Source organism: Schistocerca gregaria, chromosome 3 (genome assembly GCF_023897955.1).
Source record: "Schistocerca gregaria isolate iqSchGreg1 chromosome 3, iqSchGreg1.2, whole genome shotgun sequence".
Taxonomy (NCBI): Eukaryota; Metazoa; Arthropoda; class Insecta; order Orthoptera; family Acrididae; genus Schistocerca; species Schistocerca gregaria.
In genome coordinates, this window is record NC_064922.1 from 36,190,837 (window position 1) to 36,262,925 (window position 72,089).

Sequence of the window (72,089 nt, forward strand, 5' to 3'; positions counted from 1 at the left end):
TTGCTCAATTCACAACACTAAGAATGCTCCTTAGTGTAGTGAAGGAACATAATTCATTTATGGAACAAACAGATGTACAAAATTGATTCCTGCATTGAGACCTGGTGTAAAGATTAAGAAAAGTCTTGTATGCAAACTAAAAAAAACTTTTGACAGTTTTAGAAGGAAATCATGTTTCGACAACCCAAAATTGGCAGATGTCTCTATGTTGAAATCATTGATGATCATTATACTCAATTTGCTTCCATAAGTAGATAATAATCCAGCTGGATGTAATAGTAAAAAAAAAGTCACCTACATTAAGAACTAGTTAAAATGTCAAATGTGAGAACTTGGAGATCCAAAATCATTCCTCAGAATAAATATGCAGAGCAACAGTGGCAAAATGTTTCTTTGTCACTATGTTCATCTTGAATACTTATTGAAAAGATTCAACATGGAAGACTGTAAGCACTGAGAACATCGATGGAAGTCAAATCCAGTGGAGATGCTTGTGGTCAAATGGATGAATTTAAACCAGATGGACAATTACTTTGTTTTTCAATGTATATAATGACAGCTATGACCAGACGAAGTGCATCACTTAACTATTTTAGTAGACAGCAAAATAAACCAACAGAATTAGAGTAGAAATTTTTGAAATGAATTCTTTGATATATTAAAGGAACACTTGATGTTGGCCTGTGTTACAAAAAGGAAATTTTAAATGCTATTACTGCTATGTTGATTCTGACTGTGTTATGTTGTAGATCTTCTGTCTTCTTCACTTTCTTATAGTTTTTTGTTTGAAAATACTGTTTCTGGCGACAAGGAGACAGATGAGTTTCACTAGGAAATAGAAGCAGAATATCCAGCTTCGGCGACAGCCATGACAGACACCCGATGGCTTAAGCATCTTCTTGAAGAATCTGTCAATTACGGAAGTGGGAACATAGATGACTGAAGCATGTGGATGTGAAATCCGTTCTATACAAGAGCTATACAACAAAGGCCATCTGAATGTTCAATACATTAGCTCCGAGGAACAAATGGCCCATATTTTACCAAAAGTAGCTAAGAGTGCACGTTTCAATGGACTGTGTTAAAAGCTGGGGATAGTGAATTTTATGAGCAAATTAGAAAATTATTAAATTGATTGGGGGAGGGGGGGTGTTGAAGTAATGGCAATTTAATAATTATACTTTTCTAACTTCCAGCATTCTGGAAGGCATTGTAATGCCTAAGGAATTTTGGAGTAAATTCTAGAGACCCTCGTATTTCCACCGCCTTGAACACGCATTATTTTAGAGATGAGTGGAACTGTGTCTACTGCACCACAGTTATGTGTGTGTGCAGGCCGGACGTGTATGGGACGGATGATCGGCGTGGGCAGGTAGTCGCCTATAGTTACACATCCAACTCAAGGAATAAACGCGCCGTACTCCATGCGACATGAAACATTACTGTGTAAACATTTGAATGTTGTTGAAAGAAGAGAAGGGACAATTACAAATGTAAGAGAAAGAATCAATAAGTAAGGTCTAGACAGTTGTCTTGTTAAACTTTGTGAGATTTGTAGACTGTATTTATGGAAAAATTAATGTGATAGTTTTCATACAACTAAAACATTTTTGTAAGCTTGAAACCTTCCGGTCTGTCAGAAACTGTTGTGTGTGATGAAAATACAGTGAGATTGAGTTTTAAAATAACTCCGTACACTCAAGAATATTTTAAAGTATAAAAAATTTCCTCCATGTAGCATCCTATATTCAGAGAAGAAGTCGTGCAGGACATCACAGCTGGCTATCCTGAAAAGATGATCGGCGAAGCAACTCCAAGTAAGTTTGATAGCCAAGAGGGAGTGTGAGTCTTGCACACCAGTACCACACTGACACCCTTAATCACCGGAAACCACCAGAGCATGTCAGAAAAAACAGTATGGTTTACCAAATTATGCAATAAATTGCAGAGAACTGTCAAAGTGAAAATATTAATTTGTTTTACTTCATTACTATGCAATAATTAATGCAGAGTAATGTCGGAGGCAGCCACTTCCAGGTACGTTGGAAATGTGAGATGGTCTATGGACAGCTGATTCTAAGTGAGAAATGACAACCATGGCAGACAAAGCCCTGAATTCAAATTTGTGTCCTAAGCTAACCACAACTCCATGATGTGAAATGCATCAAAGAGAATAGCAATCAACAATCTGTGCAGATTTAAAAATCGCACTTGCTTTGTTTATGGTGGTTAAAGCTAACCTCTATGAAGCAACTCGAGACGGACACACACACATTAACAATTATTTCCACATTATAGGTGACACAGGCAGATTCCAGGAGAAAAAAGAATGACAGAAAGAAAAATAAGGGTAAATAAAACAAACAATAATATCAAAAATTACATGTAAACGAATTAATTGAATAAAAATAATAATCACATTCTTTTGATCGGATTTATAAATTGAAAAAAAGTTTCATTTGTCTTTTTTGATCCAACAACCTTCTACGTCATGTTTATATGATAACCATTGCGCTAGGCCCCAACACAGGTACATAGCTGGTGCATTAGTTTGTATACTTTTTCTATAGGTTTAATAAACATAACAGAGACTTCAGCGTACAATAATATATCATCCTTCAGTGCTTACGATGGACAGCAAACATTGGGGAAATTTTCGATTCTGCGAAATAGAAATGGCATGGTTTTCTGGTGAAGAATTCATTGAGTCATGTTCAGAACACTTTCTTAATCAGAAAGGGAAGTTCCATGAAAGTTATTTGATAGAGAGTGGAAAAGGCTCAAATCTGAGGCACAAGATCAGGTGAATAAGGTGGGTGTGACATGACTTCCCAACCCAACTTTTGCTAGACTGACAAAAAAATACTGTACGGAATGCAGGCAGGCTCTTTCATGGATCAGTATTGCTTCACGTGGACTTCCTGGTTGCTGTTCTTAGACTGTATAAGCAAGACATCTTTTCTGTTGACAGAAAATGTCAGCAACGACCGTTACATCTTGCGGAAGCAATTCATAATACACCCCACCATCGTCGTCCCACTAGATGCATAACATTATCTTTTGTGAAAGCATGCAGATTTTTGTATGGGATGTTGCTCCTTTGTTTGGCCCCAACCAATCCTTTCTTTTCCTTATGTTAGAATACAGACACAATTGTTCATCACCAGGATAGTGCTGCACTAGTGTCAGTCTAGTCAAGGGAAAGGGAAATTTTTTCGAAATTCAATGAAGGTGCTGTTGGGGGATGAAATCTGGGGCCGCTGGCAGAGTGCCGTAACGGACGACAGCCAGCAGGCCAGGCAAGGTAAACATGGCACCTGCCGTCGCAGAGCTGCGACAGCGGTATTGCATGCACGATTTGTTTTGAGTGGAGCAACAACAAGGTAGGAAACTGCAGCGTTGCTCTTAGTTAGTGGATATATGAGGTGGGGCACTAGGCCAGAGCCAGGAGAGGATATTTGTAAATGGCTGACCTGTAGGAATTTATCCCTACAATTGTTTCTGTCTCTCTCTGACACTATGTCAGAAGCAAGGAAGAGACCAATATAAATAGACGGGCAAGTTTAGCTTGACAGGGTCTGCCAGGTCAGTGGAACGTCGGGACAGACCTGTGCTGCTCTATGCTTATAGTGGCCAGTCTGGCAGCAATATTATAAGCATTCTGTATAAATTTGTACTTTGTTTCTATGTTGTTGCTCGGGCTATATTCTGCATCGGGGGACACAACGCCAGGGGAGGGTGGAATGGCATCCTTCCACTTGGAGATAGCATGGTCTGCCTGAAAAACGGCAGTGAGAGAGGTCTGCAGCAGGTCCAGGAGGGACTCAGTTCCACTCTAGTGTAGTTGCCAAGTTTGCTTCCCGCCTGGCATACTGGGTCTGGGCGAGGCGTACCCTGAGGGTAGCAGAGCAGCGCTACGACAGCGCCAGAGATGGCAGTGGGTGTTGCCATCCGGCAAGCACCATTAGTGGAAAATTTCAGCACAGAATCCAGGTGCGCGTGGGTTTGAGTCAGGTCACTAGTTGGGGGCAGCGGTGGCCTGAGGGCCACGGGTCACCAGTACATCCATCTTCATACCTTGGTCAGACAGAGCAGGCCTAATGGGGCAGAGAAAGTCACAAGGCGCTACGCATCGCTGGGTGGTGACCCGGAGAGCGGCGGCCAAGTTCCGTTGGCAGGCAGCCTTGATAACAACAGCAGTGGCATCGGCATACCAGGAGTCTGCTGAGCCGGCTGGACTTGCAGGACATCGGGCGGGCAGCACGCTGACACTACGCTTCACCATCAAATACTGTAAATTAGCTGAATAAAGCAATGTTACTGAATACCGCTGTATCACTCTGCACTGTCTCTCAAAATTCTTGAACTTGCTCGGCCTCCTGACGAAATACGGTGTGGTGGGTCCCAGCTTCAGGTCTCCCATGTGGAGTCCCGGGTTTGACCCCTAACCCTGCAACAATTGTAATGTTCAGTATTTCATGAGCCACTTGATGATGAGCAAATAGAGATAGATATGGCCACCAACTGATTTTTGCGATTTTCACTTCGGACATGCGGTACTCATACACCTCATTTTGTAACCTTTCTGTTTCATGCAAAATTTGCACAGTGGTGGAATGATCATGATCATCAATGACCCAGATCTTGAATACACTGGCATTAATCTTTCCATGATCTTCAGAAAGGCCTTCGCATTTTTATGAACTTTGTGGGTCACTAATGTGAAAATGGTCCTCCTTTAAAGGAGAAAACCATATTCTTGCTGTGCTCTGATGAATAGCATTATCCCCACATATGGTGCAGATGTTTCTGGCTGCCTTCACTGCTGTCACCCCTCTACTGAACTCAAGAAGAAAATGTTCAGATTATTCCATTTGGCACTCCACTTTCTAGCGTCCACAGCTCCACTCACTATCTCCAAATGGCAAAATGTAAACTGAGATAGCAACAGTGAACTACAAATTAAAATGGCAATTGATAAAGAAACCCGCAGCAACATGCAAAACAAAAATGCTATTAACTTGTGAGTGAACCTTATACGTGTCAAAGTGTATGAAAAAGCTGATAGTTATACATATGTTACATAATTGGGCATAAAGTGTTTGACACACAATAAATAAAGGTTTTGAGTTTGATAATTTAATGTTTTTTTTTTCAATTGGGATTAACAAAAAGATAGTTGTGTTCTCAGTGGAAAGTGAAAAGCTGCTGTATCACGTATATACCTAGTATATGACAAAGTAGTTGAGAGGAAAAGTAACAAATTAAAGGAAACTTCTGTATTCTCAGTACTACTTCATGATTTCAAAATGAGTGGTGCACAACTCTATTGATAAGAACAAACTGGATAACAACATTTCCATGTGTAACAGCAAATGAGGTCTTAATGAACAGTCTGTAGTTAATCTTAAGTTTGTATCAGAGAAAGCACATTATTAAATGTTAATATAACATAGAGGGAAGGTATGACTCTGTGAAAGGCACAGTAAGAGTGACAGAATGGAAAGTAGTAGGAAACCCATGTATCAAGTAAAACTTAAATATGCTATGTAGACACTTTTGACACAGAAAGAGATATAGTTTCAATTTTTAAGTTCAGTGAACCCCATTTTATGTATGGAAGTGAGGGGGACATAGACGGACCCATAGGAGGGATGGTGTTACCTGGGGTCAGGTGGATACATAGAGGAAATTACCTATACTATTTTTGAATGGAGGTATAAAAGAAGGGACAATATCATCTCAAAAATAATATATGTACACAGTGTCTGTCCTAAAATTGAGTTGTAAATGTTGGTGCTACAAATATTTTAAGCTGCAATGTGATGTTGTGTCACAATAATGACATAGTCTCCAAAATAGTCAAAAGTAAAGAGACTTAGCTGGAAAATGACAAGTCAACCTGTACAGAGACACCATTTAATATTTGTCACAAATCAGATTTGAAGTAACGTAGTGCAGTACAGAGCCCAGAATCAGCATGTGACTCCCTATGGTAAAGAACAGTTAAACTATTTCCACCAAAACATGGTTATGAACTATGTCCTTACGAATTAATTACATACTATTACACTTAACTGGAAATGTTATAAGTGTGATCAAACTTAACAAGAACTTGAAATGCATGTATTATCTCTCATGCCGAGGAACGACATTCGTAATTGTTAAAAACATATTTTAAGTAATCAGTAAGTGTGGGCCAACCAACCGTGTGTGCCCTTTGTCGTGTATGTATAGATTTGTGAAAAGTGGAGTTAACTCATTAAGATCAGCAAGGCACAGCAGTGTTTGTGCTTCCACCCTGCTGTGGAGGTCCACCTGTGGGTTGAAGTCATGGCTTGGCAGTGTCTTTGAACTCGAGGAGAAAATGGACACTGGCGACCATGATCCAGAAACTTTTCTGTCACAGCAAGATTGAATGAGAGCTCCTGTTACGAGCCTGGCCACACCTACATACATATTCCACCAGCAGCTGTAGTGTGCATGTACCCTGTACCACTACTAGTCATTCCCTTTCCTCTTCCACTCGCATAAAGAGTGAGGTAGAAATGAATATCTATATGCGTCTGTGTAAGCCCCAGTATCTTATAGCTTATCTTTATAATTCATATGCAAAATGTATGCTGCTGGCAGTAGAATCATTCTGCATTCGGCTTTAGATGCCAGTTCTCTAAATTTCTCTATACAGTGTTCCTCAAAAAGAATATTGCTTTCTCTCCAGGGATTCCCATACGAGTTCCCAAAGCATCTATGTACAACTTACATGTCATTTGAACATACCGTTAACACATCCTTCTCTCTCTCTCTCTCTCTCTCTCTCTCTCTCTCTCTCTCTCTCTCTCTCTCTCTCACACACACACACACACACACACACACACACACACACACACACACACACACACACACAACCATAAATGTTGTCTAAATCATCTTGTATCACAGCATCATCTGCAAACAACCGCAGATTATTCCCCACCCTGCCTGCCAAATCATTATGTTTACAGAAAACACTTCCCTAGGGGCATTCCTGACAATACCATTGTTTCCGTTGAACACTCGTCTCATTAGAGGAGTTTGTTAAGAGTGGTTACATTACTTTATCATGAGTCTGAGTAGATATGTGCTTTCTTAAGGACCTCAATCATCTGCTAACAGAAATAAAATTACGTGGCCAGAAGTATTGGAACTGCACAGCAGGTCCACTGCATCAAGAAAGTACAAAGTGCAGCAGCAAATTTAAAGATCTATTCACAGCAAATGAGAGACAAGAGTGTTACTATGGAATGGTGGGTTTCCTACGGATTTCCATGAATACTACTACAGGTTGTTGAATGGAGATGTGGATCGTGTGCTGCCTAAACCAGACATAAGTACAGAGAGATGACAAACCAAAGATTCTGTGTGAGAGCTCCCACAGTTGTTTCTATAGGTATTTTGAAGCAATAAATTGCAACGGGCACCAGTATATTTGATTTACCTGTTGCACCAATCTGAAAAATCCAATAAATATTTCTCACTGTGGAACAATGTATGGTAAATGGTTATCAATCTCATACCCTAATATTTGTGTTTTGGAACAGATGAGACAGTATGCCATGCACTTGTGACCACCCACTTTCTGGGAGAGCATGGTGAAAGCATCATTAAGAATGGGAGGTTAAACCCTAGTATACCTTTCTGTTTACATCATTAGGCCTTCACAGTTTTCCTGTCGATGGCATGGAATAAACTGCAAGTTCCTCTTTTTCAGTTTGCAAAAGCCACAAGAGTTTACATACCACTTAAAATTTTGAAAATGGTGCCTTAACATGATAAAGTGTCACTCCCTAAACGAATGTGATAATTAACGTACCCTAAATATGAGTGTAAATTTATTTACCACAACAGGGCTTATTTATTGCGTCCGAGTGTTACTTAGGAGTAACAATTGTTTCTACACAATCAGAACAAGATTATGAAATTTTTAGATATGTTTTTCAGATTTACTTGCCCCTTAAGGTTTTAGGGAGAAATCAAGCTTTCAACAGCCACTACTTTAGAGGCAGTCTTGGATAAGGTAGTGGTAAGCTGTCAAGTTACAGTTCACAGTGCCGCAAATGTATGTCGGCTACCCATGTCTTGTGTTGCATAAGAAGGGCTTTGATGCACATACAGATTCATATCCATATAAAATTTGAGAACTGTTGTTCATGGGTGGAGTGAGGATGGGTCTGTGTAGGACCAATTTTCTCTTGGAAAGGAAACTGAAGCCTCTTCACAAGTGTCATGTTACCCACTGCACCTGCAAAGGGAGGTACAAAGAACAGGGTGTGGTAGACAGCGTGATAGCAGTACAGATTGATCCAGGAGTCTAAGAAATATGGAATGTCCAGTACAGCTAGGAACAGAGCGTAATCCTGGTGGCTGCACACCTATCAAGAGAAATTCTTGCACCCCAGAGATGGTCATCCACTCAAGAATGTTTTCATCTCCACGCCAGTCCCATTGTAGCACTAGTCCCATCGTCAAATCAGCCCCATCGTAGCACTAGTTATGCTGCTACATCCAGAAACGTCATAGAAATGACGTTTCTGATTATCACAGAATGTCATTAGCTCTGATAGTATTGTTAACATGCGAATACAGAGCTCATTTGTTTTACACAAAAGTAGTATTGTTTTGACTTCTCCCATATGATGCATACAAATATAAAGTAACCAAGCAAAACTGAAGCTAACACAGCTAACATTTACAGCATTAAGTATCAGGTACCAGCAAGGCATCTTTACACTTAAAAATGCATGCAGAAATCAGTGTACAGTAAGAAAGGAAAGAATGTCTTTAAGCATTAATCTGAATGTTACTAAGTTTACATTTAATTTTCAATATTTTAAGATAATTGTGCATAAACTATTTTAATTATTATCATAAATTATAACTGTCTGTTTGGAATTGTGTTGACCCAAACTTAAGTTTCCTAGCGAACAATAAACATTTACATACATAATGTATAAACAGGTTACTATATAACATGAATAAAAGTACTTACGTAACTAGAAACATTCTAGATTAAGGAATAATCATTATGTCAACATGACAAATTACTATCAAGCAGTTACAACTTTTACAAGCAGCGCAATGGCAGATTTATATAGTGATGTTTGCTACATACAGAATGTAAACATCAAAGGTAATTATAAGTTTAAGGTAGAAGATCAATTTTCAACATTTGGTAAATACAACTTCAGTTATAGCTGAGCAGTCTAAATATGCACATAGTGCAAACTTCACATCATCCTCTGTAAGTCATTCATTTTACATTATTGTTTGCACAACATACTTATATGTAGCATCTCTGTCCCAAATAATCCCACCACAAACCTCATAGTTTGGGCAATTACATAATATCAGACTGAATAACAATATTTTTGGCTTATACAGAACAAAGCAGTTATCTCACAAACAGCTGTATTCACATGATCTGAGTAAATATCAGTTTTGTCCGACTCATGTTTGAAGATAAACAAAACAACAGCCAGTATTTTCTACAAAGGAATAAAACTGCCCCATAATTTTTTTGAATGCATTAAAACCCTAATATTAAAAAAAATGAAGCATACCTCTCAAATAGTTAATACTAAAATGTCCATGATTATTTATGTAACATCAAGCAGGCATTGAAAAAATTAGTATTATTTAACTAGAAATAATGTGAAATTCTGCACCCAGTGTCTGTGATGGATAATTTCCATCCTTCATCCAATTTTGTCATCTTAACTTTGTGGTGAGCTGATGACTCTGCTTTTTCAAATGGGCTAAAGAGACAACACAAAGAATACAAGGGGATGCAAAAAGTATTGTCAAGGTAGTTAAAACAGCTGAAAGGCAGTGCCCAAACTACAAATATTCGCTCACCCAGTGTGTAGTTTTGCGACACAAACTGTATTTTTTTTTTACATAAATTGTAAACTTGTTTGGCAATGTGTATAAAAAATTGTACAAAACACTTCAAAATTAACAGCAGATCATCATCATCTACTACTGTAAAAGATGTTATTGCTGTATGTATGGATTAGTTAATTAAAAAACTGTTTCCTCTTTCAATTAACATGACATATGTAATATTTCATAAATATTCTATGGTTGAATAAAGTAACTTACTAATATTTTCTGCACAATTTCGACTTTAAGCCCATAGATGCACACTAAATGCGGCAACATAACATAGTACATAAAACCAAAACCATTGGGCTGGGTCTCTAAAAACTGAGGAGTACACAGTACTGATTGTGACAATTGCATCAGATTTTATCTTGGCCTGACTGGCAGCAACTTCAAGATATCATAAATACAAGGATGCTTTTAGACTAAAAACATTGAAGTACATCTGCAACTGCCACTCACATGGCTCAATATAGATACAGCATTTCAAACACTAAAGATAATCTACAAACAAAATATACAACTAACTTATGGAGGAAAATGGGTATCTTAAAATAACTAGAAATATGCATTCACACCTTCAATACATCTCAGCAAATTCTAAATGAGCAACTACAGCTGGCTAACAAACAATCCTGAAAATGTTCATTGCACTTTTCACACAAATTAAACATGATTGGTCTGTGTTAGGACTCTGAACAAGGGTATCCTTATTCCACTAGCTGCCCAACTTAACATCCATTGAAGAATATTGTCAGGAACCAAAATCAAAACACATGCCATTGCTTCTCGAGAGTAGCCTGATAAATCTTCTTGTTAATTTCTCCTATGACATGCTACAATTAGAGTTCCTCACTTGTAAGAAGTGCACTTTTCTGGACAAAGCATTTTTCTGTTATTTAGATTTGTATCGTCCACACATTCTTTACTTAACATACAGTAGATGAGATGTTTCCTTGTTGAGAAATGAGTGATATCGTTGGTCAGTGGATAGACTTTTCACTGTAAGCAAAATCATTACATGTGAAGTACTTGTCAAAGGCTGCAACTGATGAAAAATACTGTGAAGTGTGTGCACAACACAGTGGATTGTTTAGAATAAGTGCATTGTCTATAATTCTTAACTCTTCGTGTGTCATGCTGAAAATGCTTAAGGACCAAAGAAAGCTTAAATGATACCGACAAAACAAATCGAGGGTATGTAAGTATTTCATTTTATATTTTATCAAATACATGTATATTAGCACATTGTTGCAATTACTTAAAACAAAGTAAGTAAATAAAATAAAAACCTGTAGACAGACATAATAGCTTGAGACTGGTAATGGCACTTAAATAAATACTTTTAGGAGTACTCATGGTTGGTTGCATTCTTAATCAACATTTGTTCACAGCTGTTGAGTTCAGAAAGATCCAGAATGGATAAAAGACCATTAAAATTATATGCTAAGCTGACAACAGCCAATGATCCAACATTACATATTTATAAAAGCATTTCAACCCTCAGAGAAATTTTGAAGTGAAATTATCTATAAAACGTGATAAACTGAACTGTACATTTAACTATGTGGGCCCGAATAGTATGGAAACAAATGTGTACCCAGTAACTCAGATCCATAAGGGAATGCATCACATATCCTGTGACTATCTACATACTGCAAATAATAATGGTGTACAGGCATTTTTCCATATTATAAAAAGTTTTTACATCTATTTATCATGTTTTATGTTATTTAATTACAGGAAAATTGAAAATAACTCTGTGGGCAGCTACTGACAGGTTATGTATACAGAGTTGCATGCTGAACTGATTACAAAAAACGCAATATTAAATACTTTTTATTGTATGCAGGCCTGCAAGGGACTGCAAGAGCTTTATGTGGATCAACTCAGTTTCATATCAGCATCATTTCATTATACTGGAAGAAAAAAACATCGGGACAGTGGGAGTTTTATAAAACTAAACAAAACAAACCGGGACCAGAAATGAGAAAAATCAGTAAAAAGTAGTAAATAGTGTTATGATGATGAAACTTTCCAAAATATTACTAATGTTAACAGTTTAATTCCATTACCCACAGACATTCGTCAATTCATTCACAAATTACTGTAACTATTGTCACTGATAAGCTTATTAAGCAAACGACTTCATTGACATGAATGTTCATAAATATCCTGAAGCTTATTAGCAAGAAAACAGATATAAAAGACTGAAGGTGACACTGTCAAAAGGGTGCAACAGTAAAGAACTGACTTATTTGTAACTACAGATTCTTTAATTTTTTGTATTTTCATTAAATACGCCACTAGCTTGTTCCCCTATCCAGGCGTTTTGCTATTTCATACTTCAAATATCTGTATCTGTGCTTACAAACATATCAATTCTTTACCATTGGATCGTTTTGACAACTTCACTTTCAGTTCTTTATATCCATTTTTCCCATGGATTATAAGTTTCAGGGCTACTCAAAATTCATGCAGGTTCAAGATCCTTGCCAACATAGTTGAGGGCAAAAGCTAGTGGATATTAAGAGAAGAATTGGAATGCCCAAGCCTTCAGAAATAAGAGTAAATTATTTACAGACAGACACCTTAGTATACAAAGAAGAAGGACAGTGACTTGGATCATTTTAAATTATAGTTGCCAGGAATGGACTTTGTAGAAACAGGAAAAAATATACAGAAGCATTAGGAATGTGAAGATGCAGAAAATCTGCTACAACATCCTGGGCCGGAAGAAGATACTTTTCCCATTTGGTTGCAGTTGCTGCTCACTGTTAACCCATTGTGATACAGACTTTCTGGACACACAACTTGGTGTTTTTTCAGGCTTTTCACTTTAAATGTGTTTTTAGTGACACTTTTACATTTAATTACGTCTCTAATAGTTTTACGTCTCTATATCATGCTGATTTTCTTTCAGCCCAAGATGTTCATAAACACTGCCCGGCTAAGAAATTGAAATTCACAGAAAGAAAAGAAATGCCATGGGTTCAGTCGGTATGTGATGTTACTTTAGTGATTACAAAATTGAGTCAGATTTACACAGAACTTGGCAGTATGAGCTCACTTATCAATATGACATGCACCCAATTGCCCTTCTTGCATACACTTGTTTGGTTGGAAGGGTGTCATAAGGCCACTAGATTCCTTCCTCGGGCAAGCTGGCCTCAAACTGTTGTAATGGTCCACAATATTCTGGATACTGACACTGGGGCAGAGTTTATGTCCAAGCTCGTGCCACATATGCTCTGCAGGGAACATATCTAAGGATTTTGCTGACTATGGGAGCAGCTAATACCATGCATACAATTGATACATACACATGCCACTGTGTGGATGAGCACTGTTGTGTTGGAAATAACATCACGATACTGTCATACAAGATGTAATACGAGGATTATCGACATCTGAAAGATTGTTGTTCCGTCACAGTTCCCTCAATCACTATCAACTGCAACCTACAGTCCTAACCATTTGATGGCCATACTGTGCCTTTCCAAAACACTGGAAGAATGGAATGTCCCCCAAGCTGCCGTCACACGTGCTGACAGTGGTCATCGGGGATAGTGCAGAACCGTGATTCAACACTCAACTCTCAACTGCTTCAATCCTGTATATGAACATGAGGACTTAGAGCACAGCAGAAAGGCCTTTTGAAGTACATTACTTGACAGACATTTCCTCAGACAGGTCCTATAATAATTTAAGTTAAATAGTGAAAACCGTTGGAGACTGTGGCTGAAATTCATGACATTCTAGTTCAATCACAACGAAACACGTACGCCAGGTTAGTGCTGTTTCCTCTAAATACACTAGCTACAACAAATACTTTCTCGGTGACTAATATTCAGTGTTTTATCAATAATGAAAACACAAGTTACGTGAAGGATAGAAAATACTGAGAAGCTACTCACACCACGAGCATTAAATCACCTCCTACTCCTCCTTTCACAAGGTACACTTCAGGAGACAAGCACACATTTACACAACATAGGCTTTCACAGCGACTGTTCAGATTAGTCAAAACTTCTGGACTGGCTTGTGGGAGGACGGCACAGTCGATGAATAAAATTATTTCTGACATTTCATCTCCGACTGAGGTAGACATCTTAGGATTGGTTGGTTTTTGGGGGTTAAAGAGACCAGACTGCTACGGTCATTGGTCCCTTTTTCTAATACTAAAAACACCCAAAGAGAATAAGAACAATCAACAAACGAGAGGACAGATGACACAGAACGAGAGAAACTGAGACAAAGACCAGACAAGACGAACTAAAATCACATGGAGAGTGACGGTGGGTTGCCGACCATAGAAACAGAAAAGGAAAAGCCAACCACCGAGAAACACATTAAAAAAAGCAGACTAAAATCGTAGCCCATAGGCCAGAATCAACACAAAAACACACACAAAAACACACACATTTACATTAAGCGATAAAATCCCCCTGCCCGAATAAAATGCAAAACTAAGTCCGCTATGGAACAGTCATAAGTTAAAAGCACAGAGAGCATTTCAGCCATCGCAAAAGTCTGCCTGAGCACAGTTAAAAGGGCGCACTCCAACAGAATATGGACCACTGTCAAGGAAGCCCCACAACGACAAAGAGGTGGATCCTCACGACACAGGAAATAACTATGCATCAGTCAGGTGTGGCCAACGCGGAGACGACAAAGGATGACTGAGTCCCTGCGGTGGCTCGCATGGATGACCACCACACAGTCATCGTCTCCTTGTTATGACGGAGTTTGTTTGGCATGGGCAGGTTGCGCCAATCACTGTCCCATAAATCTAAAACTTTTTGGCGTAATAGTGCCCGCAAATCAATCTCCGGGAGGCTAATCTCCAGAGATGCTTTACTGGTGGCCTCTTTCGCCAGGCAGTCAACAGTTTCATTGCAAGCTATCCCAACATAGCCTGGGTTCCAAACAAAGACAACAGATCCACCGCAACGGGCAAGATTATGCAGGGACAACTGGATAGCCATCACCAGACGAGAATGAGGGAAACACTTGTCGAGAGCTGGTAAACCGCTCAGGTAATCGCCACAGATAATGAAGGACTCACCTGAGCAGGAGCGGAGATACTCTAGAGCTCGAAAGATGGTGACCACGTCAGCAGTGTAAAAGCTGCAGCCAGCCGGTAATGTTCACAATGGTCCCCTAGAGTTAGGGCATAACCGACACGACCAGCAACCATCGAACCGACAGTGTAGACAATGCCAGAGCCATGATACGTGGCTAAGATGGAATAAAAGTGGTGGCGCAAGGCCTCCGGAGGGACTGAGTCCTTCGGGCACTGTGCCAATTACAGCCGAAGGCAAGGGCGAGGCACACACCAAGGCAGCATACACTATGTGGTATAATTAGTACACAGACACAATCATTACATTTCATCCATTACCTGATGTGAAGTATTTCTGAGGAAACCTGCAGAAAGCTCCTCCCTCAATGGCATCACTTTGTTGGTATGATTAGTACACAGACACAATCATTACATTTCTTTTATGGAGTTTGTTTGTTGGAATGGTTACTACAAAGCCAAAATCATTGCATTTCATTCATTACCCTATGTATGGTTACTACAATCATTACATTTCATCCATTACCTGATGTGACATATTTATGAGGGAAGCTACATAAAGCTCCTCCCTCATTTCGTTTGTTTGTTGGTATGGTTCCTACAAACCCAGAATCATGGCATTTCATCTATCACCCTATGTGAAATATTTCTGAGAAAAGCTACAGAAAGGTCCTCCCTCATTTGCGTTTGTTTTTTGGTATGGTTACTACAAAGCCAGAATCATCGCATTTCATCTATAACCCTATGTGATGTATTTCAGAGAGAAGGTGCAGAATGCTCCTCCCTCACTTTCATCTGATCGTTGGTATGATTAGTACACAGACACAATCATTACATTTCATCCATTACCTGATGTGAATTATTTCTGACGGAAGCTGCAGAAAGCTAATCCCTCAATTGAATCCCATTGTTGGTATGATTAGTACAGAGATAAAATCATTACATTTCTTTTATGGACTTTGTTTGTTGGTATGGTTACTACAAAGCCAGAATCATCGCATTTCATCTATTACCCTATGTGAAGTATTTCTGAGGAGAGCTACAGAAAGCTCCTCCCACATTTGCATTTGTTTGTTGGTATGGTTACCACAAAACCAGAATCATTGCATTTCATCTATTACCCTATGTAATGTATTTCATGGAAAAGCTGCAGAAAGCTCTTCCCTCACTTGCATCTGTTTATGGTATGATTAGTACACAGACACAAACAGTACATTTAATCCATTACCGGATGTGAAGTATTTCTGAGGGAAGCTGCAGAAAGCTCTTCCCTCACTTACATCTGTTTGTTGTTATTATTAGTACACAGACACAATCACTGCATTTCATCCATTACCTGATGTGAAGTATTTCTGAGGGGGGCTACTGGAAGCTCCTACCTCAGTTGTGTTTGTTTGTTGGTATTATTACTACAAATCCAGGATCATCGCATTTCATCTATTACCCTTTGTGATGTATTTCTGAGAAAAGCTACAGAAGGCTCAAGCGTCACTTGCGTTTGTTTGTTGGTATGGTTACTACAAAGCCAGAATCATTGCATATCATCCATTACCCTATGTGATGTATTTCAGCCGATGAAAGCTCCTTAATCACTTGCCTCTGTTTGTTGGAATGATTAGTACACAGACACAATCAGTACATTTCACCCATTGCCTGATGTGAAATATTTCAAAGGGAAGCTACAGAAATCTCCTCCATGATTTGAGTTTGTTTGTTGGTGGGGTTACTACGATGCCAGAATCAACGCATTTCATCTATTACCCTATGTGATTTATTTCTGAGAATAGCAAGAGAAAGCTCCTGCATTATATGCGTTTGTTTGTTGCTATGGTTACTACAAAGCCAGAATCATTGCATTTCAACCATTGTGATATGTGGTGTATTTCAGCGAGGAGCAGCAGAAAGCTCCTCCCTCACTTGCATCTGTTTGTTGGTATTCTTACTACAAAACCAGAATCATTGCATTTCATTTATTACTCTATGTGATGTATTTCAGGGAGGAGTATCAGAAAGCTCTTCCCTCACTTGCATCTGTTTGTTGCTATTATTAGTACACATACACAAACATTAAATTTCATTTACTAGATGATGTGAAGTATTTCTCAGGGATGCTCTGGAGGCAGCTCCCTTATTTGCATTTTTGTTGGTATGGTTACTACAAAGCCAGAATCATACCATTTCATTTATTACCCAATGTGATGTATTTCAGAGAGAAGTTGCAGAAAGCTCCTCCTTCACTTGCATCTGTTTGTTGTATGATTAGTACACAGATACAAACAATACATTTCATTTATTACACGATGTGAATTATTTCTGAGGGATGCTACAGAAAGCTCCTCCCTAATTTGCATTTGTTTGTTGGTATGTTTACTACAAAGCCAGAATCATCGCACTTCATTTATTACCCTATGTGAAGTATTTCTGAGAAAAGCTACAGAAAGCTCCTCCCTCATTTGCATTTGTTTGTTGCTATGCTTACTACAAAGCCAGAATCATCGCATTTCTTCCATTACCCTATCTGAGGTATTTCAGAGAGGAGCAGCAGAAATTTCCTCCCTCACTTGCTCTGTATGTTGGTATGATTAGTACACAGGCACAATCATTACATTTCATCCATTAACTGATGTGAAGTATTTCTGAGGGAAGGTACAGAAAGCTCCTCCCTCATTTGCATTTGTTTGTTGGTATGGTTACTGTGAAGCCAGAAACATTGTGTTTCATCCATTATCCTATGTGGTGTATCTCAGAGAGAAGCTGCAGAAAGCTCGTCCCTCACTTGCAACTGTTTGTTGTTGTGATTAGTACACAGACACAATCATTACACTTCATCCATTACTTGATGTGAAATATATCTGAGGGAAGCTACAGAAAGCACCTCCCTCATTTGCGTTAGTTTTTTGGTATGTTTACTACAAAGCCAGAATCATCGCATTTCGTCCATTACCCCATGTGATGTATATCAGAGAGAAGCTGCAGTATGCTCTTTCCTCACTTGCATCTGTTTATGGCAATATTGGTACACAGACACAATCATTACATTTCATCCATTACCAGATGCGAAGTATTTCTTGGGGAAGCTAAAAAAGCTCCCACGTCATTTGCGTTTGTTTCTTGGTGGGGTTACTACTAAGCCAGAATCATCGTATTTCATCTATTACCCTATGTCATGTATTTCAGAGGAAAGCTCCTGAAAGCTCCTTTCTCACTTGCAACAGTCCGTTGGAATGATTACTACAGAAAGCACCTCCCTCATTTGCGTTTGATTGTTGGTATGGTTACTACAAAGCTAGAATCATTGCATTTCATCTATTTTCAGAGAAAAGCTGCAGAATCCTTGTCCCTCACTTGCACCTGTTTGTTGTTATGATTAGTACACAGAAAAATCATTACATTTCATCCATTACCTGATGTGAAATATTTCTGAGGGAAGCTACAGAAAGCTACACCCTCATCTGCTATTGGTTGTTGGTATGGTTACTACAAAGCCAGAACCATCACATTTCATCTATTACCCAATGTGAAGTATTTCTGAAAAAAACTGCAGAAAAGTCCTCCCTCATTTGTGTTTCTTTGTTGGTATGGTTACTACAAAGCCAGAATCATTGCATTTCATTTATTATCCTAAGTGAAGTATTTCTGAGGGAAGCAGCACAAAGCTCCTCCCTCACTGGCATCTGTTTGTTGATATGATTAGTACTCAGACACAACCATACCATTTCATCCATTACCTAATGTGAAGTATTTCTGAGGGAAGCTACAGAAAGCTCTTCCCTCATTTACGTTTATTTTTTGGTATGGTTACTAGAAAACCAAAATCATCGCTTTTTATCTGTTAACCTATGTGATGTATTTCAGAGAGAAGCTGCAGAAGGCGCCTCCCTCATTTGCATCTGTTTGTTGGTATTCTTACTACAAAACCAGAATCATCACATTTCATTTATTACTCTATGTGATGTATTTCAGAGAGAAGTTTGCAGAAAGCTCTTATCTCACTTGAATCTGTTTGTTGGTGTTATTAGTGCTCAGACACAAGCATTAAATTAGATTTACAAGATGATGTGAAGTATTTCTCAGATATGCTACAGAAAGGTCTTCCCTAATTTGCATTTGTTTGTTGGTATGGTTACTACGAAGCCAGATTCATCCCATTTGATTTATTACCCTATGTGATGTGTTTCAGAGAGAAGCTGCAATAGATGTAATTCAGAGAGAAGCTGCAATAATCTCCTCCCTCGCCTGAATCTGTTTTTTGTATGATTAGTACACAGACACATGTATTTCGGAGGAAAGCTGCAGAAAGCTCCTTTCTCACTTGCATCAGTTCGTTGGAATGATTACTACAGAAAGCACCTTCCTCATTTGTGTTTGTTTGTTGGTACGGTTACCACAAGCCCGGCATCATCGCATTTCATCTATTACCCTATGTGAAATTTTTCTGAGTGAAGCGGCAGGAAGCTCCTCCCTCGCTTGCATCTGTTTGTTGGTATGATTAGTACACAGACACAATCATTACATTTAGTCCATTACCTGATGTGAAGAATTTCTCAGGGAAGCTACAGAAAGCTCCTCACTCCTTTGCGATTGTTTGTATGTATGGTTACTACAATGCCAGAATCATCGCATTTCATCTATTATCTAATGTGATGTATTTCAGAAAGAAGCTGCAGAAAGCTCCTCCCTCACTTGCATCTGTTTGTTGGAATGATTAATACACAGACACAATCATCACATTTTGTCCATTACCTGATGTGAAGTATTTCAGAGGGAAACTACAGAAAGATCCTCCCTCAGATGCGTATGTTTGCTGGTATGGTTACTACAAAGCCAGAATTATCGCATTTTATCTATTAGCCCATGTGATGTATTTCAGAGAGAGACTGCAGAAATCTCCTCCCTCACTTCCATATGATTGTTGGTGCAATTAGTACACTGACACAATCATTACATTTCATCCATTACCTGATGTGAAGTATTTCTGAGTGAAGCTACAATAAAATCCTCCCTCAGTTGCGTTTGTTTGTTGGTATGGTTACTACAAAGCCAGAATCATCGAATTTCATCTATTACCCTATGTTATGTATTTAAGAGAAAAGCTCCAGAAAGCCCCTCCCTCATTTGCTTTTGTTTATGGTATGATTAGTACACAGACACAATCATTACATTTCGTCCATTACCTGATGTGAAGTATTTCTGACGGAAGCTACAGGAAGATCCTCCCTCATTTGCATTTGTTTGTTGAAATAGTTACTATAAAGAAGGAATTATCGCATTTCATCTATTACCCTATGTGAAGTATTTCTGAGAATAGCTACAGGAAGCTACGCTTTAATTTGCGTTTGTATTTGGTATGGTTACCACAAAGCCAGAATCATTGCATTTCGTCTACTACCCCATGTGATGTATTTCAGAGAAAAGCTGCAGAAAGCTCATCCCTCATTTGCATCTGTTTGTTGGAATGATTAGTTGTTGTTGTTGTTGTTGTGGTCTTCAGTCCTGAGACTGGTTTGATGCAGCTCTCCATGCTACTCTATCCTGTGCAAGTTTCTTCATCTCCCAGTGCCTACTGCAACCTACATCCTTCTGAATCTGCTTAGTGTACTCATCTCTCGCTCTCCCTCTACGATTTTTACCCTCCACACTGCCCTCCAATGCTAAATTTGTGATCCCTTGATGCCTCAAAACATGTCCTACCAACCGATCCCTTCCTCTAGTCAAGTTGTGCCACAAACTTCTCTTCTCCCCAATCCTATTCAATACCTCCTCATTAGTTACGTGATCTATCCACCTTATCTTCAGTATTCTTCTGTAGCACCACATTTCGAAAGCTTCTATTCTCTTCTTGTCCAAATTAGTTATCGTCCATGTTTCACACTCCAAACAAATATTTTCAGAAATGACTTCCTGACACTTAAATCTATATTCGATGTTAACAAATTTCTCTTCTTCAGAAACGTTTTCCTTGCCATTGCCAGTCTACATTTTATATCCTCTCTACTTCGACCATCATCAGTTATTTTACTTCCTAAATAGCAAAACTCCTTTACTACTTTAAGTGTCTCATTTCCTAATCTAATTTCCTCAGCATCACCCGATTTAATTGGACTACATTCCATTATCCTCGTTTTGCTTTTGTTGATGTTCATCTTATATCCTCCTTTCAAGACAATGTCCATTCCGTTCAAATGCTCTTCCAAGTCCTTTGCCGTCTCTGACAGAATTACAATGTCATCGGCGAACCTCAAAGTTTTTACTTCGTCTCCATGAATTTTAATACCTACTCCAAATTTTTCTTTTGTTTCCTTTACTGCTTGCTCAATATACAGATTGAATAACATCGGGGAGAGGCTACAACCCTGTCTCACTCCTTTCCCAACCACTGCTTCCCTTTCATGCCCCTCGACTCTTATTACTGCCATCTGGTTTCTGTACAAATTGTAAATAGCCTTTCGCTCCCTGTATTTTACCCCTGCCACCTTTAGAATTTGAAAAAGAGTATTCCAGTCAACATTGTCAAAAGCTTTCTCTAAGTCTACAAATGCTAGAAACGTAGGTTTCCCTTTTCTTAATCTTTCTTCTAAGATAAGTCGTAAGGTCAGTATTGCCTCACGTGTTCCAACATTTCGACGGAATCCAAACTGATCCTCCCCGAGGTCCGCATCTACCAGTTTTTCCATTCATCTGTAAAGAATTCGCGTTAGTATTTTGCAGCTGTGACTTATTAAACTTATTGTTCGGTAATTTTCACATCTGTCAGCACCTGCTTTCTTTGGGATTGGAATTATTATATTCTTCTTGAAGTCTGAGGGTATTTCGCCTGTCTCATACATCTTGCTCACCAGCTGGTAGAGTTTTCTCAGGATTGGTTGTCCCAAGGCCGTCAGTAGTTCTAATGGAATGTTGTCTACTCCGGGGGCCTTGTTTCGACTCAGGTCTTTCAGTGCTCTGTCAAACTCTTCACGCAGTATCGTATCACCCATTTCGTCTTCATCTACATCCTCTTCCATTTCCATAATATTGTCCTCAAGTACATCACCGTTGTATAGACCCTCTATATACTCCTTCCACCTTTCTGCCTTCCCTTCTTTGCTTAGAACTGGGTTGCCATCTGAGCTCTTGATATTCATACACGTGGTTCTCTTCTCTCCGAAGGTCTCTTTAATTTTCCTGTAGGCAGTATCTATCTTACCCCTAGTGAGATAAGCTTCTACATCCTTACATTTGTCCTCTAGCCATCCCTGTTTAGCCATTTTGCACTTCCTGTCGATCTCATTTTTGAGACGTTTGTATTCCTTTTTGCCTGCTTCATTTACTGCATTTTTATATTTTCTCCTTTCATCAATTAAATTCAATATTTCTTCTGTTACCCAAGGATTTCTAGCAGCCCTCGTCTTTTTACCTACTTTATCCTCTGCTGCCTTCACTACTTCATCCCTCAGAGCTACCCATTCTTCTTCTACTGTATTTCTTTCCCCTATTCCTGTCAATTGTTCCCTTATGCTCTCCCTGAAACTCTGTACAACCTCTGGTTCTTTCAGTTTATCCAGGTCCCATCTCCTTAATTTCCCACATTTTTGCAGTTTCTTCAGTTTTAATCTACAGGTCATAACCAATAGATTGTGGTCAGAGTCCACATCTGCCCCTGGAAATGTCTTACAACTTAAAACCTGGTTCCTAAATCTCTGTCTTACCATTATATAATCTATCTGATACCTTTTAGTATCTCCAGGGCTCTTCCACGTATACAACCTTCTTTCATGATTCTTAAACCAAGTGTTACCTATGACTAAGTTGTGCTCTGTACAAAATTCTACTAGGCGGCTTCTTCTTTCATTTCTTAGCCCCAATCCATATTCACCTACTATGTTTCCTTCTCTCCCTTTTCCTACACTCGAATTCCAGTCACCCATTACTATTAAATTTTCATCTCCCTTCACTATCTGAATAATTTCTTTTATTTCATCGTACATTTCTTCAATTTCTTCGTCATCTGCAGAGCTAGTTGGCATATAAACTTGTACTACTGTAGTAGGTGTGGGCTTCGTATCTATCTTGGCCACAATAATGCGTTCACTATGCTGTTTGTAGTAGCTTACCCGCATTCCTATTTTCCTATTCATTATTAAACCTACTCCTGCATTACCCCTATTTGATTTTGTGTTTATAACCCTGTAATCACCTGACCAGAAGTCTTGTTCCTCCTGCCACCGAACTTCACTAATTCCCACTATATCTAACTTTAACCTATCCATTTCCCTTTTTAAATTTTCTAACCTAACTGCCCGATTAAGGGATCTGACATTACACGCTCCGATCCATAGAACGCCAGTTTTCTTTCTCCTGATAACGACATCCTCCTGAGTAGTCCCCGCCCGGAGATCCGAATGGGGGACTATTTTACCTCCGGAATATTTTACCCAAGAGGATGCCATCATCATTTAATCATACAGTAAAGCTGCATGTCCTCGGGAAAAATTACGGCTGTAGTTTCCCCTTGCTTTCAGCCGTTCGCAGTACCAGCACAGCAACGCCGTTTTGGTTAATGTTGCAAGGCCAGATCAGTCAATCATCCAGACTGTTGCCCCTGCAACTACTGAAAAGGCTGCTGCCCCTCTTCAGGAACCACACGTTTGTCTGGCCTCTCAACAGATACCCCTCCGTTGTGGTTGCACCTACGGTACGGCCATCTGTATCGCTGAGGCACGCAAGCCTCCCCACCAACGACAAGGTCCATGGTTCATGGGGGGGGGGGAATGATTAGTACACAGCCAAAATCATTACATTTCATTTATTACTTGATGTGAAGTAATTCTAATGGAAGCTACAGAAAGCTCCCCCCTCATTTGCGTTTGTTTGTTTTATGGTTACTACAAACCCAGATTCAAAGCATTTCGTCCACTACACTATGTGATGTATTTTAGAGAGAAGCTGCAGAATCCTCATCCCTCACTTGCACCTGTTTGTTGTTATGATTAGTATACCGACACAATCATAACATTTCATCCATTACCTGATGTGAAATATTTCTGAGGGAAGCTACAGAAAGCACAACCCTCATATGCGTTTCTTTGTTGGTATGGTTAATACAAAGCCGGAATTGTCGCATTTCATCTATTAACCTATGTGATGTATTTCAGAGAAAAGCTGCAGAAAGCTCATCCCTCATTTGCGTCTGTTAATGGTATGATGAGTACACAGACACAATAATTACATTTCATCCATTACCGGATGTGAAGTACTTCTCAGGGAAGCTGCAGAAAGCTCTTCCCACACTTGCATCTGTTTGTTGTTTAGATTAGTACACAGACACAATCATTACATTTCATCCATTACCTGATGTGAAATATTTCTCAGGGGACCTACAGAAAGCTCCTCTCTCAGATGCGTTAGTTTTTTGGTATGGTTACTACAAATATAGTGTCATCGCATTTCATCTATTACCCTATGTGAAATATTTCTAAATAAAGCTACAGGAAGCTCAAGTGTCATTTGCATTTGTTTGTTGGTATGGTTACTACAAAGCCAGAATCATCGCATTTCATCTATTACCCCATGAGATGTATTTCTGAGAATAGCTGCAGAAAGCTACTCCCTCATTTGCTTTAGTTTTTTGCTATGGTTATTACAAAGCCAGAATCATCGCAATTGATCTATTACTTTATGTGATGTATTTCAGCATGGAGCTGCAGAAAGCTCCACCCTCACTTGCATCTGTTTGTTATATGATTAATACACACACACACTCATTACATAACATCCATTACCTGATGTGAAGTACTTCTGAGGGAAGCTGCAGAAAGCTCTTCCTCACTTGCATCTGTTTATGGTATGAATAGTACACAGACACAATCATTACTTTTCATCCATTACCGGATGTGAAGTATTTATGAGGAAAGCTGCAGAAAGCTCATCCATCACCTACATCTGTTTGTTGTTATGATTAGTACACAGACACAATCACTTCATTTCATCCATTACCTGACGAGAAGTATTTCTGAGGGGGGCTACAGCAAGCTTCTAAATCACTTGCGTTTGTTTGTTGGTATTATAACTACAAAGCGAGAAACATCGCATTTCATCTATTACTATATGTGAAGTATTCCTGACAAAAGCTACAGAAGGCTCAAGTGTCATTTGCGTTTGTTTGTTTTTATGGTTACTACAAAACCAGAATAATCACATTTCATCTATTAACCTATGTGATGTATTTCAGAGAGAAGCTGCAGAAAGCTCCTCCCTCACTTGCATCTGTTTGTTGGTATTCTTACTACAAAACCAGAATCATCGCATTTCATTTATTACTCTATGTGATATATTTCAGAGAGAAGTTGTGGAAAGCTCTCCCCTCACTTGCATCTGTTCGCTGGTATTATTAGTACACATACACTAACATTACATTTCATTTATTACATGATGTGAAGTACTTCTGAGGGATGCTACAGAAAGCTCCTCCCTAATTTGCATTTGTTTGTTGCTATGGTTTTTACAAAGCCAGAATCATCGCATTTCATCTATTACCCTATGTGAAGTATTTCATAGAGGAGCAGCAGAAAGCTCCTCCCACACTTGCTCTGTATGTTGGTATGATTAGTACAAAGACACAATCATTACATTTTGTCCATTACCTGATGTGAAGTATTTCTGAGGGAAGCCACAGAAAGCACATCCCTCATTTGCATTTGCTTGTTGGAATGGTTACTATATGGCCAGAATCATTTCTTTCATCTATTACCCTATGTGAAGTATTTCTGAGAATAGTACAGAAAGCAACACCCTTATTTCCGTTTTGTTCATTGGTATGGTTACTACAAAGCTAGAATCATCGCATTTCATCTATTACCCTGTGCGATATATTTCAGAGAATAGCTGCAGAAAGTTCATCCCTCATTTGCATCTGTTTATGGTATGATTAGTACACAGACACAATCATTATATTTCATCCATTACCGGATGTAAAGTATTTCTGAGGGAAGCAGGAGAAAGCTCTTCCCATACTTGCATCTGTTTGTTGTTATCATTAGTGCACAGACACAATCATTACATTGCATCCATTACCTGATGTGAAGTATTTCTGAGTTGAGCTACAGTAAGCACCTCTCTCAGTTGTGTTTGTTTGTTGGTTTATTTACTACCAAGCCAGAATCATCACAACTCATCTATTAACCTATGTGAAATATTTCTAAAAAAATCTACAGAAGACTCCTCCCTCATTTGCGTTTGTTTGTTAGAATGGTTACTACAAAGCCAGAATCATTGCATTTCATCCATTATCCTATGTGATGTATCTCAGAGAGAAGCTGCAGAAAGCTCGTGCCTCACTTGCTCCTTTTTTTGTTATGATTAGTACACAGACACAATCATTATATTTCATCCATTACCTGATGTGAAATATTTCAGAGGGAGGCTACAGAAAGCACAACCCTCATTTGCGTTTCATTTGTTGGTATGGTTACTACAAAGCCAAAATCATCGCATTGCATCTATTACCTCATGTGATGAATTTCTGAGAATGGCTACAGAAAGCTCCGCCCTCATTTGCTTTAGTTTGTTGGTATGGTTATTACAGAGCCAGAATCATCGCAATTCATCTATTACTTTATGTGATGTATTTCAGAAAGGATCTGCAGAAAGCTCCTCCCTGACTTGCATCTGTTTGTTATAATGATTAATACACACACACACTCATTACATTACATCCATTACCTGATGTGAAGTATTTCTGCGGGAAGCTGCATAAAGCTCCTCCCTCACTTGCATCTGCTTGTTGTTCTTATCAGTACACAGACACAACCATAACATTTCATCCATTACCTGATGTGAAGAATTTCTGAGAGAAATGTGTTTGTTTGTTGGTATGGTTACTACAAATCCAGAATCTTCGCATTTCGTCTATTACCCTATTTGAAGTATTTCTAAAAAATGCTACAGAAAGCTTAAGTGTCATTTGCATTTAGTTTGTTGGTATGGTTACTACAAAGCCAGAATCATCGCATTTCATCTATTACCATATGTGAAGTATTTCTGAGAATAGCTACAGAAAGCTCCTCCATCATATGTGTTTGCTTGTTCGTATGGTTACTACAAAGCCAGAATCATTGCATTTCATTTATTACCCTATGTGAAGTATTTCTAAAAAAAGTTACAGAAAGCTCAAGTGTGATTTGCGTTTAGTTTGTTCGTATGGTTACTACAAAGCCAGAATCATTGCATTTTATCTATTAACCTATGTGAGGTATTTCAGAGAGGAGCAGCACAAAGCTCCTCCCTCACTTGCACTGTATGTTGATATGATTAGTACTAAGACACAATCAATACCTTTTATCCATTACCTGATGTGAAGTATTTCTGAAGGAAGCTACAGAAAGCTCCTACCTCATTTGCGTTTGTTTGTTGGAATGGTTACTACAAAAAAAGAATCATCGCATTTCATCTATTACCTAATGTGATGTATTTCAGAAAGAAGCTGCAGAAAGCTCCTCCCACACTTGCATCTGTTTTTTGGAATGATTAATACACAGACACAATCATTACATTTCATCCATTATCTGATGTGAAGTATTTCTGAGGGAAACTACAGAAAGATCCTCCCTCAGATGCGTATGTTTGCTAGTATGGTTACTACAAAGCCAGAATTATCGCATTTTATCTATTAGCCCATGTGATGTATTTCAGAGAGAGACTGCAGAAATCTCCTCCCTCACTTCCATCTGATTGTTGGTACCATTAGTACACAGACACAATCATTACATTTCGTCCATTACCTGATTGAAGTATTTCTCAGGGAAGCTACAGAAAGCTCTTCCCTCACTTACATCTGTTTGTTGTTATGATTAGTACGCAGACACAATCACCTCATTTCATCCATTACCTGATGTGAAGTATTTCTGAGAGGGATACAGCAAGCTCCTCCCGCATTTGTGTTGTTTGTTGGAATTATTACTACAAAGCCAGAATCATCGCATTTCATCTATTAACCAATGTGAAGTATTTCTGAAAAAAACTGCTGAAAACTCTCCCTCACTTGAGTTTCTTTGTTGGTATGGTTACTACAATGCATGAATCGTTGCATTTCATTTATTATCCTATGTGAAGTATTTCTGAGGGAAGCTGCAGAAAGCTCCTCACTCACTGGCTTATGTTTGTAGGTATGATTAGTACACAGACACAATCATTACATTTCATCCATTACCTGATGTGAAGTATTTCTGAGGGAAGCTATAGAAAGCTCCTCCATCATTTGAGTTTATTTGTTGGTATGGTTACTACAAAACCAGAATCATCGCATTTCATCTATTACCCTATGTGATGTATTTCAGAGAGAAGCTGCAGAAAGCTCCTCCCTCACTTGCATCTGTTTGTTGGTATTCTTACTACAAACCCAGAATCATTGCATTTCATTTATTACTGTTTGTGATGTATTTCAGGGAGAAATTGCAGAAAGCTCCTCCCTCACTTGCATCTGTTTTTTTGAATGATTAATACACAGACACAAATATTACATTTCATCCATTACCTGGTGTTAAGTATTTCTGAGGGAGACTACAGAAAGATCCTCCCTCAGATGCTTTTGTTGGCTGGTATGGTTACTACAAAGCCAGAATTATCGCATTTTATCAATTACCCCATGTGATGTATTTCACAGTGAAACTGCAGAAATCTCCTCCTTCACTTCCATCTGATTGTTGCTAACATTAGTACACAGACACAATCATTACATTTAGTCCATTACCTGATGTGAAGAATTTCTCAGGGAAGCTACAGAAAGCTCCTCACTCCTTTGCGATTGTTTGTATGTATGGTTACTACAATGCCAGAATCATCGCATTTCATCTATTATCTAATGTGATGTATTTCAGAAAGAAGCTGCAGAAAGCTCCTCCCTCACTTGCATCTGTTTGTTGGAATGATTAATACACAGACACAATCATCACATTTTGTCCATTACCTGATGTGAAGTATTTCAGAGGGAAACTACAGAAAGATCCTCCCTCAGATGCGTATGTTTGCTGGTATGGTTACTACAAAGCCAGAATTATCGCATTTTATCTATTAGCCCATGTGATGTATTTCAGAGAGAGACTGCAGAAATCTCCTCCCTCACTTCCATATGATTGTTGGTGCAAATAGTACACTGACACAATCATTACATTTCATCCATTACCTGATGTGAAGTATTTCTGAGTGAAGCTACAATAAAATCCTCCCTCAGTTGCGTTTGTTTGTTGGTATGGTTACTACAAAGCCAGAATCATCGAATTTCATCTATTACCCTATGTTATGTATTTAAGAGAAAAGCTCCAGAAAGCCCCTCCCTCATTTGCTTTTGTTTATGGTATGATTAGTACACAGACACAATCATTACATTTCGTCCATTACCTGATGTGAAGTATTTCTGACGGAAGCTACAGGAAGATCCTCCCTCATTTGCATTTGTTTGTTGAAATAGTTACTATAAAGAAGGAATTATCGCATTTCATCTATTACCCTATGTGAAGTATTTCTGAGAATAGCTACAGGAAGCTACGCTTTAATTTGCGTTTGTATTTGGTATGGTTACCACAAAGCCAGAATCATTGCATTTCGTCTACTACCCCATGTGATGTATTTCAGAGAAAAGCTGCAGAAAGCTCATCCCTCATTTGCATCTGTTTGTTGGAATGATTAGTTGTTGTTGTTGTTGTTGTGGTCTTCAGTCCTGAGACTGGTTTGATGCAGCTCTCCATGCTACTCTATCCTGTGCAAGTTTCTTCATCTCCCAGTGCCTACTGCAACCTACATCCTTCTGAATCTGCTTAGTGTACTCATCTCTCGCTCTCCCTCTACGATTTTTACCCTCCACACTGCCCTCCAATGCTAAATTTGTGATCCCTTGATGCCTCAAAACATGTCCTACCAACCGATCCCTTCCTCTAGTCAAGTTGTGCCACAAACTTCTCTTCTCCCCAATCCTATTCAATACCTCCTCATTAGTTACGTGATCTATCCACCTTATCTTCAGTATTCTTCTGTAGCACCACATTTCGAAAGCTTCTATTCTCTTCTTGTCCAAATTAGTTATCGTCCATGTTTCACACTCCAAACAAATATTTTCAGAAATGACTTCCTGACACTTAAATCTATATTCGATGTTAACAAATTTCTCTTCTTCAGAAACGTTTTCCTTGCCATTGCCAGTCTACATTTTATATCCTCTCTACTTCGACCATCATCAGTTATTTTACTTCCTAAATAGCAAAACTCCTTTACTACTTTAAGTGTCTCATTTCCTAATCTAATTTCCTCAGCATCACCCGATTTAATTGGACTACATTCCATTATCCTCGTTTTGCTTTTGTTGATGTTCATCTTATATCCTCCTTTCAAGACAATGTCCATTCCGTTCAAATGCTCTTCCAAGTCCTTTGCCGTCTCTGACAGAATTACAATGTCATCGGCGAACCTCAAAGTTTTTACTTCGTCTCCATGAATTTTAATACCTACTCCAAATTTTTCTTTTGTTTCCTTTACTGCTTGCTCAATATACAGATTGAATAACATCGGGGAGAGGCTACAACCCTGTCTCACTCCTTTCCCAACCACTGCTTCCCTTTCATGCCCCTCGACTCTTATTACTGCCATCTGGTTTCTGTACAAATTGTAAATAGCCTTTCGCTCCCTGTATTTTACCCCTGCCACCTTTAGAATTTGAAAAAGAGTATTCCAGTCAACATTGTCAAAAGCTTTCTCTAAGTCTACAAATGCTAGAAACGTAGGTTTCCCTTTTCTTAATCTTTCTTCTAAGATAAGTCGTAAGGTCAGTATTGCCTCACGTGTTCCAACATTTCGACGGAATCCAAACTGATCCTCCCCGAGGTCCGCATCTACCAGTTTTTCCATTCATCTGTAAAGAATTCGCGTTAGTATTTTGCAGCTGTGACTTATTAAACTTATTGTTCGGTAATTTTCACATCTGTCAGCACCTGCTTTCTTTGGGATTGGAATTATTATATTCTTCTTGAAGTCTGAGGGTATTTCGCCTGTCTCATACATCTTGCTCACCAGCTGGTAGAGTTTTCTCAGGATTGGTTGTCCCAAGGCCGTCAGTAGTTCTAATGGAATGTTGTCTACTCCGGGGGCCTTGTTTCGACTCAGGTCTTTCAGTGCTCTGTCAAACTCTTCACGCAGTATCGTATCACCCATTTCGTCTTCATCTACATCCTCTTCCATTTCCATAATATTGTCCTCAAGTACATCACCGTTGTATAGACCCTCTATATACTCCTTCCACCTTTCTGCCTTCCCTTCTTTGCTTAGAACTGGGTTGCCATCTGAGCTCTTGATATTCATACACGTGGTTCTCTTCTCTCCGAAGGTCTCTTTAATTTTCCTGTAGGCAGTATCTATCTTACCCCTAGTGAGATAAGCTTCTACATCCTTACATTTGTCCTCTAGCCATCCCTGTTTAGCCATTTTGCACTTCCTGTCAATCTCATTTTTGAGACGTTTGTATTCCTTTTTGCCTGCTTCATTTACTGCATTTTTATATTTTCTCCTTTCATCAATTAAATTCAATATTTCTTCTGTTACCCAAGGATTTCTAGCAGCCCTCGTCTTTTTACCTACTTTATCCTCTGCTGCCTTCACTACTTCATCCCTCAGAGCTACCCATTCTTCTTCTACTGTATTTCTTTCCCCTATTCCTGTCAATTGTTCCCTTATGCTCTCCCTGAAACTCTGTACAACCTCTGGTTCTTTCAGTTTATCCAGGTCCCATCTCCTTAATTTCCCACATTTTTGCAGTTTCTTCAGTTTTAATCTACAGGTCATAACCAATAGATTGTGGTCAGAGTCCACATCTGCCCCTGGAAATGTCTTACAACTTAAAACCTGGTTCCTAAATCTCTGTCTTACCATTATATAATCTATCTGATACCTTTTAGTATCTCCAGGGCTCTTCCACGTATACAACCTTCTTTCATGATTCTTAAACCAAGTGTTACCTATGACTAAGTTGTGCTCTGTACAAAATTCTACTAGGCGGCTTCTTCTTTCATTTCTTAGCCCCAATCCATATTCACCTACTATGTTTCCTTCTCTCCCTTTTCCTACACTCGAATTCCAGTCACCCATTACTATTAAATTTTCATCTCCCTTCACTATCTGAATAATTTCTTTTATTTCATCGTACATTTCTTCAATTTCTTCGTCATCTGCAGAGCTAGTTGGCATATAAACTTGTACTACTGTAGTAGGTGTGGGCTTCGTATCTATCTTGGCCACAATAATGCGTTCACTATGCTGTTTGTAGTAGCTTACCCGCATTCCTATTTTCCTATTCATTATTAAACCTACTCCTGCATTACCCCTATTTGATTTTGTGTTTATAACCCTGTAATCACCTGACCAGAAGTCTTGTTCCTCCTGCCACCGAACTTCACTAATTCCCACTATATCTAACTTTAACCTATCCATTTCCCTTTTTAAATTTTCTAACCTAACTGCCCGATTAAGGGATCTGACATTACACGCTCCGATCCATAGAACGCCAGTTTTCTTTCTCCTGATAACGACATCCTCCTGAGTAGTCCCCGCCCGGAGATCCGAATGGGGGACTATTTTACCTCCGGAATATTTTACCCAAGAGGATGCCATCATCATTTAATCATACAGTAAAGCTGCATGTCCTCGGGAAAAATTACGGCTGTAGTTTCCCCTTGCTTTCAGCCGTTCGCAGTACCAGCACAGCAACGCCGTTTTGGTTAATGTTGCAAGGCCAGATCAGTCAATCATCCAGACTGTTGCCCCTGCAACTACTGAAAAGGCTGCTGCCCCTCTTCAGGAACCACACGTTTGTCTGGCCTCTCAACAGGTACCCCTCCGTTGTGGTTGCACCTACGGTACGGCCATCTGTATCGCTGAGGCACGCAAGCCTCCCCACCAACGACAAGGTCCATGGTTCATGGGGGGGGGGGAATGATTAGTACACAGCCAAAATCATTACATTTCATTTATTACTTGATGTGAAGTAATTCTAATGGAAGCTACAGAAAGCTCCCCCCTCATTTGCGTTTGTTTGTTTTATGGTTACTACAAACCCAGATTCAAAGCATTTCGTCCACTACACTATGTGATGTATTTTAGAGAGAAGCTGCAGAATCCTCATCCCTCACTTGCACCTGTTTGTTGTTATGATTAGTATACCGACACAATCATAACATTTCATCCATTACCTGATGTGAAATATTTCTGAGGGAAGCTACAGAAAGCACAACCCTCATATGCGTTTCTTTGTTGGTATGGTTAATACAAAGCCGGAATTGTCGCATTTCATCTATTAACCTATGTGATGTATTTCAGAGAAAAGCTGCAGAAAGCTCATCCCTCATTTGCGTCTGTTAATGGTATGATGAGTACACAGACACAATAATTACATTTCATCCATTACCGGATGTGAAGTACTTCTCAGGGAAGCTGCAGAAAGCTCTTCCCACACTTGCATCTGTTTGTTGTTTAGATTAGTACACAGACACAATCATTACATTTCATCCATTACCTGATGTGAAATATTTCTCAGGGGACCTACAGAAAGCTCCTCTCTCAGATGCGTTAGTTTTTTGGTATGGTTACTACAAATATAGTGTCATCGCATTTCATCTATTACCCTATGTGAAATATTTCTAAATAAAGCTACAGGAAGCTCAAGTGTCATTTGCATTTGTTTGTTGGTATGGTTACTACAAAGCCAGAATCATCGCATTTCATCTATTACCCCATGAGATGTATTTCTGAGAATAGCTGCAGAAAGCTACTCCCTCATTTGCTTTAGTTTTTTGCTATGGTTATTACAAAGCCAGAATCATCGCAATTGATCTATTACTTTATGTGATGTATTTCAGCATGGAGCTGCAGAAAGCTCCACCCTCACTTGCATCTGTTTGTTATATGATTAATACACACACACACTCATTACATAACATCCATTACCTGATGTGAAGTACTTCTGAGGGAAGCTGCAGAAAGCTCTTCCTCACTTGCATCTGTTTATGGTATGAATAGTACACAGACACAATCATTACTTTTCATCCATTACCGGATGTGAAGTATTTATGAGGAAAGCTGCAGAAAGCTCATCCATCACCTACATCTGTTTGTTGTTATGATTAGTACACAGACACAATCACTTCATTTCATCCATTACCTGACGAGAAGTATTTCTGAGGGGGGCTACAGCAAGCTTCTAAATCACTTGCGTTTGTTTGTTGGTATTATAACTACAAAGCGAGAAACATCGCATTTCATCTATTACTATATGTGAAGTATTCCTGACAAAAGCTACAGAAGGCTCAAGTGTCATTTGCGTTTGTTTGTTTTTATGGTTACTACAAAACCAGAATAATCACATTTCATCTATTAACCTATGTGATGTATTTCAGAGAGAAGCTGCAGAAAGCTCCTCCCTCACTTGCATCTGTTTGTTGGTATTCTTACTACAAAACCAGAATCATCGCATTTCATTTATTACTCTATGTGATATATTTCAGAGAGAAGTTGTGGAAAGCTCTCCCCTCACTTGCATCTGTTCGCTGGTATTATTAGTACACATACACTAACATTACATTTCATTTATTACATGATGTGAAGTACTTCTGAGGGATGCTACAGAAAGCTCCTCCCTAATTTGCATTTGTTTGTTGCTATGGTTTTTACAAAGCCAGAATCATCGCATTTCATCTATTACCCTATGTGAAGTATTTCATAGAGGAGCAGCAGAAAGCTCCTCCCACACTTGCTCTGTATGTTGGTATGATTAGTACAAAGACACAATCATTACATTTTGTCCATTACCTGATGTGAAGTATTTCTGAGGGAAGCCACAGAAAGCACATCCCTCATTTGCATTTGCTTGTTGGAATGGTTACTATATGGCCAGAATCATTTCTTTCATCTATTACCCTATGTGAAGTATTTCTGAGAATAGTACAGAAAGCAACACCCTTATTTCCGTTTTGTTCATTGGTATGGTTACTACAAAGCTAGAATCATCGCATTTCATCTATTACCCTGTGCGATATATTTCAGAGAATAGCTGCAGAAAGTTCATCCCTCATTTGCATCTGTTTATGGTATGATTAGTACACAGACACAATCATTATATTTCATCCATTACCGGATGTAAAGTATTTCTGAGGGAAGCAGGAGAAAGCTCTTCCCATACTTGCATCTGTTTGTTGTTATCATTAGTGCACAGACACAATCATTACATTGCATCCATTACCTGATGTGAAGTATTTCTGAGTTGAGCTACAGTAAGCACCTCTCTCAGTTGTGTTTGTTTGTTGGTTTATTTACTACCAAGCCAGAATCATCACAACTCATCTATTAACCTATGTGAAATATTTCTAAAAAAATCTACAGAAGACTCCTCCCTCATTTGCGTTTGTTTGTTAGAATGGTTACTACAAAGCCAGAATCATTGCATTTCATCCATTATCCTATGTGATGTATCTCAGAGAGAAGCTGCAGAAAGCTCGTGCCTCACTTGCTCCTTTTTTTGTTATGATTAGTACACAGACACAATCATTATATTTCATCCATTACCTGATGTGAAATATTTCAGAGGGAGGCTACAGAAAGCACAACCCTCATTTGCGTTTCATTTGTTGGTATGGTTACTACAAAGCCAAAATCATCGCATTGCATCTATTACCTCATGTGATGAATTTCTGAGAATGGCTACAGAAAGCTCCGCCCTCATTTGCTTTAGTTTGTTGGTATGGTTATTACAGAGCCAGAATCATCGCAATTCATCTATTACTTTATGTGATGTATTTCAGAAAGGATCTGCAGAAAGCTCCTCCCTGACTTGCATCTGTTTGTTATAATGATTAATACACACACACACTCATTACATTACATCCATTACCTGATGTGAAGTATTTCTGCGGGAAGCTGCATAAAGCTCCTCCCTCACTTGCATCTGCTTGTTGTTCTTATCAGTACACAGACACAACCATAACATTTCATCCATTACCTGATGTGAAGAATTTCTGAGAGAAATGTGTTTGTTTGTTGGTATGGTTACTACAAATCCAGAATCTTCGCATTTCGTCTATTACCCTATTTGAAGTATTTCTAAAAAATGCTACAGAAAGCTTAAGTGTCATTTGCATTTAGTTTGTTGGTATGGTTACTACAAAGCCAGAATCATCGCATTTCATCTATTACCATATGTGAAGTATTTCTGAGAATAGCTACAGAAAGCTCCTCCATCATATGTGTTTGCTTGTTCGTATGGTTACTACAAAGCCAGAATCATTGCATTTCATTTATTACCCTATGTGAAGTATTTCTAAAAAAAGTTACAGAAAGCTCAAGTGTGATTTGCGTTTAGTTTGTTCGTATGGTTACTACAAAGCCAGAATCATTGCATTTTATCTATTAACCTATGTGAGGTATTTCAGAGAGGAGCAGCACAAAGCTCCTCCCTCACTTGCACTGTATGTTGATATGATTAGTACTAAGACACAATCATTACCTTTTATCCATTACCTGATGTGAAGTATTTCTGAAGGAAGCTACAGAAAGCTCCTACCTCATTTGCGTTTGTTTGTTGGAATGGTTACTACAAAAAAAGAATCATCGCATTTCATCTATTACCTAATGTGATGTATTTCAGAAAGAAGCTGCAGAAAGCTCCTCCCACACTTGCATCTGTTTTTTGGAATGATTAATACACAGACACAATCATTACATTTCATCCATTATCTGATGTGAAGTATTTCTGAGGGAAACTACAGAAAGATCCTCCCTCAGATGCGTATGTTTGCTAGTATGGTTACTACAAAGCCAGAATTATCGCATTTTATCTATTAGCCCATGTGATGTATTTCAGAGAGAGACTGCAGAAATCTCCTCCCTCACTTCCATCTGATTGTTGGTACCATTAGTACACAGACACAATCATTACATTTCGTCCATTACCTGATTGAAGTATTTCTCAGGGAAGCTACAGAAAGCTCTTCCCTCATTTGCGTTTGTTTGTTGGAATGGTTACTACGAAGCCAGAATCATTGCATTTCATCCATTACCCTATGTAATGTACTTCAAGGAGAACCTGCAGAAAGCTCCTCCCTCACTTGCATCTGTTTGTTGGAATCATTAATACACAGACACAATCATCACATTTCGTCCATTACCTAATGTGAAATATTTCTGAAGGAAGCTGTAGAAAGCTCCTCCCTCATTTGAGTTTGTTGGTTGGTATGGTTACTACAAAGCCAGAATCATTGCATTTCATCCATTACCCTATGTGAGGTATTTCAGAGATACGCGGCAGAAAGCTCTTCCCTCACTTGCATCTCGTTATGGTATGATTAGTACACAGACACAATCATTTCTTTTCATCCATTACCGGATGTGGAATATTTCTGAGGGAAGGTGCAGAAAGCTCTTATCTCACTTACACTTGTTTTTTGTTATGAATAGTACACAGACACAATCACTGCATTTCATCCATTACCTGATGTGAAGTATTTCCGAGGGTGGCTACAGAAAGCTTCTCCCTCATTTGCATTTATTTGTTGGTATGGTTACTACAAAACCAGAATCATCGCATTTCGTCTATTACCATATGTGAAGTATTTCTAAAAAATGCTACAGAAAGCTTAAATGTCTTTTGCATTTAGTTTGTTGGTATGGTTACTACAAAGCCAGAATCATCGCATTTCATCTATTACCATATGTGAAGTATTTCTGAGAATAGCTACAGAAATCTCCTCCATCATATGTGTTTGCTTGTTGGTATGGTTTCTACAAAGCCAGAATCATTGCATTTCATTTATTACCCTATGTGAAGTATTTCTAAATAAGCTACAGAAAGCTCAAGTGTCATTTGCGTTTAGTTTGTTGGTATGGTTACTACAAAGCCAGAATCATCGTATTTCATCTATCATCCCATGTGATGTATTTCTGAGAATAGCTACAGAAAACTCCTACCTCATTTGCATTAGTTTGTTGATATGGTTATTACAAAGCCAGAATCGTTGCATTTCATCTATTACACTATGTGAAGTATTTCTGAGAATAGACACAAAATGCTCCTCCCTCATTTGCGTTAGTTTGTTGGGCTGGTTATTACGAAGCCAGAATCATCTGATTTAATTTTTTACCCTATGTGATGTATTTCAGATAGAAGCACCAGAAAGCTCCTCAGTCATTTGCATCTGTTTGTTGGTATGATTAGTACACCGACACAATCATTACATTTCATCCATTACCTGATGTAAAATATTTCTGAAGGAAGCTATAGAAAGCTCCTCCCTCATTTGCGTTTGTTAGTTGGTATGGTTACTACAAAGCCAGAATCACTGCATTTCATCCATTACCCTATGTGATGTATTTCAGAGAGAAGCTGCAGAAAGCTCCTGCCTCACTTGCATCTGTTCATTGGTATCCTTACTACAAAACCAGAATCATTGAATTTCATTTATTACTCTTTGTGGTGTACTTCAGGGAGAAGTTGCAGAAAGCTCTTCCCTCACTTGCATGTGTTTGATGGTATTATTAGTACACATACACAAACATTAAATTTCATTTACTAGATGATGTGAAGTATTTCTCAAATATGGTCTGAAAGCAGCTCCCTAATTTGCATTTGTTGTTGGTAAGGTTACTACAAGGCCAGAATCATCCCATTTCATTTATTACCCAATGTGATGTATGTCAGAGAGAAGTGGCAGAAAGCTCCTACTTCACTTGCATCTGTTTGTTGTATGATTAGTTCACAGACACAAACATTACATTTCATTTATTACATGATGTGAAGTATTTCTGAGGGATGCTACACAAAGCTCCTCCCTAATTTGCATTTGTTTGTTGGTATGGTTACTACGAAGCCAGAATCATCGCATTTTATCTATTAGCCCATGTGATGTATTTCAGAGAGAGACTGCAGAAATCTCCTCCCTCACTTCCATATGATTGTTGGTGCCATTAGGACACAGACACAATCATTACATTTCGTCCATTACCTGATTGAAGTATTTCTCAGGGAAGCTACAGAAAGCTCTTCCCTCATTTGCGTTTGTTTGTTGGAATGGTTACTACGAAGCCAGAATCATTGCATTTCATCCATTACCCTATGTAATGTACTTCAAGGAGAACCTGCAGAAAGCTCCTCCCTCACTTGCATCTGTTTGTTGGAATCATTAATACACAGACACAGTCATCACATTTCGTCCATTACCTGATTGAAGTATTTCTCAGGGAAGCTACAGAAAGCTCTTCCCTCATTTGCGTTTGTTTGTTGGAATGGTTACTACGAAGCCAGAATCATTGCATTTCATCCATTACCCTATGTAATGTACTTCAAGGAGAACCTGCAGAAAGCTCCTCCCTCACTTGCATCTGTTTGTTGGAATCATTAATACACAGACACAATCATCACATTTCGTCCATTACCTGATGTAAAATATTTCTGAAGGAAGCTATAGAAAGCTCCTCCCTCATTTGCGTTTGTTAGTTGGTATGGTTACTACAAAGCCAGAATCACTGCATTTCATCCATTACCCTATGTGATGTATTTCAGAGAGAGACTGCAGAAATCTCCTCCCTCACTTCCATCTGATTGTTGGTACCATTAGTACACAGACACAATCATTACATTTTGTCCATTACCTGATGTGAATAATTTCTGACGGAAGCTACAGGAAGATCCTCCCTCATTTGCGTTTGTTTGTTGAAATGGTTACTATAAAGAATGAATTATCGCATTTCACCTATCACCCTATGTGAAGTATTTCTGAGAATAGCTAGAGAAAGCTACTCATTAATTTGCGTTTGATTTTAGTATGGTTACTACAAAGCCAGAATCATTGCAATTCATCTATTACCCCATGTGATGTATTTCAGAGAAAAGCTGCAGAAAGCTCATCCCTCATTTGCATTTTTTTGTTGGAATGATTAGTACACAGCCAAAATAATTACATTTCATTTATTACTTGATGTGCAGTAATTCTGAGGGAAGCTACAGAAAGCTCCCCCCTCATTTGCGTTTGTTTGTATTATGGTTACTACAAACCCAGATTCAAAGCATTTCCTCCATTACACTATGTGATGTATTTGAGAGAGAAGCTGCAGAATTCTCATCCCTCACTTGCACCAGTTTGTTGTTATGATTAGTATACAGACACAATCATATCATTTCATCCATTACCTGATGTGAAATATTTCTGAGGGAAGCTACAGAAAGCTCCACTCACATTTGCGTTTGTTTGTTAGTATGTTTAACTCAAAACCAGAATCATTGCATTTCATCTATTACCCTATGTGATGTATTTCAAATAAAAGCTGCAGAAAGCTCTTCTCTCACTTGCATCTGTTTGTTGGAATGATTAATACACAGACACAATATCACATTTCGTCCATTACCTGATGTGAAGTATTTCTCAGGGAAGCTACAGAAAGCTTCTCACTCCATTGCATTTGTTTGTAGGTATGGTTACTACAATGCCAGAATCATTGCAATTCATCTATTACCCCATGTGATGTATTTCAGAAAGAAGCTGCAGAAAGCTCCTCCCTCACTTGCATCTGTTAGTTGGTATGATTAGTACACAGACACAATCATTACATTTCACCCATTACATGATATGGAGTATTTCTGGGGGAAGCTACAGAAAGCACCCCCACATTTGTGTGCATTTGTTGGTAAGTTTACTACTAAGCCAGAATCATTGCATTTCATCTATTACCCTATTTGATGTATTTCAGAGAAAAGCTGCAGAAAGCTCTTCCCTCACTTGCATCTGTTTGTTGGTATGATTAGTACACAGACACTATGGTTACATTTCATCCCTTACCTGATGTGAAATATTTCTGTGGGATGCTACAGAAAGCTCCTCCCGTACTTGTGTTTGTTTGTTAGTATGGTTACTACAATGCCAGAATCATCGCATTTCGTCTATTACCTAATGTGATGTATTTCAGAAAGAAGCTGCAGAAAGCTCCTCCCTCACTTGCATCTTTTATTGGTATGATTAGTACACAGACACAATCATTACATCTCATCCATTACCTGATGTGAAGTATTTCTGAGGGAAGCTACAGAAAACTCATCCCCCATTTGAGTTTCTTTTTTTTGTGTATGGTTACTAGAAAGCCAGAATCATTGCATTTCATCTGTTACCTTAAGTGAAGTATTTCTGAGAGAAGCTGTTGGAAGATTCTCCCTAACTTGCATCTCTTTTTTGGTATGATTGTTACACAGAAAAGATCATTACATTTCATCCATTAACTGATGTGAGGTATTTATTATAGAAGCCACTGAAAGCTCCTCTCTTATTTGCGTGTCTTTGTTGGTATGGTTACTGCAAAGCCAGAATAATCGCATTTCATTTATTACCCTATGTGAAGTATTTCAGAGAGTAGCTTCAGAAAGCTTCTCCCTCACTTGCATCTGTATGTTGGTATGATTAGTACACAGACACAATCACGACTTTTCATCTTTTACCTGATGTCAAGTATTTATGAGAGAAGCCACAGAAAGCTACTCCCTCATTTGTGTCACTATGTTGGTATGGTTACTACAAAGCCACAAGAATCGCATTTTGTCCACTACCCTATTTGATGTTATTCTGAGAGAAGCTGCAGAAAGCTTCTCCCTCACTTGCATCTGTTAGTTGGTATGATTAGTACACAGACACTATCATTACACTTCATCCATTACCTGGTGTGAAGTATTTCTGATGGAAGCTTCAGAAAGCTCCTCCCTCATTTGCATTTGATTGTTGGTATGGTTACTACAATGCCAGAATCATCACATTTCACCTATTACCCTATGTGAAGTATTTCTGAGTATAGCTACAGAAAGCTCCTCCCTGATTTTAATTAGTTTGTTGGTATGGTTATTACAAAGCCAAAATCATCGGATTTCATTTTTTACCCTATGTGGTGTATTTCAGATAGAAGCTACAGAAAACTACTCCCTCACTTCCATCTGTTTGTTGGTATGATTAGTAGATGGTGACAATCATTATATTTAATCCATCACCTGATGTGAAGGATTTCTGAGGGAAGCTGCTGATAGCTGCTCCCTCACTTGCGTCTCTTTGTTGGTATGGTTAGTACAAAGCCAGAATCTTATCATTACATCCATTACCCTATGGATGTATTTCAGAGAGAAGCTGCAGAAAGCTCCTCCCACACTTGCATCTGTTTGTTGCTATGATTAGTACACAGACACAATCATTTCATTTCATCCATTACCTGATGTGAAGTTTTTATGGGAGAAGCCACAGAAAGCTCCTCCCTCACTTGCGTCTCTTTGTTGGTATGGTTAGTACAAAGCCAGAATAATCGCATTTCTTCTATTACCCTATTTGAAGTATTTCTGAGAGATGTTGCAGAAAGCTCCTCCCTCACTTGTATCTGTTTGTTGGTATGATTAGTACAGAGACCCAATCATGACATTTCATCTTTTACCTGATGTGAAGTATTTATGAGAGTAGCCACAGAAGGCTCCTCCCTCATTTGCGTCTAATTGTTGGTATGATTACTACACAGACAGAATCATCATGTTTCATGCATTACCCAATGTGAAATATTTCTGAGAGAAGCTACAGAAAGTTCCTCCCTCCTTTGCATGTCTTTGTTGGTATGGTTACTATGAAGCCAGAAACATCGCACTTCACCCTTTACCCTATATGCAGTATTTCTGAGAGAAGCTGAAGAAAGCTTTTCACTCATTTGCTTCTCTTTGATGGTATGGTTACTACAAAGCCAGAATCATCGCGTTTCCTCCATTACCCTATGTGAAATATTTCTGAGAGATGTTGCAGTAAGCTCCTCCCTCATAGGCATATCTTTGTTGGTAAGGTTATTACGAACTCGGAATCATCGCATTTCGTCCATTACACTGTTGTTGTTGTGGTTGTTGTTGTGGTGTTCCGTCCTGAGACTGGTTTGATGCACCTCTCCCTGCTACTCTATCATGTGCAAGCTTCTTCATCTCCCAGTACCTACTGCAACCTAGATCCTTCTGAGTCTGCTTGGTGTATTCATCTCTTGGCCTCCCTCTACGATTCTTACCCTCCACACTGGCCTCCAATACTAAATTGGCGATCTCTTGATGCCTCAGAACATGTCCTACCAACCGATTCCTTCTTCTGGTCAAGTTGTGCCAGTCACCAACTTTCTCTTCCGAATGCGAAAATATTTTGTTGAGCCCAACCTACATAGGTAGGAATGATCATCAAAATAAAATAAGAGAAATCAGAGCTCGAACAGAAAGGTTTAGGTGTTCATTTTTCCCGCTCGCTGTTCGGGAGTGGAATAGTAGAGAGATAGTATGATTGTGGTTCGATGAACCCTCTGCCAAGCACTTAAATGTGAATTGCAGAGTAGTCATGTAGACGTAGATGTAGATGTAGGAGGCATTGATTGTAAATTGCCACTAGCATACTTCATATACGACCAGAATATCTTGGATTTGTCTGCCAGGTTTCGAGACAAAGTTTCGTCGTGGAAATTGTTATAGGCATCTCGCATTGAACTCTGGCTATCCTTTAGAGAAGCCCGGAATTTAGCGCAATCTTAGGGATTTTGCGTCTGTTTAAATTTGGCATGTTTGTTTCGTTATTTCTGCAACAGTGTTCTAAACCGTTTTGTGTACAACGGAGGATCAGCTCCGCCGTTTGTTACTTTATTGCGTATAAATCTCTCAATTGCTGCCGATACTATTTTTTGAATGCAAACGACTTCTGGTCTACACTTATATTATTAATTTGGAATGAGTCTCTCAGGAAGGCGTCAAGTAAATTTTTATAAGCATTTTTGAATAGGTATACTTTTTGTTTGTTTTTCGAGGATTTCGGGATTACAATATACAGTCTCACTACGACAACCCTGTGTTCACTAATCCCTATAACGGTTTTGATGCTCGTTATTAACTCAGGATTATTTGTCATTTGCGCTTTCTTTAGTTTCAGTAAAAACCTAAATTTGGGAAATTTGTGGTAAGTTCCTATGGGACCAAACAGCTGAGACCATCGGTCCCTAACTTAAACTGACTTACATTACGGACAAAACACACACCCGTGGCCCGAGGAAGGGCTCGAACCTCCGAGGGGAGCCGTGCGAACCGTGGCAAGGCGCCCAAGACAAATCGGCTACCTCGTGCGGCTCTCTCTACCTGCATTATTCCGTGAAATATTGGCTTTTGAAATAATACGGACTTTAGCATATCCCTGCACAATATCAACAGCAAGGCTTCCAAGACACTTCCCTGGGGCACAATCTAAGTTACTTTGATATTTAATGATGACTCTTCATCCAAGATTACAAGCTACATTCTCCTTATCAAATATCCTCAACTGACGCAAATTTTCATTGATACCTCATAGTGCCTTACTTTTGATAATAGTATAGCCGTGGTACTGAATCAAATACTTTTCGAAAATCGAAAAATACTGCATTTATCTGCCTTCGTCCATTACTTTTAGCAGTCATCTGAAAAAATAGCGAGTTGGGTTTCACGTGATCATTGTTTTCGGAAATCATACAGGTTGCCATGGGGAGGTCATTCTGTCAGAGATACCTCGTTATTTTTTAAATTTAGAATATATTCGAAGATTCTATAACAAATCGATATCAAGGATACCGGGTACGATCTGTGATTTCTTCCAACTACTGGGCAGGGCTTTTGTTCGTGCGATGGGTGATGGATTATAGTTAACAGAACTGCTAACGCAGCTGCAAATACAATGCACCGTGTTAAGGGATCGGTCGAGCCATGGAGCTTCATTCAATTTGAGAGATTTCAGCTGTTCTCAATGTTCGATGATCTATTGGAATTTGCCGGACGTAATGGCCGAATGGTTCTAGGCGCTTCAGTACGGGAATGGGCTGCTGCTACGGTCGCAGGTTCGAATCCTGCCTCGGGCATGGATGTGTGTGATGTCCTTAGGTTAGTTAGGCTTAAGTAGTTCCAGGTCTAGGGGACTGATGACTTCAGATGTTAAGTCCTATAGGGCTCAGAGCAATTTGAACCATCTGTTGAAACTGATTAAAGGTAAACACATTATATGAGCAGAAGCGTTCTCTTCAGCAAATGCTTTGCAAAAAACAGATGACAGTCCTTTTTGAACAGCAATCTGTTGTAGACTAATTATTATTGGTTTTCCCATATTAAGGATACTGCAAATAATTAAACAGTATTTTCACCATATTTATAACGCATCTTCCTAGTCATTCTGGGAGTATGGATATACGTTATAACACACATAAAAACTATAGGCCATGAGAGAATAATGCGAATGAGACGAAAATCCGTCGATGTGTAGTACATGTACAGAACAATGTGGATGATTTATCCAACAGAAAGTGCTTCAGAAATCGAGCAAGTAAGTCACGCGTTGATCCACATCTGGTGCTTATTCAGGTATTTATTCGATTCGGCATTATTAAGTACAGTTGTAGGATGTCCTCCTGAGGTATATCGTGCCAAAATTCTGACGAACTGACGCGTTACATCGGCGAAATCCCGACGAAAGATCAGTACCCAAAGACTGGAAAGTTGCACAAGTCACACCAATATTCAAGAAAGGTAGTAGGATAACATTATGAATTACCTCGAAGAAAACGATCTATTGACACACAGTGAACATGGATTTAGTGAAGATCGTTCTTATGTAACATGTGAAGTGTTGACTGCTATTGACAAGTGATTTCAGATCGATCCCGTATTTCTGGATATCCAGCAGGCTTTTGACACTGTACCACATGAGCGGCTTTTAGTGAAATTGCGTGCTTTGGAATATCGTCTCAGTTTTGTGACTGGATTTGTGATTTGCTGTCAGGGAAGTCACAGTTCGTAGCAATCGACGGAAAGCCATCGAGTAAAACAGAAGTGACTTCTGGCGTTCCAAAGGTAGTGTTATAGGCCCTTTTCTGTTCCTTATATTTATAAACGATTTGGAAGACAATCTGAGTAGCTGTCATAGATTGTTTGCAGATGACGCTGTCGTTTATCGACTAGTAAAGTCGTGAGAACAGCAAAACAAATTACAACACGATTTAGAAAATATATCTGTATAGTGCGAAAATTGTCAATTGACCCTAAATAACGAAAAGCGTGAGGTCATCCATTTGAGTCCTAAAAGGAATCCGTTAAACTTCGGTTACACGATAAATCAGTCAAATATGAAGGCCGTAGATTCAACTAAATGCCTAGGAATTACAATTACGAACAACCAAAAATTGGAAGGAACACAAAGAAAATGTTGTGGGGACGGCTAACCAAAGACTCCGTTTTATTGGTAGGACACATAGAAAATGTAACAGATCTACTAACGAGACTGACTACACTACGTTTGTCCGTCCTCTTTTAGAATACTGCTGCGTGGTGTGGGTTCCTTACCAGATACGACTGACTGAGTACATCGAAAAAGTTCAAAGAAGGGCAGCACGTATTGTATTATCGCGAAATATGGGAGAGAGTGCCACAGAAATGATACAGGATTTGGGCTGGACATCATTAAAAGAAAGCCGTTTTTCGTTCCGACGGAATCTTGTCATGAAATTCACCAACCTTCCCCTCCGAATGCGAAAATATATTGTTGACACTGACTACACAGGGAGAAACGATCACCATGATAAGGGAAAGCAGAGCTCGTACGAAAAGATAAGGGTGTTCGTTGTTTCCGCGAGGTTTATGAGTTTCGAATAATAGAGGATTGTGAAGGTGGTTCTATGATCCCTCTGCCAGGCACTTCTATGTAATTTGCAGAGTATCCATGCAGATGAGGTGCTGCCCATAATGCTCCGAACGTTCTCAGTTGGAGAGAGACCAGGCGATCTTGCTGGCCGAGGTATGGTTTGGCAAGGACGAAGACAAGCAGTAGAAACTCTCGCCGTGTGCTGACAGGCATTGTCTTTCTGAAGTGTCAGACCAGAATGGCTTCTCATGAAGAACAAAAAAACAAAAAAAAAAAAAAAAAACAGCACGTGCAATGTCTTGGACTGCTGCGCTGTAAGGGTGTCGCGGCTGACAACCAAAGAGGCCTTACTGTGAAAAGTAATGGCACCCCGGAGCATGACTCCTGGTTGTCGGGTCGTATGGTGGTATACCACCACTGTTCATGAGGTTTCCACAAACGCCTTCGGCATGGAATCTCATTGGCTGGGGTAGAGCTGTCTTCATTCTTGAGTCCCGCTTCGAACTGAGCGAAAGTGTGTCTGGAGACGCCCTGGACAGCAGTGGGATACCTACTTGACTCTTCCAAATTGGACTGTAGAGTGTAACGTGGTTACCGGTTCCAGTGTCTGCTTAGAATCGACGTTTAACGTGATCCGGTAACAAGATTTTGAGGTAATACTATTTTGTTCCCATCGGGATGCTTACTATCGCTGAGCACCCATGCCGCTCACCATTGGAATGCTTGATTTCGTTGAGTATCCATGGCAGGCGAGCCTGTCATTATCACCTTGTGGGCATTTTAACTTATTAGAGTGGTTGTGGTTTGTGTTCCGCGTAGCGGCCAGCGGGAGATTTACAGCGGTTGGGCGTAAACGCACATCTAAATCGGTCACCCTGTTGGAGGAGTTCGAGGGAGGCGACCGAAGTGAAGCATTCAGCTTCAAATGGTTCAAATGGCTTTGAGCACTATGGGACTTAACATCTGAGGTCATCAGTGCCCTAGAACTCAGAACTCAGGATTGGAACCTGCGACAGTAGCGCGGTTCCAGATTGAAGTGCCTAGAACCGCTCGGCCACAACGCCCGGCGAAGCATTCACGTGGTTTCTAAGAGAACTAAGTGTTCTACATCCCACAGTACACTGAGGTATCTGCCAACCACAATCACTCACCTCGGGCCACCACAGTACTGATGAAACACGTTGAAGACTCTATCACCACTAAATTTGCATCATAAGTGATACAATCACAGCCACCCCGTAGGAAACAGAAAACTACGTTACCATACAAGTAGATTATTTGCTAGAAATGTCTTTTATTTGCCCCGTACACATTTACAACACACTCAAGCAATGTCTGAAGATCAGTATGTACCTTTTGAACAGAAAGGTTTTCATTTACATCGTAAATACTTTGTGTCTTAAATGCAAAAACAGGCACAGTGGATATTCGTCGATTACAGCGCCATCTACCGCGATTGGGAAACAAGAAACAATGGTTTGGGTAGGCCGTAGGAATGTTTCTTTTTTCTTTTCTTTTCTTTCTTTTACTTACACACTTTCCTGCATGACGGACTGCCACCGACTCCTTGTTATGTTCGTAGCTATCGCTTGGTCTCACGCTGTTAGTAAGATAGTAAGGGACTTCTGTCTTGGTGCGTGACAGTGGATAAGTGTGGCGAACAGAAATTCGCGAAATACTGAGCAACAAATACTCTTAGGAAGAGCTACATACTCTGTGATTTACGAACTTTACCGTACATATGAAAATGCGTTTATTGTTTCATTTGACAGACGCCATACGATGCTTGCCCAGTTTCATTATTCAAACTTTAATAAATATATCAGTTTTTAATGTTCCAGTGCGTTTTCGTTAATTGCAGTTTACCGACAATCAACAGAGTCACAAAGAAAAAAAAATCCAGATATACTACGAGGTAAAACCACTCGTAACAAACAAATGAGTAACCGAACGATTCTCTACAGTGATCTCGCATAAGCATTTCGCTTATTCTTCATATGTATAATGCTTTTCACGATTTTGCGCGTTTCCGTCAGTAACTGCAAATATAGTCTGTAAGAAAATATTATGAAAACAATATATTACATATACGCAATGAAAAGTACATGCCTAATGACATAAGGCAGCTTCCTCGCATTTCGAGCTTCATTTAAATAGTATTATTTTAAGAGAGTATTACTGCTGTTAAATATGTCGCGTAACGCAACGTTAATGCCAGTATGGATGCAACAGGGAGAGGATTGTATAAGCGAGTATATTAAGTAATGCGGTAAAGTTCAAAGGTAATAGAGAATATAGCCTTTTCTGAGAGAACTAAGTGTTCTACATCCCACAGTACACTGAGGTATCTGCCAACCACAATCACTCACCTCGGGCCACCACAGTACTGATGAAACACGTTGAAGACTCTATCACCACTAAATTGCATCATAAGTGATACAATCAAAACACTTTTACATATATGGCAATGCTCTTAAGTCATATACACTGAAGAGCCAAAGAAACTGGGACACCTCCCTAACATCGTGTAAAGCCCCCGTGAGTACACGGAAGTACCGCAACTCGACGTGGCATGGCTCGACTAATGTCTGAGGTTAGAATTACATTAATACCTTCAGCTGCTGATGGGCTTTGATATATATAAACGAGCACAGGTGAAAATGTGTGCCCCGACCGGGACTCGAACCCGGGATCTCCTGCTTACATGAAGGACGCTCTATCCCGGTGGGGCACACATTTTCACCAGTCCCCGTTGCTATACGTCAACGCCCGTCAGCAGCTCAAGGTATTAATACAATCGTAATTTCGTTCTAGACGGCCTCAGGTCAGCAATTGTGTCCGTTCTTTTGGACGAGAGTCGTCCGACCATGCAACATATTTCCAGTCACCAATAGTCCAATATCGGTGTTGAAGGGCCTAGTGCAGGCGTAAAGCTTTGTGTCGTGCAGTTATCAAGGATACACGAGTGGGCTTTCAGCTCCGAAAGCCCATATCGATGATGTTTCGTTAAATGATTCGGACGCAGCGGTGTGGGAGACTTGATATTTTACCGGATTCCTGATATTCACGGTTCACTACACATACATCCTCACTTCGTCGCTACTTTGGAGATGCTGTGTCCCATAGCTCATGCGCCTACTATAACATCACGTTCAAACTCACTTAAATCTTGATAACCTGTCATTGTAGCAGTAGTAACCGATCTAACAACTGAGCGTGACACCTGTTCTCTTATATTGCCGTTGCCGACCGCAGCGCCGTATTCAGCCTGTATTTGAATACGCATGCCTATACCAGTCTGTTTGGCGCTTCAGTACATATTATTTAGTATTACCGAAGAGTACTTATTGCTCCATATTTCGCGGATTTTGCCTACTTCACTCAGCCACTACCACGTACCGCGACCAAACTAACATGGTAACTGCATTCATAATATCCTTAATGAGATACACGTCTGTGTGCATCTCATATCTAGACCGCTACGCATGGGTGTTCTCATGCCACACATTCTAACTCGGGCAACGATCTGGATGAGAAAAACTGGCGATACCTGCAAGAAAATGACCCAGGTTCCGAGCCAGAACCACAATCTCACAACGAGGAAGCTTTCATCGCATAACCTGGTGGCTGGGATTTGTTGCAGCTGCGGTGTTCATTCCTTCGTATGGGCCATTACTGTGGAGTAACACTTGTAAGCAGCAACAATCTGATGTAATGAAAGTTTACTTTATTACTGGCGCTTCCTGGCAGATTAAAACTGTGTGCCGGACCGAGACTCGAATTCGGGATATTTGCCTCACGGCGTTCTCTGCCGTCTGAGCTACCCAAGCACGACTCACGACCCGTCCTCACAGCTTCAATTGTACCTTCCTAAATTCACCGAAGCTCTTCTGCGAGCGTTGCAGAACTGGCTCTCCTGGAAGAAAGGATTTTGTAGAGACATGGCTTAGCCACAGCCTGGTGGATATTTCCAGATTGATATTGGGTACTTTATTACTGTTTAATTAAACAGCTTCATTAAACAACGAAAAAGTAACTCACATTATATGAGCTGAATCACTAAGATTAAACTGCGTAATAACAGCAGCGCCGTCATTCACTAATGAACATGAAAAATATCAGTTCTGCAGAAGTATGTAAAGATTCTTACGAAAATTCCAATAGAGTTGCAGATTCTCAAGATAAGAAGGCTACACACAGCCCGCTACACTGGCCATACTAATGTAAAAGTTGATTCCTTATTTCCCTCGCAAAGTCCAAAACATCCCCACCACGCCTGAGGTTTTGCGGACCTCCTACCACGCCGTGCGTCAGCGCCAGCACGGAGACCTGTCTCTGAACTAACAGAGCACTCCATTAATTCGGGCTGAAACACGCCACCACTCTCCAGGACAGGTTCAAGACCCACCCGTGGCTGGCGATAAGTCGCACGGAGACGTGGTGTGGATGTTTTACCAAATAGGCGCGCCTCCACTGACGGAACAGTTTCTGTCAACCTGCAGACTACAGGGCCCCTCATCATACAAGATACTTCCAGTCAGCGTTTGGTGTTAGGAAGCCTTCCAAATTTCGTATATACTCTACACTCGACACTCAAAATTATGTTTGAGAACATTTTTCATATTATCCCCACTATTTGTAGTTAAAGAAAGAAAATGATTACAGTGCTTCAAAAAGTAATATTTGCAGTAAACTGAAAAACGTATTGATTTAATTTTACATATTTTAAAAGAAGAAATGTTGAATTTTCTCGCGCAGAGTACGAGAGACTGGCGCGGCTATATGCGCACTGTTTTGACAGACAGGTGGAGCTGAGCTAGATAGGAGCTGGCGTGTATAGCTGGCTGTCTAACGAGCAGGCGATAACCGTGATACTGGCGGAATGTGTGCGCCACTTAGAAAGCGAGTGTCGTAATGACTGCAAGTCTAGTATACAGGCACGTTAATGCAAGTGCTTTTTCCAAGGGAGGGTGGTCTTCCCTGGCCCTCGCGACGTGTGACGGTGCCTCACGCCGCAAATTCTGAGATCGCAAGCTATTAGGATGGTGCATAAGATCGCAGCGTTTTCTTCTGTATATTAATATTGTTATAGGTTTTGGATTTTACAAGGAGTGTTATACGTCATTGGTCCCTTACCTGCATTTGTCGTAGATCCCTCGCCCAGCGCGAAGTTCAAAGCGACTGGAAAAAAAAGCGCAGATGACTCCAGTATATAGAGAGGTAAAGAAACGGACCCGTAAAATTAGAGACCAATATCGCAAACTTCTGATTGCTGCAGGCTCCCTGTACACATTCTCAGTTCGATTATAATAGACTTACGTGAGGCTAAGCAACATACGTCGACGAATCAACATGTCTTTAGGAAGCATCGTAAGTGCGAAACTCAGCTTGCCCTTTCCTCACGTGACATACTGAGAACTATGTATGAAGGGCAACAGGCAGATTCCATATTTCTAGATTTCCGGAAAGAATTTGACATCGTGCCCCATTGCAGATTGTTAAAGAAACTACGAGCATATCGAATAAGTTCACAGATATGTGAATGGCTCGAAAACTTCTTGAAAAATAGTACGCAGTATGTTGTCCTCGATGGTGAGGGTTCATCAGAGACAACGAAATGTGATAGAACGGCTGTTGTTCTTTATACAGGGCGAGGCCATCTAAATGTTCAATACATTAGCTCCAAGGAACAAATGGCAGTTTACTGAAATGTCCAGTCCTAGTTGCTTTTGGTAAAATATGTCAAAAGCTGGGGATAGTGAATTTTACGGGTAATTAAGGAAAGTATTAAATTGATGGGGGTGTTGAAGTAATGACAATTTAATAATTATACTTTGCTAACTTCCAGCATTCTGAAAGGCATTGTAGTGTCTCGAGAATTTCGGGGTAAATTCTAGAGACCCTCGTATTTCCACCGTCTTGAACACGGGTTATTTTAGAGATGAGTGTGGTATAGTGGAATGTATCTACTGCACCACAATTATGTGTGTGCAGGACGGACATGTATGGGACGGATGATAGGCGCGGGCAGGTAGTCGCCGATCCTGGCTAACAAGGGGAAGGCCTCAGACACGGCCAACCGATTCGGCTCAAATTTGGCAGGTTGCTTGTGTAGAACCTAAAATGAAATACTCCAAGATCTTTTGGGTCAACACCCCCGCAATTTTGAGAAAATCAACCCTAAAGGTTTTGACGAGCAACGGACTCAGAATTAGAGCGATCGATAGATAATTGTAAATAGAGCATTTTTCATCATCAGGTATGGGGTCCGCAAACGCAAACTTTTCCAAAAATTGAGGAAAGAAACTTTTCACAATTGTCGCTCCTGTACCCACATGGTAAACGCTTTTCGCCGACAGCGGCGATAGCGGAACAGCTAAGGTAACTAACTGGCTGGGAATCGGAGAACCCTAGCGGATGTTATTATTTTCGTTTGTATTTTTCCATATCTCAATTGATAGGGATAGGATGGTTAATAAGATAAGTAAATTAATAAAGAATGATAATAATAAAGTAGGCAAACTAATTACCCCAACGCCGTTGGTTAGTAAAGTATTAAACTTTTAAGGCTTGTCACATGACCACAACTACGACTAACAAGGGGAGGCCGCCAATTGTGAAATTCAGATTCGATCCCTACTGCGCATAATAAAAGCTCATGGCCAGAGGTGTAATGTGGCAAAGCACCAAGATGCACTTCTCAGCCGTTGTCGAGAAAATCGACAGTTAAAAGAAACCGTTGCGGTGAAATACTCTCTACGATTGATAGTTTTCTACAGCGTCGTGGCGCAACGGTAAACGCTCGGGTTCGTAATCCGAAGGTGGCCGGATCGAACAGCCGGCACGGTAGCTTAGCGTGTTCGGTCAGTGTGTTAGCTGCCGTCTGTAATAAAAAAACTGAGTTAATGGATCAACGACTAACTGAAACGGGTGTCTTGCGATGTCCGCCCCGAGCAGATACAATGAACAAAAATGAAATAAAAAAATAAACAAAGTAAAAAAATCAATGGAACGCCTAACCAACTAATTAGCAGCATAAGCAGCGCAGGGTATATGAAGCGTGTCGGGAGAGGCAAAAAAATAAAAAAAAAAATCTCGCGCCATGCAACATTTTTTATTATTAGTGTTTTGTAATTCATATATGAATTGCTTACACATGTTGGTGAAGGCGGATCTCTCTCCAATTGTACCGCCTCCATTTTTCCGTTTGTTTAACAGGGTGTACCAAAGCTCTCACGTCCGCACTGATTTTCGACGATGTTATAAGTTGCGCTAGGGACCGCACCTACCTTCTTTCGAAGTTGGCAGGCAACTACGCTGCGGCGGCTCGTTTCGGCCCATTCAACATCTGTCCTTCGAGTGTAACGAGCGAGTAACGGAGTTTATATTTCATACCTGCCACAGCAAATTTGTGTACGTGGGGTTTGTATTCTAATTCGAACGTTTGATTTACGCTATACGTATTCGTTTCTAAATATCGTTTCTACGTCTTCCGTTAACTATATTTGGTTAAGATTGTGAAGACAATTAATAACATTAATGAAATACAACTTTGTTTGCGGAAAACATAATGAAGTTCGAAGTTGCCAGTTTTTCCACGACAAACGACTTTCAACAACTTATTATATGCATAATTGTTGCAACTGATTGCTGGGAATTATATATATATATATATTGTGTGTATGTACACACATTTGAATTACAAAAAACAAATACTAAAAAAAAAATGGTTGCATGGCGCGAGATTAGATCCGGCGAACTTCGGAATTACGAACCCGAACCCGAGAGCTTACCGCTGCGCCACGACGCTGTAGAAAACTATCAATCGTAGTGAGTATTTCACGCCGGTTTCTTTTAACTGTCGATTTTCTCGACAGCGGCTGAGAAGTACATCTTGGTGCTTTCCCACATAGCACCTCTGGCTATGAGCTTTTATTATGCGCAGTATGAATTGAATCTGAATTTCACAATTGGCGGCCTCCCCTTGTAAGAGTGCTTCGAATTCCTCACGAGGGATCACAGACAGCCAACCGCGCGACGATTGTTTACAGCGAGGCACGGGACAGAATGCACGCGGGGAGAGTTATGTTGTCCCGGTTGCCTCTTCGTCATATCATAGTTGTGAATCTGGAAGAGAGAAGGTGTCCAGCACGAGCCTTATAGACGTAAATCGGAAAGAGTTGTTTTCCGTCATTAGGCTGCCGCGATCCTGGCGGATACAGTAGTGATTTTTCCATCATTAATGTGCCGAATGAAATAAGTTTCGTGAATGAATACAGTGTTATTCTGTAAGTAACATATGACGAGTGTTGTATGTAGTTTGTAGAAATTAGCTTGTCTGTTTATGCCGTAGTAACTAGTTATTATTTGTTGTCATATCTTTCAGGTGCATAATCTGAGTAACGGAGGGTGTACACCCTTCGACTAGCGTTGTAATATATAGTTGGGAGCCTGTCACAGACAATGGCAAGCGGGAAGTTACCGTCGCTGTGTTATGGTTTGCAAAATACAGATGCATTATCAACGCACTACCGGAAGCAGCCAGGTCTGTTTCTCGGCGTTCCAGGTTGATAAGAACGGCTATGGTCGAGAGATTTTTGGTGGTGACGAACGAAATGACTTTTCTTGATACTGAGGTACTATACCATGAAGACGAAGCAGAAGGTGATTCAGTGGAAGATATCCCGACTAGTGAATCGCTAAATTGTCATAACACTTCAGAAATCTCCACTTCTCTGGGAATATGTGCTTCATCTGTTCCCGATGAGTATCACGAACCGGTTACTAAACGACTTAACTACAGCTCTATACCCCTTGAAGTAAAAGTTAAGGCGGTAGCGCTAGCCAGGAATCATCCAAATTTGAACTTACAAACACTGCAAAAGAATGGAGCAACAACAGCCCTGGAACGGAAGAAGGACTTGAAATTGTGGGAAAGTGATATCGTTAAAGGAGGGACAAGTTACGACAAATACCAGGCGATAAATATGTGGACTTACGACCGATTTGTCGAATCTTGTTGACGTAACGAGAATGTAACAGCGAGAATACTTCAGGAGTGGGCTGCAGGTGCAGCGCTTCAATATACGGCCAACAAGGATTCTACGTCTGCTGCATCATTATCTTGGGCAAAAAATTTCAGATCGGGGTATAAAATTCGTCAACGGCGCGTCACTAAATACGTCTCTCATAAGGAGGTACAAAATATAGAAGATATACAGAAATTGGGAGCTCTTTTCAACAGGCAAACGGCGTCACTTATGACCGGTTTTAATAGTGATTACGTGATCAACACCGGTCATACAGGATGCGAGTATTCGACGCACGTTATCGCATAAGGGAGAAAAACTAATCCTTGTCGCAGTTGGTAGTAAAAACCTAGTAACACATTCGTACACGGCGCAACATGCCACTACAGCCTCCGGAAAACTGTTATGTAAGGTTTTCCTGTGTTTACAAGAAACGAATGTTACATTTGGTCCTCAGGTTATAGAAGAGGTCAACCGTTTAACCAACTCTTTGAAAAATTTTTACATTACCTTCTCCAAACTGACGAATGCGATTTACAGAACATTTCTTGAGAATGTTTTAAAACCATACGTTTCCGATAGCAAGTTTTTTCTAGTAGTGGATTCCTGGAGTGGACAAAGTAATGCTATATTATATGACACAATGATTATAGTTGGCGAGGGTCAGCCAACGTGCACGGTAAAAGTAATACCACCCAACTGTACACCTGTGTACCAGCCGTGTAATGTTGATTTCGATCGCCAGGTTAAAAACCTTATTTCCAGGCTTCAGGATTGCAGTGTGCTTCTGGAAACCCAGCGGGAATTGACAACCGCACGGATACAATAACTATTTACAACATAATTCATAACCAACTTTCAGCACCGATTTTTCACGCAATGATATCGTATGCGTGGTACGCATCAAAATTAATTCCCGAAAAAGACATTTTTAAATGTAAACCAAGTTTGTTTTCCGCCTACTCTTGGGAAGGAACAGTGTAGCTTTCGAAAGATTGCATTCATTAGATGTTCTTGGTGCCGTGAGTATATTTGTTTCAAATTTTTATGTGACAAGTACCACCCATCTCGTTGTTCGACGAAAAATGAGGACACGTAACAGTGACTGGAAGAGCCATTCTAAAGTGACCTGGAGTAACATTTTAGATGTTTACTACCCCAAGAAGTTTCAGAAATTTATTTACCTACCTTATTTTTATCATTCCTTATAGATTTACTTACCTTATTAACCCTCCTATTCCTATCAATTGAGATATGGAAAAGTACAAACGAAAATAATAACATCCACTGGGTTTCCTCGCGATTCGAACCCGGGTTCTCAGATTCCCAGCCAATTACCTTGGCTGTTGCGCTTTCAGTGCTGTCGGCAAAAACCGTTTAAAAAGTTGGAACAGAAGCGACAGTTGTAAAACTTTCTTTCCTCGGTTTCTGGAATAGTATGCGTTTTCGGATACCATAGCTGATGATGAAAAATGCTCTGTTTACAATTATCTATCGATCCCGCCAATTTTGAGTCGATTGCTCTTCATAAATTTAGGGGTGATTTTGTCAATAACGCGGCGGTGTTGACCTAAAATATCTTAGATTCCTCCGTTTTAAGTTGTACACAAGCGACCTGCCAAATTTTAGCCGAATCGGTTGGCCATGTCTGAGGCCTTCCATTTGTAAGGAGTTACATGTGCAGCTCAAGGAACAAACGCGCCGTCTCAGTGCGATGTCAAACATTATTTGTGAATATTTGAATGTTGTTGAAAGAGAAGAAGGAACAATTACTTATTCATTCTTTCTCTTACTTTTGTAAGGTCCAGACGGTTGTCTTGTTAAATTTTGTGAGATTTGTAGACTGTATTTATGGAAAAATGAATGTGATAGTTTCTGACGGACCATAAGGTTCCGAGCTTGCGAAAAATGTTTTGTTGTTGTTGTTGTTGTGGTCTTCAGTCCTGAGATTGGTTTGCTGCAGCTCTCCATGCTACTCTGTCCTGTGCAAGCTTCTTCATCTCCCAGATCCTACTGAAACCTACATCCTTCTGAATCTGCTTAGTGTATTCACCTCTTGGTCTCCCTCTACGATTTTTACCATCCACGCTGCCCTCAAATGCTAAATTTGTGATCCCTTGATGCCTCAAAACATGTCCTACCAACGGATCCCTTCTTCTAGTCAAGTTGTGCTACAAATTGCTCTTCTCCCCAATTCTATTCAATACCTCCTCATTAGGTACTTAATCTATCCACCTTATTTTTAGCATTCTTCTGTAGCACCACATTTCGAAAGATTCTATTCTATTCTTGTCCAAACTATTTATCGTACATGTTTCACTTCCATACATGACTACACTCCATACTTTCAGAAACGATTTCCTGATACATAAATCTATACTCAATGTTAACAAATTTCTCTTCTTCAGAAATGGTTACCTTGCCATTGCCAGTCTACATTTTATATCCGCTCTACTTCGAACATCATCTGTTATTTTACTTCCTAAATAGCAAAACTCCTTTACTACTTTAAGCGTTTCATTTCCTAATCTAATTCCCTCAGCATCAGCCGATTTAATTTGACTACATTCCATTATCCTCGTTTTGCTTTTGTTGATGTTCATCTTATATCCTCCTTTCAAGACACTGTCCATTCCGTTCAACTGCTCTTCCAGGTCCTTTGCTGTCTCTGACAGAATTACAATGTCATCGGCGAACCTCAAAGTTTTTACTTCTTCTCCATGAATTTTAATACCTACTCCGAATTTTTCTTTTGTCTCCTTTACTGCTTGCTCAATATACAGATTAAATAACATTGGGGAGAGGCTACAACCCTGTCTCACTCCTTTCCCAACCACTGCTTCCCTTTCATGCCCCTCGACTCTTATGACTGCCATCTAGTTTCTGTACAAATTGTAAATAGCCTCTCGCTCCCTGTATTTTATCCCTGCCACCTTCAGAATTTGAAAGAGAGTATTCCAGTCAACATTGTCAAAAGCTTTCTCCAAGTCTACAAATGCTAGAAACGTAGGTTTGCCTTTTCTTAATCTTTCTTCTAAGATAAGTCATAAGGTCAGTACTGCCTCACGTGTTCCAACATTTCTACGGAATCCACACTGATAATCCCCGAGGTCCGCATCTACCAGTTTTTCCATTCGTCTGTAAAGAATGCGCGTTAGTATTTTGCAGCTGTGACTTATTAAACTGATAGTTAGGTAATTTTCACATCTGTCAGCACCTGCTTTCTTTGGGATTGGAATTATTGTATTCTTCTTTTAGTCTGAGGGTATTTCGCCTGTCTCATACATCTTGCTCACCAGCTGGTAGAGTTTTGTCATGACTGGCTCTACCAAGGCTGTCAGTAGTTCTAATGGAATGTTGTCTACTCCTGGGGCCTTGTTTCGACTCAGGTCTTTCAGTGCTCTGTCAAATTCTTCAAGCAGTATCTTATCTCCCATTTCATCTTCATCTACATCCTCTTCCATTTCCATAATATTGTCCTCAAGTACATCACCGTTGTATAGACCCTCTATATACTCCTTCCACCTTTCTGCCTTCCCTTCTTTGCTTAAAACTGTGTTTCCATCTGAGCTCTTGATATTCATACAAGTGGTTCTCTTTTCTCCAAAGGTCTCTTTAATTTTCCTGTAGGCAGTATCTATCTTACCCCTAGTGAGATAAGCCTCTACATCCTTACATTTGCCCTCTAGCCATCCCTGCTTAGCCATTTTCACTTCCTGTCAATCTCATTTTTGAGACCTTTTGTATTCCTTTTTGCCTCCGTCATTTACTGCATTTTTATCAATTAAATTCAATATTTCTTCTGTTACCCAAGGATTTCTAGCAGCTCTCGTCATTTTACTTACTTTATCCTCTGCTGCCTTCAATACTACATCCCTCAGAGCCACCCATTCTTCTTCTGCTGTGTTTCTTTCCCCCATTCCTGCCAATTGTTCCCTTATGCTCTCCTTCAAACTCGGTACAACCTATGGTTCTTTCAGCTTATCCAGATCCCATGTCCTTAAATTCCCACCTTTTTGCAGTTTCTTCAGTTTTAATCTACGGGTCATAACCAATAGATTATGGCCAGTGTCCACATCTGCCCCTGGAAATCTACTACAATTAAAAACTTGATTCCTTAATCTCTGTCTTACCATTAAATAATCTATCTGATACCTTTTAGTATCTCCAGGATTCTTCCATGTATACAACCTTCTTTTATGATTCTTCAACCAAGTGTTAGCTATGATTAAGTTATGCTCTGTGCAAAATTCTACCAGACAGCTTCCTCTTTCATTTCTTAGCCCCAATCCATATTCACCCACTATGTTTCCTTCTCTCCCTTTTCCTACTGACGAATTCCAGTCACCATTGACTATTACATTTTCGTCTCCCTTCACTACCTGAATAATTTCTTTTATCTCATCATACATTTCATCAATTTCTTCATCATCTGCAAAGCTAGTTGGCATATAAATTATACTACTCTAGTAGGCATGGGCTTTCTGTCTATCTTGGCCAAAATAATGCGTTCACTATGCTGGTTGTAGTAGCTTACCCGCACTTCTATTTTTTTATTCATAATTAAACCTACTTCTGCATTACCGCTATTTGATTTTGTATTTATAGCCCTATATTCACCTGACCAAAAATCTTGTTCCTCCTGCACAGAACTTCACTAATTCCCACTATATCTAACTTTAACCTATCCATTTCCCTTTTTAAATTTTCTAACCTACCTGCCCGATTGAGGGATCTAACATTCCACGCTCCGATCCGTAGAACGCCAGTTTTCTTTCTCCTAATAATGACGTCCTCCTGAGTAGTCCCCGCCTGGAGATACAAATGGCGGACTATTTTACCTCCAGAATATTTTACCCAAGAGGACGCCATTATCATTTAATCATACAGTAAAGCTGCATGTTTTCAGGAGAAATTACGGCTGTAGTTTCCCCTTGCTTTCAGCCTTTCCCAGTACCAGCACAACAAGGCCGTTTTGGTTAATGTTGCAAGGCCAGATCAGTCAATCATCCAGACTGTTGCCCCTGCAAATACTGAAAAAGCTGCTGCCCCTCTTCAGGAACCACATGTTTGTCTGGCCTCTCAACAGATACCCCTCGTTGTGGTTGCACCTACGGTACGGCCATCTGTATCGCTGAGGCACGCAAGCCTCCCCACCAATGGCAAGGTCCATGGTTCATGAGGGGAAAAAATGTTTTAGTTGTATGAAAAGTGTTATGTGTGATAAAAATACAGTGAGATTGAGTTCAAAATATTCTCGAGTGTACGGAGTTATTTTAAAGTATAAAACATTTCCTCCAAAGTAGCATCTCGTCTTGGGAGAAGAAGTTGTGCAGGACATCACAGCTGGCTATCCTGAAAAGAAGATCGGAGAAGCAACTCCAAGTAAGTTCGATAACCAAGAGGGAGTGTGAGTCTTGCACACCAGTACCACACTGACACCCTTAATCACCGGAAACTGCCAGAGCATGGCATAAACAGTTGCCTCACTATCTTTCCCCAAATACCTCAAATTGCATTCTAACCTTACATCTGCAGAAATACCTGCAGTCCACCACATAAGAACTGATCCTGACCTTCTAATCCTACCTGTGGACAAAGGCTCCACCACTGTTGTTTTTAACTGCAAGGATTACCTGGCAGTAGGACTCTTCTGGCTGTCAGATACTTCTATCTACAAACCTTGCCACAGCGACCCCATTCCAGTAATCCAGCAAGATCTCCAATCACTACTCAAATCCTTATGCCCACCTCAGACCCTCTCCCTGGAGTCCATGCCTCGGCTCACCTCTCTCACTCCACTAATAAATCCTACCTTCTACATGATTCCTAAAGTCCATAAACCTAATCACCCAAGACGCCCCATTGTGGCCGGTTACTGAGAGAATTGCTGCTCTCATAGACCAACCCCTACAATCTATTACCCCTAACATACCTTCCTATTTAAAAGATACCAACCATTTCCTCCAGCCAGCCAGAGTGGCCGAGTGGTTCTAAGCACTACAGGCTGAAACCGCGCGACCGCTATGGTTGAAGGTCCGAATCTTGCCTCGGGCATGGATATGTGTGATGTCCTTAGGTTAGTTAGGTTTAAGTAGTTCTAAATTCTGGGGACTTATGACCTCAGAAGTTAAGTCCCGTAGTGCTCAGAGGCATTTGAACAATTTCCTTCACTGACTCTCCACAGTTCCTGACTCTTTACCACAAAGTGCCATACTTGTCACTATTGGTGCCACCTCCCTGTACACTAATGTTCCTAATGCCCATAGCCTTCCTGCTATTGAACACTCCCTTTCCCAAAGATTGACAGATTCAAAACCAACAATCTAGTCACCATGACAAGTTTATCCTCACACACAATTTCTTCTGCTTTGAAGGCATTACCCACAAATAAATTCAGGGTATGGCTATGGGCACCCTCATAGCACCATCTAATGCCAACCTATTCATGGGCCATATAAACGAACCCTTCCTAAAAACAGAGAATCCTAAACCCCACTCCTGGTTCAGATTCAATGATTACATTTTTGCTATCTGGAGTGAGGATAAGGATACCCAATCCACATTCCTCCAGAACTTCAACTACTTCTCCCCAATTTGCTTCACAAGGTCATACTCAACCCAACAATCTACCTTCCTAGATGTTGACCTCCACCTCAAATGTGGTTACATCAGTACCTCTGTCCATATCAAACCTACTAACCACCAGCAATACCTCCACTTCAACAATTGCCATCCATTCCATACCAAGAAGTCCCTTCCGTATAGCCTATCCCCACTTGGTCACCGCATCTGCAGTGATGAGCAGTCCCAATCTAAATATCTCACTAAAGCCTTCACTGACCATAATTATCCTCCAAACCTTGTATAATAACAAATCTTGCGTGCTGTATCTATTCAGTCTGTCACCACCTCCCAAAATCCCACTGTCTGACCACAGACGACCATGCCCCTCATAACTCAGCATCACCCAGGACTGGAGAAACTGAATTACACTCTATGCCAGGGTTTCAATTACCTCTTGTCGTGGCCTGAAATGAGAAGTATCCCATGCCTCACATGGTATTCTGTCATCCACCGAACCTACATAATGTACCCATCCTTACACAACCAATGCTCCCAATCCCTTATCTCATGGCTCATACCTCTGTAACACACCTACATCCATACATTCTCCTGAAACCACCTACTCCAGGTCAGGCACCATCACCACTAATCCCATCAAAGGCAAGCCTACCTGTGAAACTAGTCATGTGATTTACAAGCTAAGTTGCTACCACTGTGCTGCATTCTATGTAGGAATGAGAATCAACAAGCTGTCTGTCCACACAAATGGTCACCAACAAACTGCAACCAAGAAACAAGTGGACCACCCTGTTGCTGAACATGCTGCAAAACATGATATTTCAGTGACTGCTTCACAGTGTGTGCTATATAGATCCTTCCCACCAACACCAGCTTTTCTGAATTGTGCAGGTGAGAACTTTCCCTGCAATACATCCGATATTTTTATAACCCTCCTGGTCTCAACCTTCATTAGTCACTGTTCTCATCCATCCCACACCTTCCCTGCACCCGTTCCAGCACTATGCAGCCATTATTCCACCACCACACCCAGTCTTTTTATTTCTCTCCGTTTCTGCTACTTCTGCCCCCCTCCCCACCTCTCCCCTGCCTGTGGTCTAACCTGCAGCACTTTACTCTACATCACTAACCACCCTCCCTCCCTGCCCCAGTATCCTCCATACCCCCACCCAGTTGCCACTCCCATCATGCAATGTTGCTGTGTGTATGTGTGTGTGTCTGTGTGTGTGTGTGTGTGTGTGTGTGTGTGTGTGTGTGTGTGTGTGTGTGTGTGTGTGTGTGTGTGAATTGTGAGAGTCGTTGTTGTGTGTATCAGCGACACAGCATCTCTGCTAGATAGTGAGTAGCAGCTTTCTTTCTCGTAATATTGTTACATTCTATCCTGGATTTTCCATTATTTGAATATGTATTATACTAATTCATGAACGAGATAGATGAGCACTTAAAATAAAGGGCCAAAGGGCCAAAGGGCCAAAATGAACTCCCTTGGCCTCTTTCAAAACAGAAAGAGCATATATTATTCCAAAAATTTCATGTAGAATGCCCAAGTACAAGAAGACCCTAATATAAGTAAATCTATATTTTTATTTGAATGCTCCTGACAAAGTACCTGATCTGACTATTGTTGTAAGCATACCTGTATTCATTCCATCTATGCTGCGATCAAATGGTTAATTTTCCATACTTGTGTGCGAAGTGTATATATTCCATTGTACAATTTCCCTGTATAAAACTGATGTGCTCAATACTATGTGGAAAATGATTCAAAATCAGTAGCCAATAATTAATTAAATAAAAAAAGTCCATTTGCAGTGTATATGTACAAATTGAGAAAGCTCATTCTTCTTAGTAAAGCCACAAAGACAAGTTTTATGAAATTACACAAGTTTTTTTGTACTCAAGTTGATCAGATACACTAATTACATACAGCAGCAGCGTTTTTTCATCATAATGGTGCCGCTAGGCATTGGGGATATGGTATTCTTTGAGAAGGTACTCCACCATTTTCCATTTTTAGATCACCTACAATGCTCAAATATTTCAATATGTGTAAAACTCTAAAAACCATTAACAATACCCTATAACACAACCGAAGGCCAGATAGAAGGTCAACTGTTTCAGGAACTACAAAAAATGGAAAGAACAGAATCCCATTAGTTGTCAACTGCTGGACACTAGGGGTTCTAGATAGTTATTTCCATAGCGGTACAAAAATATTTTGCTCACTCCAGTAACTATTCTCTCCGGAAATGTCACTGGGTTACCTGTAGTGGTAGCGTGTTAAGTGTCAGAGAATGAAACTTAGAGAGAATAATAACAGCTAGAGAATAATAACAACCTCTGACAGTTATTTCCATTGTCGCTCCAATTGCTTCATTTGTACTAACTGCCCAAACTAATGACCCAAGGGAACTCTAGTACATGTACAATACCTTCAAGTTTGCTCCTATCAGCAACCACTCTGACATTAACTTTATTTAATTTTTGTGCTGAAAGTAGTGAGAGCGCACAAATTAACACATAGTTGTATCAATAGATGGCGCATAGTCTCTGTTATTTCCATGACATGTAGAACCTCTTCCAGATGATATATCCCTCTCTATCATAGCCAGATCTCAGATTAGTTGACGTGAAAGCATAATATGATCTTCTGTAAACAGGTGGCGCAAAGCACTGTTATTTAAGTAACTGCTAGTATCAGACTTCTCAATAACCAGTTATTTCTATCAGTTATGTTATTTTCTTGTCACCTCTAATGTACACCATTACGCCAGGAGATACTGATTTACTGAATACTGGGGAAAACATCTGCAGTAAAATTCATTTTTACAGCCTTATATACACTCCTGGAAATGGAAAAAAGAACACATTGACACTGATGTGTCAGACCAACCATACTTGGTCCGGACACGCCCCAACATCGTGCATCGTACCTCCAGTGGTGTCGCGACAGGCGTGAATGGAGGGACGAATGGAGACGTGTCATCTTCAGCGATGAGAGTCGCTTCTGCCTTGGTGCCAATGATGGTCGTATGCGTGTTTGGCTCCGTGCAGGTGAGCGCCACAATCAGGACTGCATACGACCGAGGCACACAGGGCCAACACCCGGCATCATGGTGTGGGGAGCGATCTCTTACACTGGCTGTACACCTCTGGTGATCGTCGAGGTGACACTGAATAGTGCACGGTACATACAAACCGTCATCGAACCCATCGTTCTACCATTCCTAGGGAACTTGCTGTTCCAACAGGAGAATGCACGTCCACATGTATCCCGTGCCACCCAACATGCTCTAGAAGGTGTAAGTCAACTACCCTGGCCAGCAAGATCTCCGGATCTGTCCCCCATTGAGCATGTTTGGCACTGGATGAAGCGTCGTCTCACGGGGTTGCACGTCCTGCACGAACGCTGGTCCAACTGAGGCGCCAGGTGGAAATGGCATGGCAAGCCGTTCCACAGGACTACATCCAGCATCTCTACGATTGTCTCCATGGGAGAATAGCAGCCTGCATTGCTGTGAAAGGTGGATATACACTGTACTAGTGCCGACATTGTGCATGCTCTGTTGCCTGTGTCTATGTGCCTGTGGTTCTGTCAGTGTGACCATGTGATGTATCTGACCCCAGGAATGAGTCAATAAAGTTTCCACTTCCTGGGACAATGAATTCATGGTGTTCTTATTTCAATTTCCAGGAGTGTATATATCAAGGTAGACGACAAACAATGTCATATAGTTATTAGCCATATCAAGCGAGAACAAATTCCCACTCGGTCATGCCACTACACTTCATAACTGTATCAAGAAGAAGATTTCGTAACCTAAACGGCAGCAGATGTCCAGGGCTGTTAAAATGACAATTTTTGCTGGGCCCAGGTTGTATAATCTGAGTTGACAAGTAGCATACATAATACTTGAAGGAGACCAAAAGAGTGTTACAATACAGTACAAACATGGACAAAGACAACAGTATGGAGATAGCTACACATTGTATAAAAGTCTCATTCACAGTGATTATTAATTTTATAAAAATCATTCATGCACTTGCAGCTTGTTTGATATTTCACTGTACACATATGGACCAAAAATTCACACAATTCAGAGCAATGATCAGTTAATGATTTCAGATTTCTAAAATCAAGGCTATGTTTTTTACTTGTGGTGGCAGGCTGTTCTGTATCTTGGTTAAATGGTGCCATTGTTCATTGTTTGGACATGGAGTTTCCTATCTAATACAAAGTGTGTTGAAATGATGGTAATGTAATAATAATCCTTTCAGTTATTTTCTCTTTGTCTTTTTTATGTGTTTTTTCTGTGTTTCTTCGCTCTGTTTGTATTTTGTCTTCATTGTTGTCCCATGGTTGTAATTGTAAATTGTGTGAAGTAACGAGTTGAAATTACTTATCCTAAATAAGTGTTATTTTCTTAGCAAGTGGTCATGGACCCAGGTGCCAGGTGTTGCAGTACAACAAATAAAGGTGGAAAAAATTAATCCAGTACCTAATTTAGAGTCATGGCTCAAGAAGAGGAGGAATACAAGGTACTGTTGTTTAATGGGAAGAACTTTAGCAACTGAAAATTTAGGACTGAAATACTTCTATGTGAGCTGGAAGTGAGTTTTGTCTGAAAGAGATACATGGACATGGCTGAGACAGCTGAATGGCAAAACCGATAAGAAATGTAAGTCTCAAGTAATCCAAAGAATTTCACAAAGTTGCTTGGAGTAGGCCTACACCAAAAATAAGAAATACATTAATTCAATCATTTAAGCTGAAAGGTATGGCTTTTATTAAGAACGGCCTTTAAAGTTTACTGCAAATGACAATAACTCTTGAAATAAATTTTTTGGTGTTTCGTAAGTTAATGGGTAATTTGAAGGATCGGATGATAATATTGGAGGAACTGATATAGTATGCGGTTACTTACAAACAATTCCACCAGAATCCTAAGTAGTTGTTACTGCTCTGAATACCTTCTCAAGTGAGGAATTGGAACCGGATTTCTTAAAGGGTAGATTACTAGACAAAGAAGCAAAACTTAATAATTCTAAAGGTAACAACTGGACAGTAAATGAATTGCCATCGTCGACAGCATCTGACAGAAAGGTAAAAGGATGTATTCAGAGACAACCAAGTCTCAAGCTATGTATGATGCAGCCAAAGCTTTGTCTAAAAATAAGATTTTTGTTGATATTGTGGATGCTAGGAGTTGTCATTTTTTACTTTGTACTTCACTGTTGCTATATGAGTTCACATATTGTCATTTTGTTATATAGAGATAATGAGTGGAGGTTTGGACACTAGAAAATAGAGTGCCTAGTGGAGAAATCTAAACATTTCTGATGTATTCTTCTATTACAGTTCAATAGGAATGACAGCTACGGAGGCAGTCAGAAACATTCATTCCACATGTGGGAGGGGGATAATTCCATGAGACAGATCATGGCAAGAATGCGGTTTTCTCGTTTTAAGAAGGATCATTTTGACATAAGTGATTCAGCACATTCAGGAAGACAGTCGAAGTTTCATAAAGATTGTTTAAACACATTAACCCACAATAATCAATGTCAGCAAACTCGAGAACTGGCAAATGTTATTAACTGTGATCATTCTACCATCGTGCGACATTTGCATGCAATGGAGAAGGTTGAAAAAAGGTACCACATGCTCTAAGCCGAAAACACATAAATCAGCAGGTGAATGTATGTGATTTTCTCATTGTTCGTGATCAATTTGCTTGAAAGCAACATTGACCATTCCTAACTTGTATCGTTATAGCCTTATAGGTGACAAGAAATGGTGTCTTTATCCTAAGATCATAAGGAAAAGGAAATAATGGTTGCCCCCAAACAAAGCAGCAACTCCCCATATAAAAGCCTGCATGCATCCATAATATTATGCATCTAGTTGAACAGTGATGGTGTGGTGTAGTACAGATTGCTTCCCTGAGATGTAACCATCACTGATGATATTTATTGTCAGTAACTGAGACATCTTGTGGACGCAATTCGAGGACAACGACCAGGCAGACTGCGAAAAGTGATGCTACTCCACGATAACGCCCGCGCCCATTCTGCTAGACTGACCAAAAACTTTATACTAGAGTTGGGTTGGGAGGTCATTCTGCACTCACCTTATTCAACTGATCTTGCACCCTCAGTTTTTCCTGCTCCCTATCGAACAAACTTCAAGCTAAGCTATGCCGGATGCAAAAGGTTCTCCTACCATGGCTCAACGAGTTCTTCACCTCAAAACCACTCGATGTCTACGGTCATGGAATCAAAAAGTTATCTCAGCATTGATAGACTGTTGTAAATAGTGAAGGAGAATAATTATGGATGAGTAGTGTGTGTATGTGTATCTGTTGTGTTTATCAAACGTACAGAAAAACGCAACAAACTTATGTATCAACCCAATATATGTGTTACAGACATGGGAAACAATGCCATTATTGGGGAAAAATACAATGTTAGATTGCCACAAACGCATAGAAGTATAGTTCTGCAAATTTAGCTAAATCTCTCCAAAAAATAAACAGAAATGAAAATAATTTTTCTTTCTCAGCTGTTACTGGAAGTTTTCCAGGTGGCAAAGTGGATTGGTTTCTAGATTTGAGGGTAACAGGATATTTAGTTAATTAATCTGTTCTTTGATGGATGTGAACAAACTGGTGAATCAAATAAGAATAAAGGTTGGAGAAATTTATGTTGAAAGCATAGTTTGTGGACTGGAATTTCAAATTAAAACTAAAAGGTGCTCTTCTAGTGTCAGGTTCACTAAATAATTAATTGTCAGTGCATAAACTATAAATGGCTGGATGATGCTTGTTTTTAAAAATTCAGCGGGTTCAATTCAAAAGAGTGATAGCTATAGCTGCAGCTCACAGAAATGATTCAATCGTGTATATACACACACTAACAAGGGGAGTGCGAGGGTTGGGAAATGAAGTTAAGAGTGGGATGGCATGTGTTGGCAGCACTACCCCATAGAGTTACAACGCCCCAGCCATACGGCCAGATGGCTAGCCACTCACAAGAAAAACACTCCGAAACTTTCAGTCCTACAGTATATAATACCCATGTGTCTGCTCACTGAACTGTATGGCACAGTGGTCGATACAATATTGGTAACAATTCTTGCTTCGTATTTCCAAAGTATGTATTTGCTGAAAATCAGGAGATTTAAAAGTGACAACGGTAATGAGTATATTTGCAAAGTCAATTACGAAATGGAGTGGCAGAGCGACTAAATCATACTGTCATCGAAAAGGCTCATTGCACAATTCTTGGACGCGAAGTTTGAAAGCAATTTTAGTCAAAAGTTACTGGCAGATACTTTTATCATTAACCATAGTTATACTTCAGTTTTAGATGCAGAAATTCTAGAAATGCTATCGGATGGAAGAAAGCCAAATTTGAACAAATATGACTTTGGGTGTGTTGCATAGTGGCACATTCCAAGGAAAGTATTGAAAAGGAACTAGCCCATTAAAATGTTTCGTGACTGGAAACTGTCTAATTAGCCACAGAATATGGTGTGCCAAGCAACACAAAGTTGTATTTGGGAGAGATGTAATTTTGAAAAAGATATGTTTCTATTTGAAGGTGAAAGCAGTGATGATTGGATCTTGAAGAAGACCATTCAAGTGAACAATGTAATTCAGAACATTCTTCAGTTTCCTCAAAGTTAGTTCTGTTTTGAAGTCCTTGATTTTGTGCAAACTGTTGAAGGTAACTCAAGGCCCACGATGTCAGAAGAAGTGGAAGCGAGCAGAAACTTTGTGGAAAAGCAATAGAATAACAAGAAAATTTAGGTTTTTCAAGGATTATACAGTGTTTCCCTTGAATGCAAAAACATTCGTGGGAAAACTTACCTCAGAAGTCTGAAGACGTTCAGGTAAGGCATCATGAAGAAGATGTAGGAGAAGAATGGAAAAAAAAATTAAGGAAAAATTGGGCCCTCAGTCATCTAATGGAACTTTGACTTATGAACCACTTACAGCAAATAAAAGTATCACTGACAGTAAGAGGATGTTCAAAGTAAAAATAGACATGTCTGGAAATATTGAAAGAGATATGACTATACTCCACTTGCTCAATTCACAACACTAAGAATGCCCCTTAGTGTGGTGAAGGAACATAATTCATTTATGGAACAAACAGATGTACAAAATTGATTCCTGCATTGAGACCTGGTGTAAAGATTAAGAAAAGTCTTGTATGCAAACTAAAAAAAAATTTTTTACAGTTTTATGAAGGAAATCATGTTTCGACAACCCAAAATTGGCAGATGTCTCTATGTTGAAATCATTGATGATCATTATACTCAATTTGCTTCCATAAGTAGATAATAATCCAGCTGGATGTAATAGTAAAAAAAAAGTCACCTACATTAAGAACTAGTTAAAATGTCGAATGTGAGAACTTGGAGAACCAAAATCATTCCTCAGAATAAATATGCAGAGCAACAGTGGCAAAATGTTTCTTTGTCACTATGTTCATCTTGAATACTTATTGAAAAGATTCAACATGGAAGACTGTAAACACTGAGAACATCGACGGAAGTCAAATGCAGTGGAGATGCTTGTGGTCAAATGGATGAATTTAAACCAGATGGACAATTACTGTGTTTTTCAATGTACACTCCTGGAAATGGAAAAAAGAACACATTGACACCGGTGTATCAGACCCACCATACTTGCTCCGGACACTGCGAGAGGGCTGTACAAGCAATGATCACACGCACGGCACAGCGGACACACCAGGAACCGCGGTGTTGGCCGTCGAATGGCGCTAGCTGCGCAGCATTTATTCACCGCCGCCGTCAGTGTCAGCCAGTTTGCCGTGGCATACGGAGCTCCATCGCAGTCTTTAACACTGGTAGCATGCCGCGACAGCGTGGACGTGAACCGTATGTGCAGTTGACGGACTTTGAGCGAGGGCGTATAGTGGGCATGCGGGAGGCCAGGTGGACGTACCGACGAATTGCTCAACACGTGGGGCGTGAGGTCTCCACAGTACATCGATGTTGTCGCCAGTGGTCGGCGGAAGGTGCACGTGCCCGTCGACCTGGGACCGGACCGCAGCGACGCACGGATGCACGCCAAGATCGTAGGATCCTACGCAGTGCCGTAGGGGACCGCACCGCCCCTTCCCAGCAAATTAGGGACACTGTTGCTCCTGGGGTATCGGCGAGGACCATTCGCAACCGTCTCCATTAAGCTGGGCTACGGTCCCGCACACCGTTAGGCCGTCTTCCGCTCACGCCCCAACATCGTGCAGCCCGCCTCCAGTGGTGTCGCGACAGGCGTGAATGGAGGGACGAATGGAGACGTGTCGTCTTCAGCGATGAGAGTCGCTTCTGCCTTGGTGCCAATGATGGTCGTATGCGTGTTTGGCGCCGTGCAGGTGAGCGCCACAATCAGGACTGCATACGACAGAGGCACACAGGGACAACACCCGGCATCATGGTGTGGGGAGCGATCTCCTACACTGGCCGTACACCTCTGGTGATCGTCGAGGGGACACTGAATAGTGCACGGTACACCCAAACCGTCACCGAACCCATCGTTCTACCATTCCTAGACCGGCAAGGGAACGTGCTGTTCCAACAGGACAATGCACGCCCGCATGTATCCCGTGCCACCCAACATGCTCTAGAAGGTGTAAGTCAACTACCCTGGCCAGCAAGATCTCTGGATCTGTCCCCCATTGAGCATGTTTGGGACTAGATGAAGCGTCGTCTCACGCGGTCTGCACGTCCAGCACGAACGCTGGTCCAACTGA